General features: G+C 38.6%; 4 protein-coding genes across 4 annotated transcripts; 1 reads left to right on the plus strand and 3 right to left on the minus strand.

Annotated features, from left to right (window-relative positions):
* Positions 1 to 10,994: 10,994 nt before the first annotated feature.
* Positions 10,995 to 17,272, minus strand: has1 (hyaluronan synthase 1). Its single transcript, XM_062064239.1, is given in 6 exon segments — positions 10,995 to 13,269; positions 13,272 to 13,813; positions 14,637 to 14,769; positions 14,851 to 15,076; positions 15,153 to 15,846; positions 17,209 to 17,272. Coding segments are annotated over 5 exon segments (1,593 nt in total). The 5' UTR covers positions 15,834 to 15,846; positions 17,209 to 17,272; the 3' UTR covers positions 10,995 to 13,258.
* Positions 17,273 to 23,531: 6,259 nt separating this feature from the next.
* Positions 23,532 to 36,506, plus strand: clxn (calaxin). The gene is made up of 6 exons (XM_062064240.1): positions 23,532 to 23,613; positions 23,746 to 23,892; positions 33,406 to 33,510; positions 35,951 to 36,099; positions 36,166 to 36,270; positions 36,346 to 36,506. The coding sequence occupies exons 1-6, from the start codon at positions 23,532 to 23,534 to the stop codon at positions 36,394 to 36,396; spliced, it is 639 nt and encodes a 212-aa protein (XP_061920224.1). The 3' UTR covers positions 36,397 to 36,506.
* Positions 36,507 to 38,407: 1,901 nt separating this feature from the next.
* rbm48 (RNA binding motif protein 48) lies at positions 38,408 to 54,644 on the minus strand. The gene is made up of 5 exons (XM_062063207.1): positions 54,467 to 54,644; positions 54,190 to 54,380; positions 53,947 to 54,092; positions 40,146 to 40,678; positions 38,408 to 40,065 (listed from the first exon to the last, which is right to left on the minus strand). Exons 1-5 carry the CDS (start codon positions 54,584 to 54,586, stop codon positions 40,003 to 40,005), a joined length of 1,053 nt encoding a protein of 350 aa, XP_061919191.1. The 5' UTR covers positions 54,587 to 54,644; the 3' UTR covers positions 38,408 to 40,002.
* Positions 54,645 to 60,810: 6,166 nt separating this feature from the next.
* LOC133660090 (trypsin-3-like) lies at positions 60,811 to 64,727 on the minus strand. Its single transcript, XM_062063208.1, has 5 exons — positions 64,590 to 64,727; positions 64,324 to 64,483; positions 63,986 to 64,248; positions 61,127 to 61,263; positions 60,811 to 61,045 (listed from the first exon to the last, which is right to left on the minus strand). Exons 1-5 carry the CDS (start codon positions 64,660 to 64,662, stop codon positions 60,896 to 60,898), a joined length of 783 nt encoding a protein of 260 aa, XP_061919192.1. The 5' UTR covers positions 64,663 to 64,727; the 3' UTR covers positions 60,811 to 60,895.
* Positions 64,728 to 72,089: the final 7,362 nt, after the last annotated feature.

Genomic DNA, 72,089 nt, shown 5'->3' on the forward strand with positions numbered 1-72,089 from the left:
TAAATGCTAATAAAAAGATGTATTTTACAGACAGAAAGTTACAGGAACTAAATGTAATCTCTGAAATGGGGTAATTTATTTTAAAGGCAGGTCCCGCAGCCAGACATACAATACTAGCACATAGGTCATGAAAAACATGTTTTTTTGTTATTGTCATTGTAAGAGGGCAAAATCACTTCTATCAGAAAATAATTATATGTACTTTTACAAAAAAGTATGTATGGTGCATGTTTCAATAACACAGAAACTCCTTAATTACAACTGTGCAGGATACTCGTACTCGCTTGTATCTCCGCTAGTACTCCCTGCTATACTTCTGTTTCTGCTCTACTGCTAAAACCTCTGGGTAATGTAGCAAAGCACATAAAACCTCCAGAAGCAACCTGACCTCTCACTTCAATAAATGCTAGAACTTGAAGACACAGCTGATAGTCTTCAAAGTATAAACAAAAATATGGAAAAATAAACCGACACTGTCTATGCCCATGAATGTTCTCATTCATCCAGGTCGCTGTCATCTCAGGGCATTGCTCGTTTGCATTAAAACAGTTGTTTTTTTCTCACTATGACCTGGGCGAAACCATTCTTGCCCTAGTACACCCTCTTGGTTTTTGGAGTATAAATATTTGGGGGCTTGGCACCAAACGTTGGACTTGATCGGACCAATCTAAGTCTACGAATTGATTAACGTGGACCCCGACAAGTTGAAAAACTTATTCGGGTGTTACCATTTAGTGGTCAATTGTACGGAATATGTACTGTACTGTGCAATCTACTAATAAAAGTCTCAATCAATCAATCAATCAATGAGCACAAACTGATGAAGGCGACACGTCTTCCAAGACAAATCAAGCAGTCCAGTTGCAAACAATTGACCACCCTGAGATGACACCGTCTAGTTTTCCTGATAACTGATCAACCTTTTAATGAAATAACAAGTACACTACCGTTCAAAAGTTTGGGGTCACATTGAAATGTCCTTATTTTTTAAGGAAAAGCACTGTACTTTTTAATGAAGATAACTTTAAACTAGTCTTAACTTTAAAGAAATACACTCTATACATTGCTAATGTGGTAAATGACTATTCTAGTTGCAAATGTCTGGTTTTTGGTGCAATATCTACATAGGTGTATAGAGGCCCATTTCCAGCAACTATCACTCCAGTGTTCTAATGGTACAATGTGTTTGCTCATTGGCTTAGAAGGCTAATTGATGATTAGAAAACCCTTGTGCAATCATGTTCACACATCTGAAAACAGTTTAGCTCGCTACAGAAGCTACAAAACTGACCTTCCTTTGAGCAGATTGAGTTTCTGGAGCATCACATTTGTGGGGTCAATTAAACGCTCAAAATGGCCAGAAAAAGAGAACTTTCATCTGAAACTCGACAATCTATTCTTGTTCTTAGAAATGAAGGCTATTCCACAAAATTGTTTGGGTGACCCCAAACTTTTGAACGGTAGTGTATGTACGTTAACAATTAGGTTTTTAAAATAAAGTTACAAGTATGTGCACTAATACATTGTTTTGTAATAATGTATTACAAATGTGTTACCTCGTCCCCCCCCCCAAATTCAAGACTGTCATGGGAAAAAATGTATTCTACTATTTTGCCACCACACAGTGGAATGCACTACCAACAGACCTTAAAATTCGAACTTCCCTACTAAATTTTAAAACTGCCATAAAATCATGGCTCAGCTCAACCTCTACCTGATCTGAACCAAAATTGATCCCCAGCAACTTTCCGAAGCATCAAACAGTTTTATATGCGGTTATAGTGTAAATATATTTTCTCATTCTGTTTTGCACATTCTTGGAGTCAACATGTGCATAGTCATGTACATAGTGTCATGTACATAGTGTCCAAAGGAATCAGGCAGGGAAAAAGAAATCAGGAAACAGGATACAGGAAAACTCAAGACAGGAAACAGCTAACATCTAACAATACTCAAGCAGTGACTTGAGGACGAGGCAGGCATAAATAGTTGCCGGCCGATTGACACCAGGTGTGACCTGGCTGCCAGTCAGCCACAGGTGAGGGGACACAGTGCTCAGACAAAGATGTGTGAAGCAGTCACGAAAAAACACCAACACAACAGGAAAAGTCACCAAAATAAAAGTACAGGACAGGAACTAACTCAAAACACCGCAGAACATCAACAAAAGGGCACGGCTTGATATAACCAGCCGTGGCGTCATGTGTTAAACTGTTATCACAATATCTAATTATATCTCAAAGTACTACAATACAAACTTAAATTCTGCTAAAAACCATCAATCAATTAAAGATTATTTACATAACCCTTAATCACAAATGTCTCAAAGGGCTGCACAAGCCACAAAGACATCCTCGGATCTGGTACCACATCAGGGAAAAACACAATTTTAGACATAGTGAAAAATAAATGAAAAAATACAACTAACGACTGTAAAAAAAAGAAAATATGTAAAAACATTAATTATGACAATCTGAAGACCATGAGACCCTGCATTAATACATATAGTTTTGCTTTTGTTTCAATTATTGTTTGTAATGCTGTTAACTCTGCGGTAATGTTTACTGGTATGGAGTTTTGTATGCAGTATTTCACAACATCGACAAACAGTGCATACATGGTAAATAAATTACCAACGTTAAAATTGTCATCATCCCAATTCATCAATACATTTTTAAATATGTAAGACAGTGTTGTTTTAGACATGTGAACAACATTTAAGACCATCACATCCCACGGAACATCAGTCAGTAGAGACAACGTTCTGGCCTTTTGCATACATTTCTCCATGTTTTAAATTTCTGCATCCCTGGGTGTGTTGGGCGTGTAATGTATCGTCCTTGATAAAATGTCCATCCATTTGTATGTGACGAATCTGCGTTCAAGTCGATAGTGTAGCTTTGCCAGGTAGGCACCCATGCTTTTTATTTCGGTGATTCTTTTATAGCACCCCTGTATGAAAATAATAATAAAAACTATAAAACTCTGCATGGCATAGAAATTCTCTAATAATGGTAAGAGTATTTTTTACAACGTACCAGTTGCACGCACCATGTATATTTGTGTCATGTTAAAATACCTGTATAATGTACATTCAAACGTCTGCTAGTATTTGTAGCATGTACTGAACTCAAAGTGTTGTTTTCCGAGGTGGTAGGGCTTGTACTTGGGTAAAGCTCATGTGTCGTACTTGATCAATGTAGATGTGTCCTCACGCTGATGGAAAGGCCCGGAGGGCTGGTGAGTTGACGGGGCATGTCGATGTGAAGCGTTAAAATTTTGGTCAACTACAAGCTTACAAATGTAAATAGTTTGCAATATTATTGTTATGAAGACAATTTTAACATAGCCCAAAAATTGTATTTCCAACATACGTTAGTTTTCCAAAAAGAGCGTTCTAAAATATTAACAAATAATACACAGAGCTAGTTGACAAAAGGTATAATCACTTTCAAATGTAGAGTTTAACTTAAATATTTTTTTTGAATGAAGATGCACATTACATCTATTCTCCATCACAGGATAAACCATGCATATATCAATAATATATACATAATTGTATGGAATGCTGTCTAAGACAAAGTCTAATTGTTTAAATGTTAGCGTTTGTAGGGGGGTAAAGTGTTTTACGTTCATATAAATATAGTTTTGTTATAATAGCGATTAAAATTTTGTGGCGAATGTATATATTAACTTAGCTCTAAAATCTGAATAAATTAATTGGCTGAATAAAATAAATACTACTCTGATAGTAGCAAGGAAATCTACAATATAAGTAATTTGTATTTTCAATGACATGACTATCTTATTTTTATGCTAGTAGAATTATACGTATACAGCTCTGAAAAAGATTAGGTTTGGAGTTATTTAAAACTTCATAGTGTAAAAATTAAGATATCCCTAACTCGTCAGTTATGCCATTAAAGGGAGTTCTGATTAAGTTTACATAGGTAATGGCAGGACAACGTATACAAAAAGTTTATAGCTAAATACGCTGCTAGTTTAATAAACCATTCAAATTACAATTTACCGTAGTCTAAAAAAGAACCTACCATAGTTACAATGTTACAATAATTGTGTAAATGAATATCCAAATAACATCTAGTTGTTCAAATATTTATAGTATGACAATTTATTACAGTATAAAATGTAGCAAAAAAACTAATTGGGAAATAAATCATATTTGTTATATGTAGTATTATTTGCAGTATTGTTAAAACTAGTGTTGGAAGAACATTACATGTTCAATTGGATTCTTAATAGGACTAGTTGTTAAAGTCCTATTGGTAAAATGTATGTGTGTAGTGTTTAAAAACAGGACAATGTTTAAAAGCAAAAAAAAGCTTATTTCTACAGTAACTTATTTCCTTGTTTATTACACTTTTAAAGTCCTTTCTGTTGTATATGCATACACGTCGGTAGATACTGTAGATAGTTTGTAGTAGTTAAAATAGGAACAAAGAGGAACTTTTCCTGTCATGAATAGGTGTACAATCACCCTAAAATTATTCATTTATTCAATAATGAAATGTAGCAAACACTCAGCTCTTAGGCATATAGCAGATTAATACCAAAGAAAAATAATTATAACATTAAATTGTAAAAATAATTTTGCATGCAGTCTGAAAAAGGAAACATCTTAAACTGTCCAAGTGTATATACAGTATGTGCAAATAAAGTTTGTAATATTGTTGTTTTAGGAAAACATTAAAACCATGAAGATACTGAAAATAGTGAGTGAATGAATGACAAAGTACATATAATACGTACTGTATGTACATGCACATCGATTGTTTGCAGTAGTAAAAAGTATAAATAAAATTATATAACTTATCCGTGATGTGTACAAATGCACAAGGGGTATAGGTCAGTGTAATCAGAATAATTAAACTAGGAAAATGTGACATCAAAATATACCATACAAACGTATAAAAAGTATTTCAACATAGCTAAATACACTGTTTATTTGACTATTGGTATTGTTTAGCATTACATACGAAACCCAAAACCAGTGAAGTTGGCATCCCAAATACACAAGGCAGGGACCAATAGGTAAGAAAAGTTGGTTTTGCATAATAGGTCCCTTTTAATGTACAAAACCCAAAACCAGTGAAGTTGGCACGTTGTGTAAATCATAAATAAAAACAGAATACAATGATTTGCAAATCCTTTTCAACCTATATTCAGTTGAGTAGACTGCAAAGACAAGATACTTAACGTTTGAACTGGAAAACGTTGTTATTTTTTGCAAATATTAGCTCATTTGGAATTTGATGCCAGCAACATGTTTGAAAAAAGCTGACACAAGTGGCAAAAAAGACTGAGAAAGTTGAGGAATGCTCATCAAACACTTATTTGGAACATCCCACGGGTGAACAGGCTAATTGGGAACAGGTGGGTGCCATGATTGGGTATAAAAGCAGCTTCCATGAAATGCTCAGTCATTCACAAACAAGGATGGGGTGAGGGCAACGTTCCCTCTAAGGTGCGCGCCTGCGCAATTGCGCACTGCTCAAGCGTCTTCTGCGCACAGCAAATATATGCCCCGCACCAAATCAAATCCCATCTGAATTCTAAAAAAAATAAACACATAATTTATTCTGTATAATTTTGCAATGCAACTCTGAGTGACAGTGACAACAAGCGGCCCTAACGGTGTTCGTCAACACCGTTCAATTATTGTAACGTCTATCGAGATGCTTCGGGGACAGGAATTATATCGATCACTTTATTGAGCAAAACTGTTTATATTCGGCCATAACCACACCAAAATATGAGTAAAAAACTTCTATCTCGAAAAACTAGTCATTTTCTGCCGTACAAACCAGGCCAAAACCAACTTGTCATCTGTCACCAACACACATAGCACTAAGCCGCTGGTGCATTTATGGCCACACAAAAAGTCGGACAACTCAAACACCACACAAAGTTACACTATGACTCCTCAGTCATACGTGTGCTTATTCTACTGTCATTTATTATTAATGTTAATTAATCATGGAATGCTGTTACTAGAGAAAGTTACGGGAATGCACACTTCATCCTATGCTTACATTTCATTGTGCAACATGAGGATGTTTAAGGGCAACTAAATGTGATCTCTGAAGGGGTACAAATGATTTCCAAAGCAGGACCCCCACCTAGACATACTGTACAATACTAATCCATAGCTTATGAAAAACAAGATTTCTTTTATTTTCATTACAAATTGGCCAAATCACTAATATTACTAAATAATCTCATGAAAATGACTCCTGTCACTGAGTGTTATAATAAAAGATTGGTTTGAGACAGGTGTGCTGCTGGTATTGCCACGTGAGATGTTGCTCACATGTACTCCACTGAATGCTCAGGGAGTTTTTGTGTTTGCTCACACACATGAACAATTAGCGGGAACATTGGGTGAGGGTCACCATTTTGTGAACAAATGCGGGAGCAAATTGTCAAACAGTTTAAGAACAACGTTTCTCAACAAGCTATTGCAAGGAATTCAGAGACTTCACCATCTATGGTCTGCAATATCATCAAATGGTTCAGAGAATCTGGAGAAATCACTGCACGTGAGCGATAATATTATAGACCTTCGATCCCTCAGGCGGTATTGCATCAAAAAGCGATATCAGTGTGTAAAGGATATCACCACATGGGCTCAGGAACACTTCAGAAAACAACTGTCAGTAACCACAGTTGGTCGCTACATCTGTAAGTGCAAGTTAAAACTCTCCTGTGATCTGTGATGGTATGGGGGTGTATTAGTGCCCAAGACATGGGTAACTTACACATCTGTGAAGGCGCCATTAATGCTGAAGGGTACATACAGGTTTTGGAGCAACATATGTTGCCATCCAAGCAACGTTACCATGGATGCCCCTGCTTATTTCAGCAAGACAATGCCAAGCCACATGTTACATCAACGTGACTTCATAGTAAAAGAGTGCGGGTACTAGACTGGCCTGCCTGTAGTCCAGACCTGTCTCCCATTGAAAATGTGTGGCGCATTATGAAGCCTAAAATACCACAACGAAGACCCCCGGACTGTTGAACAACTTAAGCTGTACATCAAGCAAGAATGGGAAAGAATTCGACCTGAGAAGCTTAAAAAATGTGTCTCCTCAGTTCCCAAACGTTTACTGAGTGTTGTTAAAAGGAAAGGCCATGTAACACAGTGGTGAACATGCCCTTGCCCAACTACTTTGGCACGTGTTGCAGCCATGAAATTCTAAGTTAATTATTATTTGCAAAAAAAAAAAAAAGTTTATGAGTTTGAACATCAAATATGTTGTCTTTGTAGTGCATTCAATTGGATATGGGTTGAAAAGGATTTGCAAATCATTGTATTCCGTTTATATTTACATCTAACACCATTTCCCAACTCATATGGAAACGGGGTTTGTAGATTATTAGTTTTACATCTTTCGAAGACCTGTTAAATGAAATATATTAAACATATAGAGATAACAAAGACACATCTTTAATGGATTTTCAAAACAACTGACATCTGAAAAATTATACTGTTACTATATCAAACTGTCTGTGACCACATGATCATTTTCAATAGATTGATCGGTCAAATCATAGCCAGATGCCAGAAGGCGGGACAAACACCGGAAGTCAGGGGGCGGGACTTTAGTGTTTTTGTATTATTTTTTCGTATTAAATTTATATGACGTCATTACTTTGACAGTTTGACAGAAAGTGGGTACTGTATTCTCTTGTGGAACAGAACCGTATATGAGTCAATGATAAACCCTGATATATTTCTGTCATTTTTTTTATTACCTACAAAGAACTATGAGGAATTAAAGTATTGTGATAACATTGATACGCAAGTACGGTGTTAGCTTTCACTGTTATGCTGATGACACTCAACTCTACATGCCCCTAAAGCTGACCAACACGCCGGACTGTAGTCAGCTGGAGGCGTGTCTTAATGAAATTAAACAATGGATGTCCGCTAACTTTTTGCAACTCAACGCTAAGAAAACGGAAATGCTGATTATCGGTCCTGCTAGACACCAACATCTATTTAATAATACCACCTTAACATTTGACAACCAAACAATTAAACAAGGAGACTCGGTAAAGAATCTGGGTATTATCTTCGACCCAACTCTCTCGTTTGAGTCACACATTAAGAGTGTTACTAAAACGGCCTTCTTTCATCTCCGTAATATCGCTAAAATTCGTTCCATCTTGTCCACTAGCGACGCTGAGATCATTATTCATGCGTTCGTTACGTCTCGTCTCGATTACTGTAACGTATTATTTTCGGGCCTCCCTATGTCTAGCATTAAAAGATTACAGTTGGTACAAAATGCGGCTGCAAGGCTTTTGACAAAAACAAGAAAGTTTGATCATATTACGCCTATACTGGCTCACTTGCACTGGCTTCCTGTGCACTTAAGATGCGACTTTAAGGTTTTACTACTTACGTATAAAATATTACACGGTTTAGCTCCAGCCTATCTCGCCGATTGTATTGTACCATATGTCCCGACAAGAAATCTGCGTTCAAAGAACTCCGGCTTATTAGTGATTCCCAGAGCCAAAAAAAAAGTCTGCGGGCTATAGAGCGTTTTCTATTCGGGCTCCAGTACTCTGGAATGCCCTCCCGGTAACAGTTAGAGATGCTACCTCAGTAGAAGCATTTAAGTCCCATCTTAAAACTCATTTGTATAATCTAGCCTTTAAATAGACCCCCCCTTTTTTAGACCAGTTGATCTGCCGTTTCTTTTCTTCTCTCCTCTTCTCCCCTGTCCCTTGCGAGGGGGAGTTGCATAGGTCCGGTGGCCATGGATGAAGTGCTGGCTGTCCAGAGCCGGGACCCCGGGTGGACCACTAGCCTGTGCATCGGTTGGGGACATCTCTGCGCTGCTGACCCGTCTCCGCTCGGGATGGTTCCCTGTTGGCCCCGCTGTGGACTGGACTCCCGCTGATGTGTTGGATCCACTGTGGACTGGACTTTCACAATGTTATGTCAGACCCACTCGACATCCGTTGCTTTCGGTCTCCCCTAGAGGGGGGGGGTTACCCACATATGCGGTCCTCTCCAAGGTTTCTCATAGTCATTCACCGACGTCCCACTGGGGTGAGTTTTTCCTTGCCCGTATGTGGGCTCTGTACCGAGGATGTCGTTGTGGCTTGTACAGCCCTTTGAGACACTTGTGATTTAGGGCTATATAAATAAACATTGATTGATTAATTGATTGATAATTGCCGAGTTGCAATCACGTGACCTAGAGGCACTTCTGGATTTCAGGTCATGGTCTAAAGTCCCATTAGACTACTGTTTATTTGCCTGCATCAGTGAAGATTTGGACGTATTTTGAAAGGTTTAGAAGTAAACATATCATATCATGAAAAACATATTTTAAATGGGATAGAGTGGATTTATACACTCTTAAGAAAAATATGTTTTGAAAGATTTAAACCATTTATCATCATCAAGATTTTACTGCTCACCTCAACCTCACTTCCTTCGACACACACAGATTTAGAGAAGAAAAGATTGGAGGCACATCATGTCTTTACATCTGAGGGGTGCACAAATTAAACAATCCATGAAAGACGAAGTTGGACCCATATTTGTGCATCGTTACATAACTCTTTTGATTGAGATAACAAGTGCTGTGCTGTTGTGATCGTGACGATAGTGTGAAAAATGATTAATTTGTTTGTAGTTGATGTCCTCCTTCAAATATTAGTCTCATCGACAATTCATGTCTGCATTTTTTTTTATGGTGTGAAGTTCATATTTTGCCTCATTATTTAGCTATAGATGTCCCTGTTGTTCAGCAATTTTTGCTAGCGATATCAAGATTCAGTATATGCTATTCAGCCTACGAGAGATGTATTCTTCAATTTTATTAATACTATTAAGGATATTTTTTTGATGCTAGTAAATATCACCAAAGACGCTATAATGCGGTAATCCGTGTCGAATAAAGCACTTGGCTTTCCTGCACAACAACTTAAGCTTTTAGTTTCTGTTATGAAAATGGACAATGAAAAGACAGTAGATTGGACCAACAATCACAATATTTATTACTAGAACTTAACATGATGTTGGTTTATTTGCAGAACCAGATCTTTGTAGCAACCACAAACTGATGCGATCTATTGTCCTTTTCTCACGTTTAGTTCTGCTCTCAAACACTACTAATGTGGTAGAGAATAAACTTGATTGCATCACAGAAAGTTTCTCGAACAAACCAAATGTTCAAACAAATATTTTACAAAATAATCGCTGCAGACACAAGCAGTCCGATTGTATTCCACACGATGATTGAAAATATTTTAAAGAGCTATTTCCTTCGATGCACATACGACTTTATTACCTTTATGAACCACTTCTTTTGGGACTGTATACAATCTCTTTCCTATCTCTCTATATGAACAACTGGAACACCCAAGAACAGATCAGCAATACGACATTTTCTGCTCAAACTCTGCATTTACTCTCACTTCTTTTAATGCTACGCTCAAGCTGCTTGACCATCGTATGAACTAAGCCACAAAGAAGAAAAACGGATGTGTCATCATATGCAACCCAGCAATTGGAAATATTATGGTCACAATCATCATTATATGAAATTTTAATACAGTATATTGTTTTGTCTCAAATATAGGCCAATATGTGATAAGCAATTAATTTCAATAAAAAGTAAAACGTTTTAGCTCAGTGTTAAAAATGAAACAAAACCAATATTAATTTGATATATTTTATCTTTGTAACGTTTATTACTTTTTCAGTCTGATGCTAAATAAAGCAAATCTGTAAAATGAGAACACTGTATGTTGCGGGTCACTAACAAACGAGTTGCGGGTCGCAAATGCCTCAATTTGGACAACAATGTTCCAGAACTGACTGCATCCATGAATTCACAGACACTACAAGTTGAAAGTTAGAAAAATATTTATTTCACATTGTTCACATGGCTATATATATATATATATATATATATATATATATATATATATATATATGACATAAAACTGGCCCCACACAGTACACCCACACTTGACACCATCACACAGTCTACAGTACATTGTTTACATTTCATCATTGCATGTACTTTATGTGTATTGGAATGGATCAGTGAAGTCTAAAAGTACCTTAAATCTTAATTTCATGAAGTCATAGTTGCACACCTGATACTTGCCTTCCTGAACAAAGGAGCAACAAATACCAAAACGAAGGTTTCTCCCTGTGAGTGTGGGAGTTGTTTCTTATCGGGAACTCGATGTTATGGCTCTGAGAAATGTCAATGAAGGTCTCTGGGAACGACGTGGACTGAATTTTCACATATCCCTCATACCACAATTTTCTTTTACAAAAGTGATTCCAAAGCAAGGGTCATCTGAAACATTCATTAAGTGCACGCTTTATTCGGGAATTCCCATCCCTTCACGTTGTGTTTTTTTTAAATTGTGCGACCCTGCAGAAAAGTGCAGTCAAAAGTCCAGTGCAACAACACGTGTAAAAGTAATTCTGTCACGAAACTGACACCAAGACAACTTTTTATGTAGTGGTTCTTACAGAAATATTTAAGAGAAGTCATGTTGAGCGCAATCAAATCTCTGAGATGCAAGTCCTAGTCAAGGCTCAAGTCTTTGGTTAAAGTCTTGTTGAAATCTCAAGTCTTTTCCACCTGCAATGAGCACACTTTTACCATAGAGTGGTACCTCAACTTAAGAGTGTTTTGAGATAAGAGCTGTCTATTGGCTGATTGTTATGCTTTAAGTTGCAAGCAAACATTTTAGTCACAAGCATCCCCACCATTAGTTGGCCTATCAAATGTCACAGTGAACCCTGTAAGATCCAACCAAAACATCTGGTCTTACTCGCTAGCATTAACTTATAGCTAGAGATGGACATAAATTAGTTTTTCCAAAAATGGGAAGGAAGAAAGTGAGTGTGAAGGACAATGCTGAGAAGAAGAAGTGGATGATATTCATTGAATAATTTAATAAATCATTGAAAACATGACTGAGCGTGTGACAAACTTTGCTAGTCGACACCATACTGAAAATGGTAACGATGATAAAATATAATCGAAACGGTGGACATTTATCAATGAAAAATAATGGAGAAGCAGCTGGAAGGAGATAAGTCCACTCTCCAATAATAATGATGTACATTCTTGAATTTCCCTTTGTATCAATAAAGTATCTATCTTATAATTACATTACATTTTACTGTAGTTGTTTGTAGTGCATTCTGTAGTATTGTTTTTATACAATCATTTTAAAAGTTTGTTTTTCTTGTTGAAAGGCATGTTACATGTTACAATGGTGCTGTTTAGGGGCAGGGCATTTCAATGGGAGATTTGAGATAAGTTACTGAGATTGTAAATTGAGGAACTACTATATAATATCATCCTGAGAACCAATGACTCGTTCTTCATTTACCAATGTACACTGCGGGTGTCTGGTTGATTCTTCTTTGCAAAAATGTGGCACAGTGAGTCCCGCCTGAGAGAATATTAGTCCCCCTACACTCTGCTGAAGGCTTCAGACTTTATAAAGCTGTGTAGAAACCAATCCGCTCAGCATGTTGGCACAAAGAAAGCTCTTGCGTTCGTTTACGTTTGACTGGCGTGAACAGTAAGAAACTGCCAAGACGCTTCTTTCCAAACGCAAGAACAGCTAATGGCTTATCTTAGTTTGACACGTATCTTGCTGTCAAACATTTACCACCTTTTGGTTGGACATCTCTGTGGCCCACCGTGATTGTAAGCCATCAGCTTGTCAGTCAGGGGAAGGGGGAACAAGAGAATGTCAGAGTCTTCATGAGTCAAGTCTCGGATGTGTGTGGCGACTTAATTCACCTATTGAACATAAATATTCACACAACATAATAGCCAGGATCGCTCACTTACATACAAAAGAAGAGAAACGTAAGAAGTGCGTAGGCTAAAGCCCTCAGTTTCACTTAAATGTGCAACATCTCCATGTCAAAGTTTGCTCTTTCTGCGTTTGTTGAGTTAAACCCATCAATACGCCATTTTGTGTTTGTTGGTTTAGCAGCAACATGGAATAACCTGCATTGCCCTGAGTTTGGAGACCAACTAAATAAATACATTAAAAATAACAGACATTATAATAAATTAAGTTGCTGGAATGCTGTGGACCTACCTAAACATTCAACGAGTAACTTTTTGATCGTGTCCGACACGACCGGCGGAACCACACCCAGTATAAAAACATCATCAGCAGCCAGTAACACAAATAGGCCACACAGCCAAAGACAAGAAATTCAGTTTCCAGTCTCTTTACTGGACTGTACCAGCTCTCGAGGCTCTCTCTCCAGATAGTGTAAAACATCCCAGATAACAGAAGTGCTGTCCACACCGACAAGGGCAGTAGGGGCATGTAGTTGCCCACTATCTTCTTTCTTCCCGACGTCCCCCAGCTGCTTTTGTTCATGGTGAGGATGGCAAAGTACTTGGCAGGCAGCAAGCTGGTCATGTACAAGGCGGAGTAGAGCGACATGAACACCATCACCGCGTCCCTGCGCAGGATGCAGGCGTAGGCGGCTTTCACTAGCCCGATCAGCTGGATGCAGCATAGCACCCACAGGATGTCCCACAGCGTGCCCGTCCAGAACACCTGGATGATGGTGGCTGTGACGAAGAAGGGGAACACCCCGGAAACGATGGACTCGTACGTCATCCACAGGTGGTGCTTGTGCCACCACATGGCGTTGAAGAGCCACTCGCGGAAGTATGACTTGGTCCAGCGGGTTTGCTGGTTGAGCCAACGCAAGAACTGAGCGGGCGTCTCGGTGTAGCATTTGGAGTTAGCCGTGTATCTGCGGGAAGGACAGGAAAACGTTCATTTAATACTCGTTTATATTTCATTTAAAAATCTATATGACTATGTAAACAGATTCTGTCTTGCTTTTATGTCTTATACACAGCAGCCATTATGATTTTTTTATGGAGAATGTCAGAATCGTATGAAATTGTGTTGTAATTTTACAACAATCAAATTTTAATATTCCCTTATATGGCCGGAGAGAAAAATGTTCTAACTTTATTTTTCTTGGTAAAATTCCACTTTTTAGAGCCCATTTTTTTATATTTTAGTCAGAATTCCAATGCCATTCGTTTCCCTTTTTGTGTTTAGTCTTTTGTATATTATGTAATTCATAACAAAACTCACTTAAAAAATAAAAAATGACCCTAAATGACATTTTTATAAAAATAAAAAAAATGTATACAATTACTGAGCTGTTTTAAATATAAAAAACATTTTTTTAAATATATTTAGTGTGTCAATTCATTTTATAATTTAACTCTGTTATGAATTAATGAATGCCATTATTAATACCTTTTTTATATTTAACACTGCAGCAATTACAACTTGTGTATATACAAACTGGTTATTTTTAGAGTAGTTTCCTTTGCCATATTTTAATTGTCCAATGGGGCACAAATAATTGTGCCCCACAAAGTCTGCCTAGCAACAAGTGGCCTCCATTAGAGCACTTCAGTTAATCTCAATTGCCTTTTCATTTTAGTAATAAAGTGTTCCAATAAAGCGCTAATTATTAATTATTATGTATTATTTATGATTTTTCCACTGAAGACAATTAAAAGAATACGTCAGATGGTGTAGTTTTAGTGGCTTACTTTGTGGCGTAGCCCATGCTCAGCATACGGTTGGTGAGATGTCTGTCGTCTCCAAAAGTGCAATGAGTCCCTAAAAACTTCTGATTGTACCAAGATTCCAGAAACGCCTGCAGGAGATCGTTCCTGTACAAGCCTAATCAGGAAGGAGGAGAACAAGTGACATTTATTGGCGTGTGTCTATCGGCGGTTGGAAGGTGTGTGTAGAGAAACCTACCCAAAGGTCCACTGATGCAGGAGACGCAGTTGAAGAAGGACTGACAGGACCTTTCTATGTTGAAGGCCATCCAGTAGCGAAGGCTGCTCATGAAGCTGATGTAGGAGTCCTTCATGTTGAGGATCATCACGTCCCCGCCGACTGCGCCGTACTTGGGGTTGCTCTCCAGCACCTTACACAGCTCCACCGTGGCCAAGGCGTCCAGTTTGGTGTCTGAGTCGCACACCTAGCCGATCACAAAGCGCGTCATGTGGGGTTTTTCCTTCTCAAAAAAGAAGATTAAGAGAAGAAACGAGGCCTACCTGGATGTAGTCCACTGTATCTCCGAGGGCTTTGAAGGCGGTGTACATCACCTCCCGCTTGCCCCCCCACTTCTGCATGATGCACACGCAGTTCTTGGTCTGGATCAGGTGCTCCACTTCGCTCCTTTGTGGGTCCTCGCTTTCTAAAATATAGTCTGCCTCCACTCCTGAGCCCACAGAAGCTGTCTCCATGGTGGGATCCCAGGTGTGGTAGTTGTTGTACCACACGTAACAACCCGGGTCCCGGTCAGCAAACACCTCTCTGAACATGTCCATCATGTACATGTCGTCATCCGAGTTCCCGTCCACCACCATGATGATGCGCAGCAGCTCGGACGGGTACTGGAGGGCCCGGATGGAGTTGAGGCACTCTTTGAGGTAGACCGGGTCCTCCTGGTAGGCTGATATGGTGAAGCCAATGGTCTTGGTGCAGGTGCACGGAGTCTTCCGAGCTTTCATCCGCCGCTGCTCGATGTAGGCGAAGAAGCTCTGGACCAGCACGTGGAGCGACAGCAGGAGGCCGTAAATACCGAAGGAGATGATTCCATACATGGATGTGACCAGCTGCTGACCCTCGACGTACGCCCACACCATCACGCCCAAAACGGCCAACGCGAAGACGAACGTGAATACCGTTCGGAGTATCGACAGCAGCTTTTTGAGAAGAGGTTTCAGCTCCATTGTGTGTCTTCACCTGAGGAACAGGTCCAAGAACATACAGAATTTATACAAGGGAGGTGGAAGCACACCTGTTCTATGGAAATATGTCTCATAAAGGCACTGAGTGCTTTTATGGCTCGTTAAAACGGGTTGCAATTACGAAACCGCTGTGGCTGTCACACATAAAAGTGGATTGCAAGTTATAAATCATAGTACTTATATGATGCATTATCATATCATATAGAATATATTGCATATATATGAGAATATAATAGAAATATATGATTTATTTTAACATCCAGTTTCTATACTGATTGTCACGGGGGAGCTGGGGCCTGCATGATACAATGTGATAAATACAATACATTAAGTAATCAGTGATTCAAAAAGAATACGCCAAAATTATCACTCGATATTTGAAAAATGAAAAACAATAGATTGAACACATCTGTTGTACATAACTTCGAGTATATATTTCATGCTTAACAAGTGCTCAATATGGACGGACAACATCAAGACATCCTTCCAAATGCGCCCCAGGATTTGTTGAGGACTCACCATTTTGAGGGTAAATAAACATTTGGTCTTCCTACAATTGAACGGCGCCCAAAGGATAACATGACCACAATGGTGAAATTGTAACACAATAAAACTTGGCTAACTCCTGCATCAAATAACAATTGATTAAATCTATTGCAATGCTTTAGAACTGCATAAATGTGTGATGATGTTGGCGTATTCTTTTTTAATCAAACAGTACATTACATATTAGTAAAAAAAACACATAAGTAGTAATAAAACAAAAAACTTCATTATATTAGAATATTTTGTATACTGTATAACGTTTAGTTTTCCATTCACGCATATGGGACTTTCCTGGGTGTAGGATAAAAATATATAAGAATAAATAAATCATATGAATACACATGATATAATATGTATATTTACATTATATGTTTGTATATTATATAATACATACACGGATAATATATATTAAACAAAATAATCTAATATGATATACGACACAAATATATAGTGAAATATTTATAATACATATGAAATGCTGCATGCAAATGCATGCAAATGGACTGAAATAATGTAAATGCTAAATGTACAAATTTCCAATAGAAATGTTTTTACAAAGTACTGAAATAATATCATATAATATAAATATCATACATAATATGACCACGTAAGTATCAAAATACTACTGAAAATGTGATGAATGTAACTGTAAAAGATAATGTCAAATATAATATAAATATTGATTCGTTTTTATTTACGCAAAATCGTTTTGAATTTCAAGTAAAAAATATCAATTAAAATAGAACATGTAATTAAATGGTATATTTTTATTTGTATTTAAACCGCTAATAGAATCCATAGAGAGTTTTACCTGATGCGGTGCTTGCGACGCATCCAGAGTAAAGAGTGTGGGTCCTGTGTGCTGACCTGCCGAGCAGAGCTGGTCTTTTTATAAGCTGCAGGTTGGCTGTGAAGGCATGTGTGGAGGGGATGATGAACGAGCGGCACCCCCACTGAGTCAGCCGTGCGTCAGTCCGACAAGTGTGCAAGGCGGTGATTCCCTTTGGCTTGAGCGGTACTTACAAATTCCCTTGTTATGTTTCTTAGGTTTTTTTTAACTCTAAAAACATCATTCTCATATCTGGAAATAATACCAATATAGTTTACTGTTTTTGTCTATTGAACTTTCACATTTTACTTCAGCCTAGCTGGTAATGACTTTCAACCCCAGCAAACATGTATTCTAACTATTATAAACTTAATCTCTATGCTTTTTAACGGTTGAATGAAATTGCGCAATATAATCCATAATGTCTAATCCAAATAAATGTCTCCCTCTAGTGGCCGCATTGTCATATTGCAAAAACCAACAGTGAAACAAAAGGATTTGTTTCCTTTCTCCTGCCAAGCAAGTCATCTTATTTTCTCCAACCACCACCGCGTCACAGTCTGACCTGACGTCAACATGATCACATCCCCTAAAACTATTTTCTTTTCTTTTCTTTTTTTTTTACAAGCAAATCTGTGGCCCACACCCTTCCTAAACCACATTGAGCTGCTTGAGCCATCATACACCATTACAGGCACAAATAGAAGCCACCAGGCAGCTGATGTCATGGGAGGCATGGAGATGATGGTACACTATTATATTATTGGGAACTTCCTGTGTACTGCCTGAATGGACTTCACATATTGTATAAAAAGGCCTACTGAAATGATTTTTTTTTTTTATTTGAACGGGGATAGCAGATCCATTCTATGTGTCATACTTGATCATTTCGCGATATTGCCATATTTTTGCTGAGAGGATTTAGTAGAGAACATCGACGATAAAGTTCGCAACTTTTGGTCGCTGATAAAAAAAAGCCTTGCCTGTACCGGAAGTAGCGTGACGTCGCGGGTTGAAGAGCTCCTCACATTTCCCCATTGTTTACACCAGCAGCGAGAGCGAATTTGAGGGCAAATAAACACGACGATTACCCCATTAATTTGAGCGAGGATGAAAGATTCGTGGATGAGGAACGTAAGAGTGAAGGACTAGAGTGCAGTGCAAGACGTATCTTTTTTCACTCTGACCGTAACTTAGGTAAAAGGGCTAATTGGATTCCACACTTTCTCCTTTTTCTATTGTGGATCACGGATTTGTATTTTAAACCACCTTGGATACTATATCCTCTTGAAAATGAGAGTCGAGAACGCGAAATGGACATTCACAGTGACTTTTATCTCCACGACAATACATCGGTGAAGCACTTTAGCTACGGAGCTAACGTGATAGCATCGTGCTTAAATGCAGATAGAAACAAAAGAAATAAGCCCCTGACTGGAAGGATAGACAGAATATCAACAATACTACTATCAGGAGACACCGAACCGAACACTGGACCTGTAACCACACGGTTACAGGTCCTGTCGAAGCCTAGCAATGCTGTTGCTAACGACGCCATTGAAGCTAACTTTGCTACGGGACCTCGTCAGAGCTATGATAAAAACATTAGCGCTCCACCCACGCCAGCCCTCATCTGCTCATCAACACCCGTGCTCACCTGCGTCTCATGGTGTCCAAAGTGCAGCCTGAGGGCCATAAGTGGCTTGCAGCACATTCTAAAAATACTATTATAAAAAAAAATAGAAAAGCAAACGGGGCTAAAGTAACAGGAAAAAGTTCAAATATTGACACTAAGAACTAGGGATGTACAATGTTTTGGGGTTTTTGCCAATAAAGATAACTTTCTGCTCCTCAAGAAGGATACTGATCACCAATTAACTACGAAGGTCCTTGGTTCGATCCTGCGCTCGGGATCTTTCTGTGTGGAGTTTGCATGTCCTCCCCGTGACTGCGTGGGTTCCCTCCGGGTACTCCGGCTTCCTCCCACCTCCAAAGACATGCACCTGGGGATAGGCTGATTGGCAACACTAAATTGGCCCTAGTGTGTGAATGTGAGTGAGAATGTTGTCTGTCTATCTGTGTTGACCCTGTGATGAGGTGGTGACTTGTCCAGGGTGTACCCCGCCTTCCGCCCAATTGTAGCTGAGATAGGCTCCGAAGGGAATAAGCGGTAGAAAATGGATGGATGGGTGGATATCTATCATTTTTTAAATGTAAATTGAAATGTAATTTGCGCACATGCACTGTCTTGCTGGGCAGTTTCTTTAACATAGGCTATATAGGCTTTTAAAACACTGTCATAGCAATGCTGGTGGTTCAGTTTAATGTGTTGAAGTGTGATGTTTGTTTTCCCTCCACGCAGAATGTTTGCGGAACATTCGGTGTACATAGCCCACAAAATGTCTTCCACTGAAACAATGAAGAAGTCTTAAAAAACTGATGCCATTTTTGTTTCCAATGAGCTCAGGGAATTCTCAGGGCACTCTATTGATTGCAACTGGACTGTTTGGTTTGTCTTAGAAGACGTTTTAACTTTGATCCTAGTAGGCTTCATCAGTTCATGGTCATAGACTTAGATTGGTCCGATCTAGTGTTGCGGCTGCTGCTAAAACCCCATATATTTATACTCTAAAACCAGGAAGATGTACCTGGGCAATAATGGTTTCACCCTATTGTAGTGAGAAAAACAACTGTTGAGATGCAATCGAACAATCCTACTGTCAATGCCAATGTCAGTCGTTGAAGTGTAATTTCCCCTCGTTGAGGTATTGTTTGGCAGAACGATCACTGTGGATCGACCACTAAAGGCCCAAAATAGTCGGAATCCCCCATGTTAGCGTTCCATTCAGTTGTAAACAAATGGCACAAAGGAGCATCTGTGACCAGATTGTCTCTAACTCCTGTTAATTGTTGGAGGCTGAATTGCAGAGTCTTTTGGGAATGGTTGAAAGGACAGGGAGACAGGTGGTGTCACAAACCACCTCCTCTGTTCAGGGATGGTTTTTCAACCTTGACATAGATGGCTTCCCTTATTCCTCTTTCATACCATCCATTCTCCCTGTCCAGAATCTGTACATTTTTGTTCTCAAAGGAGTGCTGTTTTCCCCTGAGGTGCTGATAGACTGTGAGGAACTCGCGGGGCTGCGGTAGTTCAACATGCAGGAAACAGGAGAACGACGTGCAGGTAAGAGTCTTTCAATATACTCAACCAAGAGTGAAGCAGTCATGCATGCAAAAGGTCCTTAACATAGTCAATCCTCGAACCCTGACGAACAGGCGAGGCAGGCATAAATAGCAGCCTGATTGGCAACTGCAACCAGGTATGTCAGACTGCCAATCAGGGACAGGTGAGGGAAACGAGCACTCAGGGAGACATGCAGGAAGTGGAACAAAAATAAGAGCGCTGACAGGAAATAAACACCAATTAACGAAACATAACCAGACATGAAGTGACAGATCGACACATAGACAACTGAGTCTTGGCCTGAAGAGTTTGCTATGTGTGCTACGCTGTGCCATGCGTTGGCTTAGTGGTTGTTTTGTTTCCCCAATATATGAATCAGTGCATTCATTATAGCATACACCAGATTGCTTTTGTGAATGTGGGGTGTCCGGTCTTTAGATACACTAGTCCCTGTCTCAGGGTGTTGCCTGGTTTGAAGTGTACTGGGATGTTGTGTTGGTTAAAAATTATTCTGAGTTACTCAGATAGACCTGATACATATGGAATGACAATATGTTTGCGTCTGTTACCTAGTTCCTCCTCATACACTCTGTTCTTGTTATTTCTGGAACTAAATGCACTTTTCACAAACGACCAGCTGGGGTGACCACAGGTTTTGAAGGTTTCCCTCAAATGCCTATGCTCTTTCTCTTCGGCTTGAAGGCTGGTAGGAACATTAACACATGTGTCGTAGGGTTCTGATAACGCCCAGTTTGTGTTCCAGTGAGTGGTGTGAGTCAAAAAGTAGGTATTGATTGGTATGTGTGGGTTTTCAGTAAACCCCTACATGGAGGCCTCTGTTCTCTCCAATGTGGACTTCATAGTCTAAAAACGACAACTTACTGTATTTGACATACTCACGTGTGAACTTGATGTTTTTGTCCATGGAGTTAATGTGCTCGGTGAGGGCTTGCACTTCTTGGTTTCTGATTTTAACGCATGTGTCATCCACATATCCGTACCAGTGACTTGGTGCTGATGTTCCCTTAAAAGACCTCAAAGCTCTCTTTTCCATGTCCTCCATGTAAAGGTTTGCTACTATTGGGGATACAGGTAATCCCATGGCAAAACCATGTGTTTGTCGTTAAAACGTTCCAGTTGCGATCGATTAAATGCCCTGAGAATACACTGACCTGGATGAGTGACAACATCCACAGATTTTCATGATCCGTGGTCCGGATCATGTTTTGTTTAGTTATGTTCTGTTAGTTTTGGACTCCTTTTAGTGCCTGTTTGTGCACCTCCTGAGTTTAGTCACCATGGTTACTTATGATTTTCACCTGCCTCTGTTGTTTGGGACACACCTGGGTCTAATCAAGAGACTACTATTTTAAGCCTGCCTTTTCCGGTCACTCGTCGTGGCTTCATTATTTGCTTCCCGCTGCTGTCACGTAAGATTTGTGAGTTCATGTTTCCAGTGCTAAGTTTTGCTTGTCTCCTAGCCTATGCTAAGTCCTAGTTTCACGTGCGTTAGGCACGCTTGCCTTTTTTGCTTGTCTTGTGTTTGCACGATTTATGGACAATAAATCATTCCTACCGTCACGCCTTGGTCCGGAGCCGTCCATTCTGCATCTTGGAAGAACAACTGCGCAGCAAGCGGAGACCCGATCGTGACACAGATGAGCTCAGGGAAGTTTGACACAAGTCAGGGAAAAGGAGAGCACGATTAGATCACCCGAAGCCACCCAGAGCAGTGGTCCCCAACCACCGGCCCGGTACCGGTCCGTGGATCGAGTGGTACCGGGCCGCACAAGAAATTGGAAAAAACAATTTTTTATAAAAAAATTGTTTTTATTATTTTTTTTTTTTTTCATGAAATCAACATAAAAAACACAATATACACTTACAATTAGTGCACCAACCCAAAAAACCTCCCTCCCTCATTTACACTCATTCACACTCATTCGCACAAAAGGGTTGTTTCTTTCTGTTATTAATATTTCTGGTTCCTACATTATATAACAATATAGATCGATACAGTCTGCATGGATACAGTCCGTAAGCACACATGATTGTATTTCTTTATGAAAAAAAAATATATATATATATATATATATATATATATATATATATATATATATATATATATATATATATATATATATATATATATATATATACCATAACCCCCCCCCCCCCCCCCCCAATATCAAAATTACCCATCCATCCATCCATTTCTACCGCTTGTCCCTTTCATATTTTAATTTTTCAGTGTGCAGCCCTTAGTGGAAAATGTTTTGACACCCCTGCAATACCAACCTATGCAGTAAAAAGTATAACTGCTAAGGGAAAGAGAATATAATCTTTACCACATGTTGTAAAAAGGATACCTCTGCTAGATCTGAAAATTATGAAAATACCAGAGGCATTTGACATTTTATTGTGAAAAACAAAAGTACTTTTTTATTTAACATTATTATAAGTAGCTATTATTATTGTGACACATTATACCTTCTATGTGGCAGAACAACTAAATATGAGTATATTTATTGAGAAGTATATATCATGATACTAAATAAAGTGCAAACCACAACCAAGGATCCGTATCAAAATTAGTATTCAAAACCTGCATTCTGCTTGAATTTGGTCATGAAGATTAATACATTATTTACTGAGGAATTAAGAACAATGTGAAAAAAAATCAATTGTCAAGGTGTGTATGTTGACAAAGCTGCAAGATGTATTTAAACAATTTATGAAAAAAGGCACACATGTGTCATGAGAATTATCACAGTTAGTTTCCATTTGTAATGCCATGCAGTAAAAATAATAAATGTTAAAGGAAAACTGAAAAAGATACAATATAGGCTACAGTAATATCTACCAATTGTTGTAAAAAGGATACCTCTGCTAAATCGAAATATATGTTTTTAAAATCACATTGCCAGTGTAAAATGAATTGGACATATTATTATAAAAATGTTCTAATCAACACGATTATATATAACCGATTATTATTGTGACAACTAAAGTTTCGCTAGATTTACGCGCTCGCTGGCTCTCCATTATATTGTGAGCTGGGTGGTTGCCATGGCGACACAACGCCAACATCAGCTCGCGCGCCGCACCTCCCTTGCACGCAATGTTGCCTCTAAAAAGGTCCAAAATGTCCAAAAGGATGGTGCAGAAGCTCGCGGAAACAATGTCCAAACAAGTGTCCCACTGTAAGTATTTCTTTCTTTGTGTTGAACACTTGTGTCAAATTAACAATATCGTGTTGTGTTACTTGACGCTGTATGGGACGCGCGGACGCGCTTTTGTCAAGTTTTTTTTATTTTTTATTATTATTGCTGCAGTCAATAAAGCCGAGGTGGGGTGTCTTATCAGAGACTTTCATGTCTTGTTGGAGGACACACGGACAGTGAGCGGCTTGGACAGATGGAAAGTAAGAAGCATTCTGCACAACACCTTTGGACTCACAAACGACACCATCATGGATGCAGGTATCAGTCACTTGTACGCACACCTTCACAATACTCATGCAAATAAAACACAACAATGCAGATAGGTGAAGTGCAGTTTGTATGCTTTGCACTTTATATTTAATACAGAGTGCAATGGTTCAATTGCATTAGGGTTGGACATTACAACACTTGTTGGCAAGTGCCACTCGCTTATGTAACCCAGAATAATGTTTTAAATGTTGTAACATTGAACTGTACATCATTTATAAGCAAGGCTTCATTAGTGTATTTTGTCGTTTCATATTTTACACTACAACTGATTCAACAATTAAATTGGCGCTTTTTAGGTTAGGCCAGGGGTCGGCAACCCAACATGTTGAAAGAGCCATATTCGACCAAAAATACAAAAAAAAAATCTGTCTAGAGCCGCAAAAAGTTAAAAGCCCTATGTAAGTGTTATAATGAAGGCAACACATTAAGTAAGTGTCTCAGAAGGTGAAATAACTCATGGAAATTAATTACTGGCTTCAAACTGCCAAAGGTAAAGATGAGTGTGTCCAAGTTAAAGGAAACGTCAGGCTGTCGTCTTCTAATGGATGTATTACAATCTTTGCAAGCGGGGTAATGTTTGCTGTGGTCTGGAACAACATGGCACACAATCAGAAATGCAGCCAATATTACATACATATAATGTGTCATGAAACATGCAAATATAAATCAAATACACAGAGAACATAATTAAAGGAAATTAAATGAACTCAAATATACCTACAAACGAGGCATAATGATGCAATATGTACATACAGCTAGCCTAAATAGCATGTTAGCATAGTTTTTAGCACTCCACGCAAGTCAATAATATCAACAAAGCTCACCTTTGTGTATTCACGCACAGCATAAAACCTTTGGTGGACAAAATGAGACAAAGGAGTGGCATAATACACGTCTTTCTGTGGCAGCGTCGGAGAAAGTTATACATGTGAACAAACTACGGTGAGTTCAAGGATCGCCAAAATTAATAGGACAAAACGGTGCTGGCCAAATACTCTCATCAGTGAAGCATAAACACAAACCTATTAAACAGTGGGCTTTCCAACAATTAGGAAGGTTTGTGTAGGTTAGTCCTTCTACAGAAACATTATTAAAACAACAATTATATTTTTTCCCCCATCTTTTTCCATTTTTGAAAAAGCTCCAAGGAGCCACTAGGGTGGTGCTAGAGAGCCGCGGGTTAGGCAATTCAGGTGAAGATGTGGAAAAAGTATTTAAATTACTACAGTATTTAAATGGTATAAATCTGCATACTGAGGTAAAATTTAACTTGAAACATTTGAATCTCAAATCAACGTCTCCTATTTAAAAAAAAAAATGGAAATCAATTTAATTGGTAGTTTCCCCCCAAAACATCACAATTTCAACATTTAGCATGCCTTTTAAAAAGAAAAACAAACCTTTAGATAAATATCGTATAAAAATAAAACAATAGAATATACTACTAACAACTGCAGTAGTTTTATGAAGTAATGTAGTAATAATGTACAGCATTTACCTTGGAGAGTGGATTCTCCATCAAACACACCATCAGCAGCTTCTCCATATTTTCAAAGATAAATGTCTGACGTTTAAATATTATTCTAACATTCTTGGCTGATGTTAGACTCAGTCTGCTTCAGTACGGTGCATACTAGCAGGGATACGCTCCAACTGCCAGTTAGCTATACGCTCGGTCATGTTTTTTTATGATTTCTTTCTTTAATTCAATGAACATCATCCACTTCCTCTTCGTCATAGTGACTTTCCTCCTTTCCAAGGTGGAAAAACTAGACATGCTAGCGAGTAAGACCAGATATTTTGGTCAGATTTTAAGGGGTTCACTGTGACATTTGCTACACCAACTAATGGCGGGGATGCTTGTAACTCAAATGTTTGCTTCCATCTTAAAGCACAACAATTAGCTGAGAGACAACTCTCATGCACAACTTGACAGGAGTACGTAACTCGTCAGGACACTGGTATTTCGATACCAATACTCATGCTGAGTATTGGTATTCAACAATATCTAGAGATTATTGTTGAATGATTTTCAGATTTTGCTTTTCATTTGCTAATCATGATTTTTTATCCAGAATTAGACACAAAGAAAAAATTAAGGGGGGAGAAACTTATGTGTGAACTGTTCAACAACTAGATGAGGCATTTCCTGAAGGAATTGCGTGTGAATGCTCCAATGCTGACGTTGAACTGAAATCCTGGAATATTTTTAGAATCGTTGAAGTAGAGCACACAATTCCCAAACAGGCTGAATATTTTGAAGTTGGAACAGTTCGAATCAGATAAAAAATGTGGGAATTGTGGAACTCTGAGGAATGGCCCATTGATTTCAGTGGGAATTTCCCCCAAAATTGGGAATTTCTGGAAAAGCGGGAATTTTTTTGAAAATGGTAAACAATGGTCTGAATGAAATGAAAGGGTTGGTGTTTACATTTTTCAAATCGGTCGAGAAATGTTGAAGTAGTAACATGTTGTATTGAGAAATGGTATAGAATTCCTGGAATTTCGGGAAAACCGGGAATTTTTCCAGTTCAAAAAACATCTTAGTTTTTTTGTCATAATTAAGAGGAATGTTTTGACGGTGGAACGGTTGAAGTGGTTTGAAAAATGTGCGAGGAGTAGTCACCAGAAAAAAGGGTGGAAATAGGGCTTTGGAAAATCAGGAATTCTGGAAAATCCTGGAATTTTTTTTAACTTAGAAAAAACATTGTTTGAATTTCCGGAATGGTGAAATATGTTGAAGGTAGAATGATTTGAATTGGTTGAAAAATGTGGAAATGGTGGAAGTTTGAAAAATGGCCAATTCATTTTGAATGGGAAAAATGTCCCGGAAAACCTGGAATTCTGGGAAATCCGGGAATTTTTGGAATTTGTCAAGGGAAAGCCCGCGATTCCCGAATAGGCTGAACAGTTTGAAGTTGGAGCGGTTGGAATCGGGTGAAGAATGTGGAATGTAGAGCGCGCCAAAATCTGGAAAAGAAGAAGTAGAGGAATAATAATAAATAGATGAATTTTGGTAGAAAACCATACGTGTGAATGCTTTGGAGCATTCACACAATAACAATATCAAAGAGTGTAACAATATAAAACATTTTTCTTTTTATTACATACAGTTGTTTGACAGTCAATAGTACAAAATAGGTAAGCCTAATCTTTTTCTCTCTAAAACCTTCCTGTGTCCAAAAGCGTATTCCATAAAAAAAATCATGATCTGTCGAATCTGAGGCCACAGGCAGGAAAACGTGTCTTCAATTCAACCATGCTCACACAGGGCGAATCCACACGCAAAACACAAAGTACAAAATAAAAGCCTGGAAGCAGGAAAAAGACAACGGGAGAAGCAATAAAATGTACAACAGTAACACTACTAATTGTAAACTAATGAACTTCCTGTTGTGACAACTACCGGTAGTCTTAATGCTTCACAACCTTCCTGACTACTGATTACAGGCAGCTGTGCGTCCCACACTGGAGTAAATGGAATGTATTTAACACACAACAGGAAACAGAAAGAAAAAATAATAGCACAGGAACTAATGAAACCAACACAAAAAGTATTTGTAAACAATACAAGAAAATATAACAATATAAACAATGTAACAATATGTACATCAAAAACATTGATAGTGTATGTGTGAAAATAAACACAGGAGAACTGGAAAATCTCATCATCATATTTGTATCGATCTGCCCCCCAACCCCAACCACCGACAAAATGTATGTGTAACGAACGCCAGTTAGTGTGGCCGTGCGATAGTATGTTGTGTAAACATCACTTCCTGATGACTTAAGAGCTCCCCTGAACAATGAGTTAACAGGCCAGATTTTTAGCTTATTGCTTTTTTGACTGGCAATGTACCAATACTTATTTTCTAAACTAGGGTTACTCAACTGAGGGACCAAATCAGAGTTCAGTTCAAAGAACATTTTTGCAGCAAATTCCAAAAAAGACTAGAGTGCTCCTGTTGTATAGAGGAACTTGGACCACTGTAAACACATTGGCTGATCCTTGCATTGACATTTTAACCTTGTGTGGAAGACTTGCGCTTCCGGGTTATTCGGACCACCAATCACCGACATGCCAGGCTCTTCCAGGGTTACAACACTGTTTTATTTTCAGCAATGTGCAAAGTCTTTTAGTGCTTTTCTGCAATTGTCTTTCTGTCGGTCTCGCTCGTGCTCCACCATCCACCCCCCTTCTCCTTCCCGGCTGCTGCCTTTAACAGAGCGACAGGTGATTAGATAAGCACGCCCAGGTGGGCCATCTACGCACCTGTCGCTATTCTCGAAGCCAGTCCTGGCACACCCCGCTTCGCTGCAGGTCCGCAGGCCCCCCCCCCCCCCCCTGACAACAAGTAAACAAAAAAAACCAAATGAGCTCCTTTGTTGAGCTTCATATCTGCGAGACCAGAAGTCTTCAACAGGGGGTCTACAGAGGTACTGCAAGGGGAGGTAATGACATTTTTGGTTGATTAGACTTTTTAAAATGATATACATACACACCCATACATACATATACATAGATGTATATACATATACATAGATGTATATACACATACACACACAAACACACACATATATCCATCCATCCATTTTTACCGCTTATTCCCTTCGGGGTTGCGGGGGGCGCTGTAGCCTATCTCAGCTGCATTCGGGTGGAAGGCGGGGTACACCCTGGACAAGTCACCACCTCATCGCAGGGCCAACACAGAGACAACATTCACACTCACGTTCACACACTAGGGCCAATTTAGTGTTGCCAATCAACCTATCCCCAGGTGCATGTCTTTGGAGGTGGGAGGAAGCCAGAGTACCCGGAGGGAACCCATGCAGTCACGGGGAGAACATGCAAACTCCTGTGTTGGTCATCATTAAGTGCTGTTGTTCACTTGAACCACTTCTACACTGTAACTCTCGCTCAACTCCATAAATATCACACACAATAAATAGTGACAATAAAGTGACTGTTTGCAACTTGATCAAAGTTACTTTTTTAAAATCAGAAAATATATCAAGAGCACCACCAACTCTGTTGTTACCATTAGTGGTTTAAAAATGTTTATGTAAAACAACTCAATGTCTATAATTACGAATTATATTCAATTGAAATTGTTTGTCCGCCCAAGAAAAGAGGGTCACATTACATTAGGGTAAAACGAACCTGTCTCTCTATCTACACGGTCTAATTCCAGCTCACGTTCCCTATCAGTGGGTGAATAAACACAGTGAACCCAGTAAGATGCAACCAAAACATCTGGTCTTACTCGCTAGCATTAGCTTATAGCTAGAGATTGACCTAACTTTGTTTTCCAAGCATTATAAAGAAAAGAGAGTGAATGTGAAGGACAATGCTTTTTTTTTCATTTTATTAGTTTATTTGAACAGAGACAATGCACATAAATCAACATTACTGTAAATGCGCAAGTTTTAGCTCCAAAGCTAGTTTGCTGAGAAGAAGAACTAGATGAATTTAATTGAAATAAAGAAGGAAATCTCAAAAACATGACCGAGTGTTGCCAACTTGGTGTTCATAATGTGAGAGTCCAGTCCATAGGGAGGCCAACATGGGAACCTCTTGTATGTAGACAAGTTGGCAGCGCAGAGACGTCACCAACTGATGCATAAAGGAGTGGTCCACCTTCGTTCCCAAATTGGAACAGCTAGTGTCTCCTCCGTGGAAATTGATCCATGGCCACCTGATAACCTATCCTTGTAGGAGAGGAGGGCAGAGCAGACAAGAGAAGCTGCAGATCAACTGTTCTAAAATGGGTCTATTTAAAGTCTAGAGTATATAAAGGAGTTTTAAGATGTGACTTAAATGCTTCTACTGAGGTAGCATCTCTAACTGTTACCGGTAGGGCATTCCAGAGTATAGGAAACGCTCTATAGCCCGCAGACTTTTTTGGGCTCTTCAAATCACTAATAAGCCGGAGTTTTTAGAACGCAGATTTCTGGCTGGGACATATGGTACAATACAATCAGCAAGATAGTATTTTATACATAAGTAGTACAACCTTAAAGTCGAATCTTAATTGCACAGGAAGCCAGTGCAAGTGAGCCAATATAGGCTTAATATGATCAAACTTTCTTGTCCTTGTCAAAAGTCTAGCAGCGGCATTTTGTACCAACTGTAATCTTTTAAAGGCCTACTGAAATGATTTTTTTTTATTTAAACGGGGATAGCAGATCCATTCTATGTGTCATACTTGATCATTTTGCGATATTGCCATATTTTTGCTGAAAGCATTTAGTAGAGAACATTGACGATAAAGTTCGCAACTTGGTCGCTGATAAAAAAAAGCCTTGCCTGTACCGGAAGTAGCGTGACGTCGCAGGTTGAAAGGCTCCTCACATTTCCTCATTGTTTACACCAGCAGCGAGAGCGATTCGGACTGAGAAAGCGACGATTACCCCATTAATTTGAGCGAGGATGAAACATTCGTGGATGAGGAAAGTGAGAGTGAAGGATTAGAGTGCAGTGCAGGACGTATCTTTTTTCGCTCTGACCGTAACTTAGGTACAAGCTGGCTCATTGGATTCCACACTTTCTCCTTTTTCTATTGTGGGATCACGGATTTGTATTTTAAACCACCTCGGATACTATATCCTCTTGAAAATGAGAGTCGAGAACGCGGAATGGACATTCACAGTGACTTTTATCTCCACGACAATACATTGGCGAAGCACTTTAGCTACGGAGCTAACGTGATAGCATCGGGCTTAAATGCAGATAGAAACTAAATAAATAAACCCCTGACTGGAAGGTTAGACAGAAAATCAACAATACTATTAAACCATGGACCTGTAACTACACGGTTAATGCTTTCCAGCCTGGCGAAGCTTAACAATGCTGTTGCTAACGACGCTATTGAAGCTAACTTAGCTACAGGACCTCACAGAGCTATGCTAAAAACATTAGCTATCCACCTACGCCAGCCAGCCCTCATCTGCTCATCAACACCCGTGCTCACCTGCGTTCCAGCGATCGACGGAGCGACGAAGGACTTCACCCGATCATCGATGCGGTCGGCGGCTAGCGTCGGCTAGCGTCGGCTAGCGTCGGATAGCGCGTCTGCTATCCAAGTCAAAGTCCTCCTGGTTGTGTTGCTGCAGCCAGCCGCTAATACACCGATCCCACCTACAGCTTTCTTCTTTGCAGTCTCCATTGTTCATTAAACAAATTGCAAAAGATTCACCAACACAGATGTCCAGAATACTGTGGAATTTTGCGATGAAAACAGAGCTTTTTGTATCGGACACAATGGTGTCCGAATACTTCCGTTTCAACCATTGACGTCACACGCATACGTCATCATACCTACACGTTTTCAACCGGAAGTTTCGCGGGAAATTTAAAATTGCACTTTATAAGTTAACCCGGCCGTATTGGCATGTGTTGCAATGTTAAGATTTCATCATTGATATATAAACTATCAGACTGCGTGGTTGGTAGTAGTGGGTTTCAGTAGGCCTTTAATGCCAAACATAGGGAGACCCGAAAATAAAACATTACAGTAATCGAGACGAGATGTAACGAATGCATGGATCATAATCACACCGTCGGTGGAGGACAAAATGGGACAAATTTGAGTGATATTACGGAGATGAAAGAAGGCTGTTTTAGTAACACTCTTCTGTGACTCCAACAAGACAGTAACACTTTACCGAGTCACGTTGTACAATTGTTTTGTTGTTAAATATTAAGGTGGTATTATTGAATAAGGGCCAGCGTCTAGCGGTACTGATAATCTACAGTTTCGTTTTCTTAGCGTTAAGATGCAAAACGTTGCTGGACATCCATTGTTTGATTTCATTTAGACACGCCTCCAGGTGACTACAATCTGGCGTGTGTTGGTCAGCTTTAGGGGCATGTAAAGTTGGGTGTCATCAGCATCACAGTGAAAGCTAACACCGTATTTGCGTATGATGTCACCTAGCGGCAGCATGTAGATCACAGGTGTCAAACTCAAGGCCCTGGGGCCAGATGTGACCCGCCACTTCATTTTATTTAGCCCTCGGAAGCCTGTAAATAATATGTATCAATAAAGTACTGTAACTTTTCTTACTAAATGTATTCTTTCTTTCTATTTTAGGACAAAAAAAATATATGTACTCCATGTTTTCACAAATGATGTTAACTTAAATATTGTCTAGTTATGCAAAAATATATTATCAAACATTCAAACCATTTTTTAAATAGAAATAAATACTAATTATAATGATTTCAAAGCAAGTTCTCCATCAAATTGTGCAATGTAAAAGTAGCAATAGATTTCATGGTAAAATTGTGAAATTTACTGTGTTTTTTACAGCATTTTTCTCTAAATTAAAAAAACAGTACTTTTTTTTTACTGTATAAAACTGTGGTGCCGTTTTGGCATTTACAGTAATACACCGAAAAATCTACAGTTGTTGATTTGCGGTAAAAAAAAAAATATTTAAAAAACTGGCAGATCAGGTGCCAAAATGTTACTGTAAAATTGCAGTTTTGTTATTTAGAGTAAAAAAACAAATGTACATTTTACAGTAAAACTGAGCTGCTTTTTTTCTGTTTTACCATAAAAACAGCACTACTGTTTTCCATTTACAGTAATATACACTACATTTTGAGGTGAAATATTTGCAACTTACCATATTTTTTTTCATTTTAGTTTAAAAAAAATCTACTAATAAAATGCATGAAAAATTGTGTAATAATAGTATTCACTGTTAGAAGCGGCCCTCTGGGGCCAAACATAACTGCGATGTGGCCCTCAGTAAAAACGACTTAGACACCTCTGATGTAAATGTTGAAGAGTGCAGGGCCAAGAACTGAACCCTGTTGAACTCCGCATGTTACCTGAACATAATCCAAGGATAAATTGTTATGGGAGACGCACTGCATCCTGTCAGTTAAATAAGGAGTTAAACGAAGAAAAAGCAAAGTCTTTTGATACGTGCTAGTAGAATGTTATAATCAACGGTATTGAAAGCAGAGCTAAAATCAAGTAGCAGCAACACGGATGACGCATCAGCATCCATAGTTAGCAAAAGATCATTAGTCACTAGGGCTGTCTGAGTAGAGTGATTTGCCCTGAAACTGGACTGAAAGGGTTCACAGAGATTGTTAGACGCTAAGTGTTCATGAGATTGGAGTAGTACCGGTAATTACGTATAGCTATGGTAAGAGCGTGTTTATAAGTTATTAAACTATCACTCCACACTCAACACTCAAGTTTAGTTGCACGCCATTTGCGTTCCAGATTTCGACATTATAGTTTAAGAGCTCTGGTTCCTTTTGTGAACCAGAATAAATGCAGTTGTCTTGTTTCTTATCAGTTTGTGTTCATTCATGTGAAATTTATTTGGTGCAATTTCTGACTTAAAGAGATATTCCAATCTCAAAACATTTTTTAGGTTGTGAATGTCCAACTTTTCCTAGTTTTCTGTTACGCAGCAACAGTAATTGATGACATTTTTCCACACCAATAACCAACAATCATATTCTCGCTTGTCCTGCAGTGTTCCGGACATTTGACAAAGACAACGACGGTTTTATTGGTATGGGAGAGTGGATTGAAGGACTATCGATTTTTCTTCGCGGCACCTTGGACGAAAGAATAAAATGTAAGGTAAGACATAATATCTCAAGGACATACTACATCCCTCACATTTCAGCAGCCATTTAATTACAATGTTGTGTTGAGTAATTTTTAGTAGATAGTACATTTGTACAACTTTCAAAGCTAAGCACAGATAATTAACTCATCTTAAAGTTTCATTTCTATGGTCAGTCCCTCTTGGAATTCTCCATTTGCATATCACACACTTTTAACAAATCCCCACAAATAATACACAGCCTTGCAGCTTTGTCTAACATCTGCAACATTCCTGCACATTTTGGCCAATTGAAATTGTGTGTCACTAAAACATCAACAATCTAAACTTATGTTTGTTTCTTGTGTAGAAAAAGCAGGAACAACAACGTGTAAGAATATATTAACTCTTGATTACTCAAGCAACACAGTTATCGTCCTTCTGTATAGCTCAGACCTACTTCCTTTTCCTGTCCACAATGCTAAACCTTCTAGGTGATGTAGTATACAAACAAGCAACACACTTCCGAGTTGACATGTATTATATATATATATATATATATATATATATATATATATATATATATATATATATATATATATATATATATATATATATATATTTAATCTGTATTTATCCAATGTAAGACAATTAAAAATCAGATTCTCATTTGCAATGCTGACCTCACAAAGAGGCAGCATTTACATGTTAGAGACCTGAAGTGTGATAATAATCTCTCATCGTTTCTCATTCACCAACAAAAATGACCGCAACAGATTGCTCTTAACAGTTCACAAAAGCTCTTATTGTGAGGGGATAAATGTTTTGAAACATAAATGATTGTTTAAGATGGACAAGCATTTTTTAAGCGTAAAATAATCCTGGAGAATGTCTGCAACTTGTGGAGGACAGAGCAGACAGCAGACAAGACGGAAGACTTTGGTGGTGTTTCTTTCTGTGATTATCATTATTGATTACTATTATTAGTTATCAACTATAACAGTACAGCAATTTGACAATGAGCTCTAAGTCTGTGCTTTCACTGCCATCTAATGTCTACTTTTAAGTCTTTGTGGTATAAAACGAGTAAAACATCAATACAGTATTTGTTTGGCAATTTTTGTTACCATCATGTGCTTTTTGAGGTTAAAGGGAACTGCACTATTTTTGGAATTCTGCTTATCGTTCACAATCATTATGAAAGACATCACAATGGATGGATTTAAAAAAAAAAGCATTCTAAATATGAAATAAATTAAATCAAAAGTCTGCTTACAATGGAGCCAATGGGAGCCGTTCAATTCTGCCTATAGAGCCCGTACAAAAACATCCAAACACCTCCATTAAGGTTTTATATACATGATGTAAGTATTTATGTAATGTAGTAACGGGCACATAAAATAATAACATTTAATATTTACGTATTTTGATCATTTTAAGCATACGCTGCATACTAATTTTAAAAACGCATCAAAACGTTTTTTCTTCATCACTGATTATTACTCACTGCAGACTTTACGAGAGCCAACAAACATAATAAAACATCACTTACTGTACAATGTCTGCTGTCATTAGGATGTCAAATGCTAGGATGTTCATAGATTCTCATTTAAGTGAAAAATGTCTCATAAACCTTGTGAAGAAACGGGGGGAACAAATGCTTTTCGTATCGCTCTCGCCAGTTCCGGGTCCTAAATGTCTGTCAAAGTTTCCCAACTTGTTGGATTATATGGTAAGCCATCTACATTTCAGGTGAGAGGCATAATATATGATCTAGAGTAACCTTACAGGGAACAAGGGAAGCGATGAAACAGCAGACCACTCGATGATGTAAACATAGGGAGACACGGGTGTGATTACGTTGCCCCTATAAATTGTTTGTCTGTATTAGGACTTATAATAACAATATCACTAATACTTGGTTAATATTCAAGTCGCAAAATGTGAATGGAGTATTGTTGGCACTTTGTGATTGGTTATTTATCTGATTTTATGGGCGGAATAGTGGAGCTCCAATTGGCGCCGCTGTGGGCGGACCTTTATTCAATATTTAGGATGCATTAAAAATAATCCATTCGTCATCATGACTTTCATAATGATTGTGAGCGATAGACAAAATAAAAAATAAAAAAGTACAGTTCCCCTTTAGGGCTGCCAGTTGAAGTCTTTGAATACTTAAAACTTTGGTAACAAACTCATAAAATTACAAGTTGATTCAATATTATTTAATAAGAAATACGCCTCAAAACATTAGAACGTTTGCCGCATCATTCTCGAAAAAACTGCAGAAAATTCAGGCATTTTAGGCAGCAACAATCACAAAAAAATCCCTCATAATCCTGGAGGGACAGTCCAGTATTGTCTCCTGAGAAGATATACTGTGATGGGTTGCTTTGTGAAATGTGCATGGTGTACTCACCGGTAACAAGACGACAAGTAGTAAAGCCTTTTTCTTCCGCACCTGGTGCAGACTGCTTTCAGGTGTACGACTTGAACGGTGACCACTACATCACCAGGGAGGAGATATTACAAATGCTGAGGTACAGCCTCAGACTGCCTGGGGAAGAGGACCCTTACGACGGAATCAAAGATCTGGTGGAGATCACACTCAAGAGGATGGTGAGATGTTTGCACACAGTACTTACTTAAGGACTAGCATCACATGGACATTATCTCCACCCACAGGACCACGACCACGATGACAGGCTGTCCTTTGAGGATTTTGAGAGGTCAGTGAAGGAAGTCAATCATGTCCTGGAGGCTTTTGGGACGTGCCTGCCTACCACCAGCGTAAGTTGATAAAAGTTTAATTTAACCGCTGCAATGTTCTTTTACTACTAATCTATTTTGTTTTTCCATTTCCAGAGGGTCGAGACATTTGAGCAGAGTGTATTTCAAGTTCAAGCAAAACACTGATCATACAGTGTTTCATATTCAAGCTTTTATTCTGTGCAACATAGTTGTTGTTGGAACATCATCTTTCTATTTGTTACGGTTCCCAACAGGGACAAACGCAAACCCTCAAAACACGCGCAATAAAGGGGAAAACACAATTAATTAAATCGGTAGCTCTAAATTATTGTGTTAAAAAAAAGTTTACCGGTAATAAACACACAAAACTATAGTTTTGGTATACCCTTTTCCTCCGCCAACTTTTTTTCTTGGCATCCTTCTCATGTACAGTGCATCCAGAAAGTAGTTACAGCGCTTCACGTTTTTCACATTTTGTTATGTTACAGCAGAGCTGGGCAAATGTTTTGATTCGGGGGCCACATTGAGAGAAAAATTGTGTCTGGGGGGCCAACATGTATGTGTGTATAAATGATATATACACATTCAGCTGTAAAAATCTGCTGTACAGTATTTGTATTTGGGTCCCTTTTTTTCAGACATTAATACATACCAAAGTCACAATGTCCGATATAATTCTAAAAAAAAATAAGACAGACCACCTCAAACAGAATGGAATTTTACAGTTTTTTTACTGAACGGGACACCCAAAATGTACATCAAAATAAAGAAAGTGGGATTTACAATATTAACTACGAACAATAGAACACTGAATATTAACAACATATGAACATCGCTCCTCTTTTACTTCTCAGACTAGCTCCTCGATAGATATATTTTACAATCAAGCAAAACACTACAAAAATGTAACAAAGAGCAAAATATGAATGCAAAGGGTAATAAACACCTACAATATGATATATTATCATTTTTATGCAGACATTTGTTGTAAAAATATCTCTGTTCCTGACACATGCGTTTCGGGCTGGCTGCTCTTAAAACAAACCCGGCCCAATCTGCTTTGTTACTCGTCTGAGCTGCTGTGACGTAGATTACCGTAATAACTCGTACAACACTCAGAAGCGCAGATTTCAACCATTGAAATAATTTCTATAGTTCAAGACTTACGGTAATTTAAAAACAGCACTGCACAATATAATGGCAACGACAGTTTTGATGTTAAAGGTCTAAAAAAATTATGTACAACGTCCGGCGGGCCGGATTGAAAATCTTCATGGGCCGCATGTGGCCTGCGGGCTGTATTTTGCCCAGGACTGTGTTACAACCTTATTTCAAAATGGAATACATTAATTTGTGTCCTCTTCATTGTACACACAATACCCCATAATGACAATGTGAAAAGGTGTTTAAAAAAGTGTTTGCAAATGTATTAAAAAATCACATGTGCAGAAGTAGATAAGTCTTTACTCAATACTTTGATGATGCACCTTTGGCAGCAATTACAGCCTCAAGTCTTTTTGAATACGATGCCACAAGCTTAGCACACCTATCTTCGGGCAGTTTCGCCCATTCCTCTTAGCAGCACCTCTTAAGCTCCATTAGGTTAGATTAACATCCCCACAGCATGATACTGCCACCACCATGCTTCACTGTAGGGATGGTATGGTATGGTGATTAGCAGTGCCTGGCACCTACGCCAAATAGTTCAATATTTGTCTCATCAGACTAAATATTTTTTTTCTCATGGTCTGAGAGTCTTTCAGGTGCACTTTGGCAAACATTTTACTAAGAAAAGACCTGATTGTTGGATTGTTGCAGAGATCGTTGTCCTTCTGGAAGTTTCTTCTCTCTCCAGAGGAATGCTGTAGCTCTGACAGAGTGACCATCGGTTTCTAGGTCTCCTCCCTGACTAGATTACAATGAATGCCGCAATGTTTAAAGACATGCTGGATGAAAACTAACGCTTCCCACCCAACCTGATGGAGCTTGAGAGGTGCTGCAAAGAGGAATGGGCGTAACTGCCCAAAGATGGGTGTGCCAAGCTTGTGGCATCGCATTCAAAAAGACTTGAGGCTGTAATTGCTGCCAAAGATGCATCAAAGTATTGAGCAAAAGATGTGAATACTTATGTACATGTGATTTTTATGTTTAACAGTTTGCAAAATTTAAGAACAACTTTTAACATTGCCATCATAGGGTAGTGTTCCATTCTGGAATAAGGCTGTAACATAACACAATATGAAAAAAGTGAAACTCTGTGGATACTTTCTGGATACACTGTCCCTTTCAGACTTGGCACCATTGGTAGGGTCCTAATAGCATAAAGGTCCAAGTTAAATAAATACATATTACAATAATGACTTAAATGTGTTAACTAAACCATTAGATTACGAAAAAATAAATCAATAATGAAATCAATCATGAAATAATAAAATCAATAATTGATTTGTAAATGATTAAGTGTAATTTTACATTAAATATATTTGCCTCTAATTCCACTAATAATTGATCTATTTAAGTAAATATTTGAATATCTATTTATTAAATGTTGACCCATTTGGCCCTTTATAGTTAACTTCTGGTCGTATCATCTTTCCGTTGATTTTCTGTATTGCATGCGTTTTGGGGGTTTGTGTGAGTTTAGGACGTTGCTGTGCCACTGTAAGTTATAGACCTGCCATCCTTGAAGATGTTATAGGACACTCCACCCCTACACACAAGGGCCGCTTTGTAATATATGTATTCTTTGATATTGGCAAAATGCTTTAAAACAAACTGTGTTTGTTTAGCTTGTTAGCTTCCCTAATTTATTGTAATTAAAGAGAGGAATTTAGTGTTAAAACTGCGGGAAATAACCAAACAATTCATTTTCATTTTTTTAACAAACAAAGTTAAACCAATTTTATTGCAAATGCTCATCCAAAATTGGAGAAGGCATTCTTGAAGGTGGGTTGTACATTATACACAGGAAATAATGTTCTACAAGCTTTATCAAAGCCTTTTTGGCAGCGCTAAAAATCCAACACATGTCCCAAATCCGCAAACCCCCACCCTGTTTCAGTTCAAAACTTGTGAGACAACAATTTTTGCGACAAATTCCTAAAAACACTTATGCTCCTGTTGTATAGAGGAACTTGAACCTTGCATTAACGGTTTAACCTACACTACAACACTGGGGTCCAAATTTTAATTTACACAACCGAGCCTTTCCTCAAAGCCCCCTTTAAGTCCTTTTTGGCAGTTTTCTAATGTGACTTATAAACTAAGGTGTTGCAGTAACTTGTTTACTTCAGATAGTCAGTAGTCATTTGTTCAACTTCTTTAGTTATACTAGTGGTGTTTCTCAAGATTCTATTTTAGGCCCTCTTTTTAAGCCTCGTTTGAGCATTTCAACTCTCATAGTCATTCACATTGACATCCCACTGGGTTGTGAGTTTTTCCTTGCCCTTATGTTGGCACTGAACCGAGGATGTCGTTGTGGCTTGTGCAGCCCTTTGAGACACTTGTGATTTAGGGCTATATAAATAAACAATGATTAATTGATTGAATCCAGCTTTCAGAAATTGAACTTGAAACCGGCGAAATGTAACAAAACTGCTTACAAAACATTAGCAGGTCTGCCTTTACAAAAAATAGTATGTCTGAATAAGAGTATGAAAAAGCAGATCTACTCCTTCTCCATATTGATCATAAAAAAGTGTACAAATATCATCTAATTAGTAGATGTGTCATCAAATAAAATAGGAAATGGTTGTCAGCAAGGTAACCCGATCAAATCCTCCGACGTGGTTTCTTCTTTTTTCCCACTGGTCCAAGATAAGGAACAGACCCCGCCTAAAAAAAATAAAACATTTTAAGATTTGTATCAAAAACTAATAAAAAGAACAACCATTAAAATATTAGAGATGTGCAACCTGCTTCATTGTGTTCCTGATCAAGTTGACAGTCGTGTTCAGCGAGTTGTCCTCCATGTCCTCTATAGGAGTGTCTTCTAATTTTGGGCCAATGAGTGCCTCATTTTTTCCTGACATGACATCAGACAGCACATGTGACACAACACCTTCCATCCTACGTTTTCTGCTCTCCAAGTTTGTTGTCCTCGGTACAAACTTGGCTGGACACATTTTACTCGAGGTCAGTCTGTCCTCCGCAACAAGAGATTTATGTGAGCTCGACGCTGTCTTTTCTTTAGCGTCCATGATGGCGTTGGGCAGTGTCCCCATTTTGTCCTCTGTTGGTACGTGATGGTTACAATTCGACAAGGGATGTTCCTGAGGCGGGAGCGGCAGTAAAGGAAAGCCAAAATGATGTTCAAAGTTGGAACTTTCTCCTTCATTGTCCCGGTCATTCAAATCATTATGTGAAGGAGGGATCTCCAGAGTGGTTTCTGTTGATGTCTTTGATGTTGACTCCTTGTTTGATGCCTCTTCCAGCTCCCTCTCTTGGACTGTAGAGTAAAACAAATAAAAGTTAAAGACAGCAATTAAAACTTCATCACAACAAGTGTAACGAATTGTCCATTTTAGAAAATAGTGTGTAATATTGCCAGTGCACAAGGAAAGAAAAAAGACAAAAATATTTGAACTTATGAGCAAAACATTGATAATATTACAAAGAAAATAAGTATCAACCTAATAATATTTTTTTATAGAATTAAGTTGTAATCTTGCAGGGGTAAAGTACAAAACATAATAAAGTTGTACAAATAAATATTGACATGTTCATGCATTCATATCATTGTTACAGAACATTTGTTAGTGAGGAACAAACCCATCAAAAATGCAATTACTCACATGTATGTAAAACAAGTGACAGTTTCACTTGACAACCATGATATTATTCTATTTATGAAACAGTTTTTTTCTTCTAACATTACAATAAAATTACTACTTTTTTCCTCACAAAATGACATTTTTCCTTGACAAAACTTTAATTCCTTTACAAGTAATTTTACAGTTTCATCCTAGTAAATACACCCCATTACACATTTATTATTGCGGCTTCACCACATCACAGATTTTTTAGGGACATTTACAACGTTTTTTAAAGCATAATACAATGTTAGGTCCTAAATTTAGCATAAAAATAGCTAAGTAAACTCAAAATATTAATACTACAAGAGTATTGGCCACTGGAGGAAACCAAACCAAACAGAGCACATTGTTCAGTATCATAGCCACTGATTGGCTCAGCCTCAAGCAACATTACTATATTCAATTAAAAGAGGGTAAAGGTTACTTAAAGGGTTTTATTTTATGTCTTGAGGGCTTTAATATTGTTGAAACATTTATTTAAAAGATTATATTTGATTTATAATTTATATGATTCCTACTTCACGGAAATTCATTCATCGAGGTAATGTCCGGAACCAATTAACAGCGATAAATGAGGGACGACTGTATTCTTATATTACGACATAAGGTAATATTACAGGAATAAAGATGTAATAAAAATTTTAAAAAGTGACATTGTCATGGATTCGAATCCTTAATGACAGAATAAATATAAACAAAAAGGTGATTTTTCTAAGTAAAAACATTTAACAATTTAACTTGACAACCGCACTTATCTTAACAAAAAATATACAATATTTTTTTCCACATAAAAAAATGTCTTGTAATAATTTCTATATTTTCAAAGAAATTACTATTTTCTCAGAAAATCGCTTTTTCTTTTTTAATACATTTACTTCTATGTATTTTCATACTTATAATACAAAGGTGTTTTTTTATTACAAATGTATTCTTATACTATTATGAAAGAATGTGACAAGAATAAAGTTGTAATTCGAATTTGGTTCACCAGAATGAGACGAGACAAAATTTTAACATTAATCTTAAGAAGGGGCGCCTCCAGGGTGATAAAGTTGAGACAATTTTATGGGCACTTGACTGAAATTATAAACGTTAAAATAAAGTTATTTCAAATAAATACATTTTTGCTGTCAAGTGTATCAATGTTTTTGGCCGTGTTATTTTATTATTTTCCGTCGCATCTTGGCATCCATAATTAAAAATGTAGCTTGCTTGGACATACACAGGATGAGGCCAGCTCTGTAGCTCTCAGTTTGTCGTGCACATAAAGCACTACCAGTAATTGTTTCTTGTTGATGACACAAACCCAACAAAAAAATAGATTTTAGTTGTATTTAATTTGACACCTGTCATCGTCTTAACCCAACTCTATGGTTGCAATATTACAATTTTGTTCAAATTTTAACATTTTGTAATACTACAACTCCGTTTTCATAAAATGACTGAACTTTTTTCCCGTGAAATAACACATTTTCTCAAAAAAATATTTTTTTACTATGTTATTACGGTTTTTAATCCTTCTATTAAATTTTTTTATTTTTGTAAAATTACAAGTTATTCTTGTACTTTTAAGATGACATGTAATATTACAAAAAATAAAGTGGTTATTTGAACGAATTAAAGTTGAAATTCCTATACATTAACATAAATAAATAATAATCCAAAAACATGTTAATGATGGAACAACTCCTACAAAAGTGACAATTTTAGTTGTGTATTTTGAAAACTACACAACAATTTAACTGTCCTCATCCTACCAAAAATCTATACTCATAATAGTTGTACGTGCCACACTTGCTAGTTGTGTGTGTGTATATGATTTGCCATTTTAGCACTGCACTGATTGGTTGTGGATGGCCCTGTGGCTGTGGTATTGTCTTTATATTAAGCGCATACACCTGCAGTGCTGGTGGCATGGATCATGGTGGCAGAGTGAGCTTGGGAAGAAACTTTTTGTTGATGGTCGGCATCATCTTTGATATCTTTTAACTTCTTTTCCCTCATTTAAGCTTATTATTTCATCTTCATCATTATCATAATGCAAAGTAAGTGCCTCTTTGCTATCCCGTATTATGGAGCATTAAACACTCCATGTACATACAATGAATTTGATTGTATGTACTGATAGCCTGTCACAGCGTTTGGGGGAACTTTTTAATTCATATACCGCATTAATATTTATTACTTCATACTCACCATCATGTTTCTCTGGAAGTTGATTACAAATAAATATATTTCATTGGTAGTAGCTGTTAAGAATTCTACATGTTTATCTACGTTTTCAGATACTTTATTTTGAAGCATTTCATGACAGTGGCACTTCCGCTTCCTTCCTGTAGGGGTCACTTCCGCTTCCCTTTTGACATGTGTTAATGTGTGCTGACTTGTTTTCTCTGCTACGTTTAATCGGTGCTCTAGTCTTTGACGATGTGAGTATGTTGATTATTATATAAGACTAATTTAGTTTATTAATAGACATCACTGTGTTTGTGTAACATTTAGGGGTGTTTTAATAATATAATTGATGCTGTGTTGTCAGAATGCTACGAGCTAACATCTCCCTGTTAAGGATAGCATTGCTGCTGCTAATGTGGCTAGCTCATATGCCATTGTGGAAATGCAATATATTATGTCTCTAGTATTTTACTTTGAGCATATATATATAGGCATATATATATATTGTTGTATAGTTAAATGACATAAATGTTGATGGATGTTTGCTTGTGGTTTACAGATACTAACTAAATGAACCTACACCAATATGCACCATTAAAGTTGGAGGAGTCCAAATGATGACTGTGTGTTCTCTGACCGGAACCCCAACGTGGTCAATATCCGAAAAAAACAGTCGCAGAGTTTAATACTCAACAAAGGTCCTTCGAGCCAGATATAATTGGCTACAATGAAAATGTCATCAGAGGATGAATCTGCGTCTCCATTCCATTCTGATGTACGAGACCGATCGGTGAGGGAACGCCGCACCCTAAAACATCTTGAAGACTACATCCTTGCCTATAATGTGCACCGACCTGCCCTTTCCTCCCCCCCCTGCCAAGATGGAGGAGCAGAGAGGAGCAGCAGCCGCAGTGAACAGTAGCCAAGCAAATGCATTGCTTCAAATAGATGACCGAGTAACCTCACATCGTGCCACGTCAGTCGACATGCTGAATGTTTCTTCACTCAGGAAACTAATGGAATCAGTATCAGTAAAGGAAAAGGAGGAGACCGACGAAATTACTCGACTTACTGCTAAACTCCGCCAATATGAGAGCAGACAACGGCGACGGCAACAGCTGATGGAACACATATCGTCCTTCCTCATGGAAGAAGAAATGGATGGAAATGACCTTCATACGGACACGGAGCCTTCACCAGCACAACCTCCTTCAGTGAGCGACAGTTGTGCTGCAATTTCCATTTCACATACTCCCTCACCTGAACCAGGCATGGAACTGAACTGCTGCTCACATGTCGATCGCCTACTTAGCAAGCTGCCAAAGTACCACAGAGATGGGTTCATCGAGCATCTACAGTTACAAGGCAAACTAAATGGCACAAGTCTGAACCCCTACAACCTGCAGGACCTAAATGGATGGCTTCAAAGTAAAGCACAACAGCAGCGCCTTTCCAGCAGATTAGTGCAACGCTATCAACAGGAGAAGCCCTCGGGGAGCGCAACAGAAAAAAGTCCCTTCAGGGTCAGAGGTCAAGCTACAGCTGTATATCTTGGAGCAGCGCCAACACGACATGGTGCCTCCCCTAAGCACGCTCTTGCTGACACCAACAAAGCTAACAAAATGCATTGTCTCTTCTGCAATAGCAAGGAACACTATATTGGTCGCTGTCAACAGATCACAAAACATTCTGCAGCGCACCTGGATAAATGGATAGTAGAAGAAGGACAATGCTGGAGATGTGCACGTGCTCATGCACCCGACGCATGTACTTTCAAGAAGCCCTGCAGCGACTGCAATGGTATCCACCTCCAAGTTCTCCACAACGTAGCTCAACGGTATACTGAAGACACCCAGATGACTCCCACAGAGAGTCGTGTCTATTTGACTCCCAGCATCACCTCAAGTAGAGTGCTCCTGAAAGTTGTTCCTGTACTACTGCACCATAATTCAAAATCAATGGAGACATTTGCTGTCTTAGATGATGGGGCTCAACGAACTATGATTTTACCTGACGCAGCACAACATCTACACTTGCATGGCCAACATGAAATCCTTGCCCTGCGCACAGTGCGCACAGACCTTACCCACCTCAAGGGTTTAACAGTTGACTTTGAGATTTCCCCTATAAAGAACCCAGGAAAACGTTACCAAGTGCAAGGTGCGTTTACTGCACAAGGTCTGGATCTGATGGAGCAGACCTACCCAGTTCAGAGACTTCAGAGGAAGTACACACATCTACGTGGGATTTCGTTGCAACCATTCTCCAATGCACGCCCCCTAGTGTTAATTGGATCAGACAATGTGCACCTGATCACTGCCACGAAGCCAGTCCGCCAGGGAAATAATGGAGGACCCATAGCCATCCACACAGCACTTGGATGGACTTTACAAGGGGCGGAGGAAAGAACACAAGGACAGAGCTCAACACAATTGTGTCTCTTTATCTCACTTGCCACTCCCAATGACATCTTGTTTCGTAATGTGGAAAAGTTATGGCAACTTGATGTTTTGCCTTTCAGGAACGAAAAGATGGTTGTTCGCTTTCGTGAAGATCAGGAAGCAATCACCTTATTGGAGACAAGAACTTAGCGAGTCGACATAGAGGGTGTCCAGCGCTATGCAACACCCCTCCTAAGAAAGAAAGATATGCCTAAACTCAACAGTTCCATATCCACCGTTATGGCTCACTTGAGAAGCACAGAGAAAAGGCTCAAGAAGAATCCAGAGAAAGTTACTTCCTTTTCTGCTGAGATCGCTAAGCTCATTCAAGCAGGGTATGTCAAGAAGCTCTCGCATGAAGAGACGGAACAGTCCAATGAAGCGTGGTATCTTCCCTATCATCTCGTGTTCCACAATGAGAAGGCAAGACTTGTCTTCAACTGCTCGTTTCGACATCAGGGAGTGTCTGTGAACGACCAACTCCTCCCTGGGCCTACCCTGGGACCATCCTTGCTAGGTGTTCTTCTTCAGTTCAGACAGCACCAGGTGGCTGTGAGTGGAGATATCCGAGCAATGTTTCATCAGATCCGTCTTCTCCCTGAAGATAGACCACTCCTTCGTTTTATCTGGAGAGATTTGTGCAGCAAAGACCCACCAGACGTTTATGAATGGCAAGTGCTTCCATTCAGAACGACATGCAGCCCGTGCTGTGCAATATTTGCTCTGCAGCAACATGCTCGGAATCACCAACACAACCATCCAAGACTTCTTAAATCAGTGGAGCAAAGTTTCTATGTGGATAATTGCTTAAAGAGTTTCACCGACATATCTGAGGCTGCACAGCAGGTGACTCAGTTGCGCAAACTGATGGCAGAAGGAGGATTTGACCTCCAACAATGGGCAAGTAACCAACCAGAGGTGTTAGCCCAAGTCCCGCCTAAAGGAAGATCAACTACCACAGAGCAGTGGCTAAGCCAGAACCGAATTGAGCCACAAGAGCCTGCTTTAGGCCTGAGATGGAACTGTGCTACTGACACCCTTGGCTATCAATGTAGAAACATCGAACATACCATATTGACCATGAGGACTGCATATCAGGTGCTAGCCAGCCAGTATGACCCCCTGGGGTTTATAGTACTGTATACGACCCACGCCAAGGTTCTCATTCAGCAGCTATGGTCCAAGCAGAGAAGCTGGGATGACTCCGACTTACCGCGAGCCCTACAGGAAGCCTGGAAGCAGTGGGAGAGTGAGCTCCAACATCTAGATAAATTATCTATACCACGCTGCTACACACCAATCCCAACCACTGGTTCCGAGTATGATCTGCACATCTTTTGTGATGCCTCCGAACGAGCATATGGAGCAGTTGCTTATGTCAGACTACAGACTAAAGATGTCATTCTCACCTCGTTCGTTATGGCAAGATCAAGGGTAGCTCCAAAAAGACAACAATCCATGCCTCGCCTGGACCTCTGTGCAGCATTAGCTGGAGCTCAGCTTGCCAAGGTTTTAAAGACAGAGATGACCCTCCCTCTTCAAAAGACAACACTGTGGTCGGATTCCACCACGGTTCTGGAGTGGCTCCAGTCGGACTCCTGCCGCTTCAAGGTCTTTGTTGGAACGCGTGTCTCAGAGATACAGGAGCTGACAGATCGACAATCCTGGCGGTATGTGGACACCCACAACAATCCTGCTGATGACATCACCAGGGGGAAACCACTTCTGGAACTTGCGGAGGACGGGCGCTGGAGGCAAGGACCCCCATTTCTCAGGCAAAGTGCGGAATACTGGCCAAAAAGACCGGAGAAAGATTCATCCCTGACTTCATCCGAACTAAAGAGCATCACCTTCTGTGGTCTTGCAGTAGTGCAAAGCGACAATAATATTCCGGATGCTTCTCTATTCAATACCTGGAAAGAATTAGTAAAAGTCACTCAGCAGGCGGGACAGGAAGGACCAGGAGGTTCGACACACAGTCAGACAATCAGCTCCCAAGAAGCTGAGTTTCTGTTGCTGAGAAAATGTCAAGTTCAAACCTTTCCCGCAGACATCATGTCTCTTAAAACACAGAACGCAGTGTCAGCTAAGAGTCATCTGGCGTGCCTCTCTCCTGAGTGGGACTCAGCTACAGGGTTAATTCGAGTTGGGGGTAGGCTGCGACGACTCCAGAACTCGGACTTAGAAGAGATCCATCCTATTGTGCTGGACCCAAAACATCAGATAACTAAACTCCTCATCAAGGACATGGACGAACGACTTCTGCACCCAGGTACAGAGCGAGTGTATGCAGAACTTCGAAGACATTACTGGATTCTGCGAGGACGACAAGCAGTCAGGCACCATCAGCACAATTGCCCATCTTGTCAACGCTGGCGAGCTCAACCGACAGTCCCAAGGATGGCAGATCTGCCACCACAACGCCTCAGACTTCTCTGTCCACCCTTCCATTCAACAGGTGTGGATTGTTTTGGACCTTATCTGGTCAAAGTGGGCAGAAGATCAGAGAAACGACGGGGTGTCGTTTTTAAGTGTCTTACAACTCGAGCAGTTCACATCGAGCTTCTCAACTCCATGGATGCCGATGCATTCCTTCTCGCTCTACGTCGGTTCATTGCCAGAAGGGGAAGACCAAGAGAGGTACTGTCAGATTGTGGGACCAACTTCCGAGGAGCCGAAAGAGAACTCAGGACAGTGTTTGCAGAGATGGAACCTCAGCTACGAGAGCAACTGACAGAATATCAGATTGACTTCAAATTTAACCCTCCAAATGCCCCTCATTTTGGTGGGGCATGGGAACGGGAAATTAGATCCATCAAGGCCAGTCTCCAAGTCGCAGTAGGAGGGCAGTCAGTCACAGAAGATGTATTGCACACAACTCTAGTAGAAGTGGAGGGGATACTGAACTCAAAACCACTAGGGTACGTATCATCTGATGTTTCTGATCTGGACCCAATCACCCCAAACATCCTTCTCATGGGGCGGCGAGATTCTGCATTGCCGCAAGTAGTTTACGTCTCAGCTGTCATGGGGCGGCGGAGATGGCGCCATTGTCAAACACTTGTGGATCAGTTTTGGATCCACTTCATACGCAGCTATCTACCCACTTTGCAGACCAGGTCAAAATGGCAGAGGTCTTCCAAAAATTTAACCATCAACACTGTAGTTCTGATGGTGGACCCTTCACTTCCAAGAGCACAGTGGCCCATCGGCAGAGTGGTTAAAACCATTCAGAGTCAAGATGGACAGGTCAGGGCTGCTGAGGTAATGGTCAAGAGTAAAGTCTACACCAGACCGGTAGCTTGCTTGATCCCACTTCCAAGTTTAGAGGATGACAGTAAGGACACTTGAAGAATTCCTGTAGTTACACATTTGTTGTACAAATGTGGGGGCGGCTGTTAAGAATTCTACATGTTTATCTACGTTTTCAGATACTTTATTTTGAAGCATTTCATGACAGTGGCACTTCCGCTTCCTTCCTGTAGGGGTCACTTCCACTTCCCTTTTGACATGTGTGCTGACTTGTTTTCTCTGCTACGTTTAATCGGTGCTCTAGTCTTTGACGATGTGAGTATGTTGATTATTATATAAGACTAATTTAGTTTATTAATAGACATCACTGTGTTTGTGTAACATTTAGGGGTGTTTTAATAATATTATTGATGCTGTGTTGTCAGAATGCTACGAGCTAACATCTCCCTGTTAAGGATAGCATTGCTGCTGCTAATGTGGCTAGCTCATATGCCATTGTGGAAATGCAATATATTATGTCTCTAGTATTTTACTTTGAGCATATATATAGGCATATATATACATTGTTGTATAGTTAAATGACATAAATGATGATGGGTGTTTGCTTGTGGTTTACAGATACTAACTAACTAACTAAATGAACCTACACCAATATGCACCATTAAAGTTGGAGGAGTCCAAATGATGACTGTGTGTTCTCTGACCGGAACCCCAACGTGGTCAATATCCGAAAAAAACAGTCGCAGAGTTTAATACTCAACAGTAGCAGTAGCCAAAAAGACAAACATTAACCATAATATTACAACTTATTTTTTATAAAATGACAAATATTTTGGCATGAAATAAAAAATATTCTTGTAATATTCAAATGCAGCTGAGATAGGCTCCAGCACCCCCCGCAACCCCAGAAGGGACAAGCGGTAGGAAATGGATGGATGGATTAAAATTTCAATTTTCACAACATTACTAATTGTTTTATAATTAGCGGCAGACTCCAAATATCTCTTGTGCCTAAGAGAAATAAATTATTCCCTGGGGTAAGTTTTTTTTTTGGAAACAATTTATAAATAAAACATTGTAACAATATGAACAGCAAAACAAACACACAGACATTTCTAGAAATAAACAACTAAATAATATTGCTATAATCTTCATTACCCTAACCCCATCACGCTAGCATTGATTTAATACTGATACTACCCTTGGTTGATACTATCAATATTTCAATTGATCTGGCATCATGGGTCGGGCCACAGAGTCAAGCCTGGTGTACACTCCTGCGTCACGGAGCTTGCGTTGTCCCCCTCCCCCTGCGTAGCCTACGTGCACCGGCGATGCAGAACGCAGACCTGTGATTGGTCAGTTTTTGCCAGGGAGGGTCCCTGAACACAAGCGAGCAGAATTTGTGCTTGAAATGCACAAATTATTGTATGAAATAAAACAGTGATTAAACATTTGCATGAAAAACTGATTTTGTGTACTTAATATCTTGGTGCGCTCTGAAAAAAATTACTGTGTGTTGTTTTTCAGTTTATCGTGTTGTTGCGTCCAGAAGCAGTCACAAAGTGAAAGTACGTCACTTAACTTTTATTCCAAATTTTGCGCCAATTCCGACACATATTCTTTCTCATGCACAGACTTCTTTTTCTCTCACACACATTTCTCATTCTACATCAATAATCTTTCAGGCACAGTATAATTACAAACATTTGTGAACTCTGAACCTGACCACAGAGATGAACACTAGCATGTCGCTAACTTAAATAGTTATTTAACAGTTTTATTTAAAATTACATGTTGGATCTCTCTTGTCCCATGTACCGAACGGCCAAATATTGTTGCAAATAACGTCCTCTTCTCCGACACGTTCAGAAGGTGCACAGTCCATTTTCAAAGGTTTATAATTAAAACGTTCATTAAAAGTAACCTGATTATTGTGAATAATTAGTTCCAGTGTAAACAAAGTTGTCAATGTTGTAGTTCAGTGGTTGTACAGAGTCACTCTTCACAGGAAGGAAATACACAGTATCTAGAGCAGTGTTTTTCAACCTTTTTTGAGCCAAGGCACATTTTTTGCGTTGAAAAAATCCGGAGGCACACCACCAGCAGAAATCATTAAAAACGAAACTCAGTTGACAGTAAAAAGTCCATCCATCCATCCATTTTCTACCGCTTGTCCCTTTTGGGGTTGCGGGCGGTGCTGGTGTTTTAGTTCTGGTCTTGCGCTCCTATATTGGTAGCTTTTCCTCTTTTTTTTGGTATTTTCCTGTAGCAGTTTCATGTCTTCCTTTGAGCGATATTTCCCGCATCTACTTTGTTTTTATCCTTCTTCGTGGGGACATTGTCGATTGTCATGTCATGTTCGGATGTACATTGTGAACGCCGTCTTTGCTCCACAGTAAGTCTTTGCTGTCATCCAGCATTCTGTTTTTGTTGATTTTGTAGCCGGTTCAGTTTTAGTTCCGTTCTGCGTAGCCTTCCCTAAGCTTCAATGCCTTTTCTTAGGGGCATTTACCTTTTGTTTATTTTTTGTTTAAGCATTAAATGCCTTTTTACCTGCACCCTGCCTCCCGCTGTTTCCGACATCTACAAAGCAATTAGCTACCTGCCACCACCTACTGATATGGAAGAGTATTACACGGTTACTCTGCCGAGCTTTAGACATCACCGACACTCAACAACAACACATCATTTGCAGACTATAATTACTGGTTTGCAAAAAATGTTTTACCCCAAATAGGTGAAATTATATAATCTCCCACGGCACACCAGATTGTATCTCACGGCACACTAGTGTGCCGCGGCACAGTGGTTGAAAAACACTGATCTAGAGTCTGCAATTGCTCCATCTGGAGACAGTGCCCCTTAGTGTTTTGAAAGAGAATTACAAGTTTGGCGCCACCCCCCATGGAAGAATTATAAATCAAGCGCCGTCGGGGGGTACGCAAGCTACGCAACGCAAGAGTATATACCAGCCTTCAGCCATGACTGCCCTGGGCTGAAAGCTGTTTCTTTTTTTCCCCTTTTTTTTTTAACGTCATAGCAGGTAAAAATAAGACGATAAGTGAAGTGTGAAGTGAATTACATTTATATAGCGCTTTTTCTCAAGTGACTCAAAGCGCTTTACATTGTGAAACCCAATATCTAAGTTACATTTAAACCAGTGTGGGTGGCACTGGGAGCAGGTGGGTAAAGTGTCTTGCCCAAGGACACAACGGCAGTGACTAGGATGGCGGAAGCGGGAATTGAACCTGCAACCCTCAAGTTGCTGGCACGGCCACTCTACCAACCGAGCTATACCGCAAAAAACAAAAAGTAATCAAAACAAAGGCCCGTTGACTAAGACGATAATAAGTAACTGACAAGTTAGCTAACGTATAAAAAAAGAGACGAAAATGTTGACAAAACGAAATCCAATCATATTTAATTTCGTCTTGTAAATGCGTGGGACAAGTTTGGAATATATCAAATCACAGCCTTTAACGGCAAACATAGAAAGAGGGGTGGGGGTTGGTTATGAATGAGAGCCAATCAGATTTTTTTTCTTGCCAGATGACTAAGTCACCACCAAAAACAAAATATGTGAAATTAACTTGTTCCACACAGTAATATGTGTACACCTGGGAGAAAGTGACGAGGACACATTTAATTTTTACTGCTATGCCATCAGCAGGCGAGTCATCAACTGTGACATTGACTAAGTTAAATCTATTATCTGCTGCCATTTCTATGCTTAATACCGTAGAAAATGGCCATTTGTAATTTTTCCGACATGATAAAGGCTCATTTAAAACACATATCCTTACAAAAAACACAAATATAAAGTGTTTGTCGTATATGTACAGGGTTTCCCCCAAATTGCCATTAGTCATTGTGACATCATATATATGGCATCATGATCATTTTGATTTGCAATGATGCATATATATTCTTTAAAAAGGCTAAACAAATGTTTTATGTAGAGTGTCAACTCTGTTTAGGTGTGCAACCAGCCGTGGCACTACTGACAGGTGATTCAGATGCACCAATTTTTTTAAATTTTTAAATAAAGCAGAGGAAAATTCTTATAACCTGACTGACTATCGCCAGATCCTTGTAGTTCGCTGAGCTCCACACAAAAATCTGGGCTCGAGGGCAATGCAAACTCCTTCAAGATAGCAAAAAATAATGAACCAATCAGGATCGCCGGGCGGGATTTCATAGATGTGACGTAGCGCCAAAGCGACTGTTTGATTCAAACATCAATGGCGGCACGCAGCGAGGAGTCGTGTGCTGACATTGATTCTGCTATTGCAACTGTTTTGCGACATCGATCGTCTACTGACATTGCTGCGTGGTTTCAGTAAAAGTTCTCTAGCTTTTCGCTCTGTCGTTATCCAATATGTCGGCTGTTCTGTTTTGGATTTCCCAGCGTCGCTCTCATCAGCGCCACGGGTTGATTTTGATGTGAGTGGTTGAAGTAGCACGTCATTCAAAATAACGGACAAGTGGTTTATCCAATCACATACAATGATTTTTTTTACAAGGCCCCACCTTCTGAAATACATCTTCTATTGAGAAGTCCCAGATCCTTGTGTGGAGCTCAGCGAACTACAAGGATCTGGCGAGAGTCAGGTTAACATTCTTATGCTATTTGAGATGTTTTTCAAACATATTGTGGCTAATAATACTTAAATAATATACTATTTACAGTATATCAATTCATACAAAATATTAGGTAAACTTGTATTCATGTAAAAAAAAATAAAAAAATAAACATATTCTTAAGTTGTGGCAGGTTTTTTTTGCCGTGGAGCCACGATCTTTTACAGTTAGGGGAAAACCTGATGTAGTGATCAGTTGTGGACAGACAAAGCCCCAGCAGTGCACCTTTAACAAGCGTGCGTGCTCCTGCGGAGGTAATACATATTTGTCAGGGGCCCCTCTGTAAAAATGTAATGCCCCCTCTAAATGTTTTTCTGTTCCGCTAAATGGGGCATTTGTCTCAATACTATTTTGGTGAAATGTATACATCATTCTGTTACATACTGCACCTTTACTTCGAGCAGCCCACATGATGTATCTCCTCCGGTCCTGCAGCTTCATCCTGGTGTCCTCCACGGTCTCATACTCGGGTACATAGCAAACATGCAGCACACCTCCGTAAAAACTCTTCTCATCCATGTGTCGTTTGGCTGCCCTGAATGTCAGACAATTTACAGAAGCGGTCTTAGTCACAGGGGTCGATATAATTGTGACACTCTGAATGCTACAATTTGAGCAGCTACATGATGAACCTGGCACTAGTGATCCTCTGGAACTTGACAAGGTAGACCTCCGTGAACTCCTCAGCAGGGTACTCATCCAACGGTCTGTACTCTTGCACAGTTCCGTACAGCGCACACAGCTGGATCAGCTCCGTCATGACTCCAATGGGAGGGACCCCTTGCACCATGACGTAACACGACTCTAAATTAATGGTGTACACCTGCCACATTTGAAAGAAGGTTACGGTCCACAAAAATGGTCACATGTTATCCTTAACTTTATATTCATTAGCACTTTATATCTCACCTTAACAGCCCTGGCTTTCCTCCCTTCTCGATATTTTGCCCGAGATATGCATACTTTCTTCTGTTCGTGGTGTTTGTATACCTCCGGAGCAACCCAACAGCTTTTACCCCGCGCCGCCATGTTTGGTGGAAACTGGTTTCCGGTTTATTGCACTTCAAAATAAGAGTTAATACCGGGGTTTGAGTTTAGTTATCGTATTTTGAAAGGTAATGTGGCAGGAAGTTGACTTCTTCAGAGGAAAAAAAGAAAGATGTATTTTTTTCATTCTCAAACCTAAATTATTCAAAGTAAACACAGATTTTTCTCTAGACCAGGGGTGTCCAACTCATTGTCATCGAGGGCCACATCGCAGTAATGGTTGCCTTTAGAGGGCTGCATGTAACAATGAGTATATAAGATTTTCAATAATCACCTTATGATATTATTATACTATGCATGCACCATGCATCAAATGCCGATGCATTTGTTTTTTTTTTTTCATACAACGGGATGGATAACTTGCTTTGAAATCAAATAGATATTTAGGATTTGGGGCGGGGGAGGGGGATATAAGGTAATATAATATTTTTTGCATGACCAGCTAATATTAAAGTATAAAAGACATGACATTTTATGCAGTACATGCAATTTTTCTATCAAAGAAACGAATACGTGAGATGAAGTGCTTTATTTATGCACATTATTTTCAGGCATTCACCGGCCACATCTGACGCTTCTGCTAGACCAATGATTCAAAACTATTAAGCAAAACATTAAAATTTAAAAAAGTGAGAAATCCCTCAGGTTTTTCTTTAGCGCTAAACAAGCATAACCCATATACCAATTATTAAATAGCTTTGATTTAATTCAGAAAAACCCTGTTTAATGAATGTATTTTGTTGTATTTATTTGTAGTTGTTTAAATAAATTAACAATTTATTTTATCCTTCTTTGGTCATATATTTATGTACTGACAAACTGTTAAGAGGATGAAGGAAGTATGCATGCTTTTAAACATTAAAGTTTTAACAAGGTCGGCAGACATGTTTTTGGACTTGAAGACAAGTATCAAAATTGTACAATGAATGATCTCTTTTAATGCCAACTTTAGTCTCTATTTAGTCAATTCCAAGTAGTTTTGCCCATATGCGACCAGTATCGGATTTATTCATGTCTGTGTGAAAAGTAAAATTCCAAATGTTCATATCCGACCGAGGCCTTTTTTGTAAGTGTTTATAAATCGGATATATATGCGATGCGTCCTCAATGTGAACGCTCCCGCGCTCCGGTCGCATTCATCAGACCAAAATGTCATCAAAAAGCAATAACTGTAATTAATTTTTCGCCAAAAGATGGTTATAAAATTAATAGTTGACAACCGAGCAGAAAACAGGTGAAAATAAAATGTTTTAGGAACTCACGTGAAACTTCCATCAACTTTCCAACTGCTTGCCCACAGACATGCTCTTCAAGCAGCCATCGAAGCAAATTATCCGTAAAACGGGAGAGCCAAAATACTTGTCATCTTACTTCTCAATCTTCTACGCCCAAAAATTCGGTTCAGAAAATATTTACTTTGATTGCACAAAATCCTTGAAATTGCCACAAATGCGCCAGTTCTCAGACCGGCTGGAGCTGAAGCCATTTTTACTTTTGTAAACACTGCAGTGCGAGCAACGTCATGACCCCATGCGGGTCAGTTTGCATTCACATTATGAAGCACATTTTTTTGGTAATGTGAACAGCCACTAAAAAGTTTGAAATTGTGTTAGAATAATTATATATATATTATCACACAACTCTTATGCTTAAGGGCTGTTGCTATAGTTATTATCAATTGTGCTGAAGTTGTACTTTTTCTATCTGTGCAAAGGGACATCATCTCGTATCAGTGTTTTCAGACCCTGAATCGGCCTGCTGACTGCCAAGGGAACATCGAGTGCCGTGACGCAGACAGAGCAGAGACAGGGCGATATCACGAGTGTCAGCACATTTGCATTTCATTAATAGTCATATATTGTGTCTAACTGGAGCTGCTGAGATTAACCCCTTCCTTCAGCAGCAGCTTCAGTGATGTAACCAGGGACCTCCCAAATAAATAGAGGAAGCACATGGGCTGGACTTTAGAGCGTAGTTTGGATCTGTAACTGGAGTACAGCCCAAAAAACGTCTCTCCTCATTTAAGCCAAATTGAACTCTGTCTCTGCATGATTCCTTGCTTCTTGTCTGTTTAATAGATGTCATCAGTGTTTGAACCTGACAAATTGACCCAAAAAAATCCGAATTAGACATCCGACCCGGCAGTGTGGACGTATTTCATTTGCTGGCAAGCTGTCTTGACAAATCTGAATTTTGGGGTGCGTTCACACTTGTCACATTTAGTCCGGTTTAAACCAACTAGTTTGCTCTGCTAGTACAGGTCGTAAGATAAGTGTGAAAGCAGTCCAGGACCAACAGGACCAGTCTAAAAAGAGGACCGAGGCAGCATGAGAGTGGTCTCGGTCTGCCTTCCAGCAAAGTCCAGCCGACTGCATTAAAGTACCAGAACACTGCTTAGGCCAACGCAATTGTAAACGGGCGATGAAATGGCAACACCCAACAGAAAGCTGAGTGAAAATCATCAACAAAATGAAAGTTAAACATGAGCTCAGAAGTGTAAATACATTTATGCATACATGGTGGAGATGTGATGTTCACAGACGAATTAAGTCTTTTGAACGACTCTTTTGTCAACGATGAGATCCGATTCGCATTTGCAAGCCGTTCATTTGCAAGCTGTTTTTTTATGTACATGCATATGTGCGTGCCACCTGACAGGGGACTGGACTACAAAATTAGTCATTGAGTCATTCAATTCCCTGGTTTGTTTGATGAGGATATTTAATATTCAAGACTTTTATTGTCTTTGTCATGGTCAAGGTACATTTATTAATATAGCACATTTCTAAAACAGGCGACTGCCCCAAAGTGCTGTGCAGATTAAAACAGAAAGCTAAAATAATAATAATAATGATCAAAATCACAGTAAGGACAAAACTTATTTATAAAATGCTGTTAAAATGCATAAAAATTGTGCAAAAAAAACAAAAGGTAAAAGATTAGAAATATAAAAAATTATAAAAATCCCTATATTTGCAAAACAGTCTTGATATAAAACACTGTTAAAATGGATAAAAAGATGAAAATGTCAATACAAATGTCCAGCTCAGCTTGTGTTAATAAATAAGTGACTTTTAAAGAAGATTTAAAAGTATCGATCTTGGGCATTCTAAAAAGCACTGATCAGATGACCTTAGCGGTCTGACCGGGGTGTGCAGAATAAGTATCAAGAGTACACACACCGGTTAGGGTAGTTTAATTCAGTATTTTACATTTTTACTGTCCTAATTTGGATTCTAGATGTATCTGCACTTGTTATTTGCATACAGTATTAAGTCTTACTTATTTCTATATATTTTCTGTATTGTTAAAATACTAAAAATGCTATAAAAATATCAAAATATTAATGTCACTGTCAAAGCATGGGGAAATTATAGTCAATATTTCAAAACAATTCCCACCAAGAGTAATATTTGTGTACATTTTGAGTATTCTGATCCACTTCTGTTCATGTGGATTTTAACTCAATTGTATTTATATGAATGTATTTACATTGTATATTTATGTTACAGATTGACTACAGGAAGTGAATGCAAATATTACTAAAAGTTGTGAAATGAAGAGGGGGCAGGACTAAATAAGCATTCTTCCCACCCCTTTTAGGACATGTTGAAGTTTGTGTGACACTAAATATGTGATCTATTATTGTGTAATTATGTTTCTATGTTTGAAATAAACAAACATATTTTAACCGCTATTAGTGATTGTTTCTTTGATTAAAAAAAGGTAAAAAAAATAAATAAGAAAGGACTATACTGACGAGCCAGTCTTTTGGACGGCTCTTTGAAAGTAACGACTCCTCAAGATCCGTCTCTCTTCAAAGAGTCATAAATGATAAAGCACATATCTAATATCCGTTTTTAAAAACGGAGGTCTTGTTGGTCATTACAGTTCAGTGAAATTGCTGTGAAATGCCGTCTCTTTGAAGCACACCTCTGACAACCTTTTTGACGTCTTTAAATAATTACTAGTGCTGTCAGCTGTTTATTTCTTCAGTCAGATTAATAACACTTTTGAATTTGGATTAACCATGATTAATCTTAGGTTATTAGTAACTTGCATAATTTAAATTAACTTAAAAAGAGCCTAATATTTGTACACAAATGCAATTTTATTGTCAGCAAAAATGTTTTATGTTTTACTTGAAAGCACATTATTTATTTGCTTAAAACCTGATAACAGTGTTATTTAAAGTTCCAACTGGGGTTATTTTAGAGTCAAATTTCCAGCCTCACTAATTTTTGCACTGATTTAGCAATGACGTGATCACTGATCTTATAGCAGTAAAGGAGCATCTACAGTCAAAATCAATTATGTAATTAAGCTGCGTATATACATGATTAATGCGATAATATTTTGTGTATATTCACATGAGTTAATTCGTTATTTTTGACACCCCAAATAATTATAACAATATCTCCTCTTTGTTTCATTTCAGTGGGACAGTTGCTGGACGAAACTAGACAAAAGCTGGACAAATGTTGTTTCAAACCAGAGTACCAGACTCAAGTGTGAAAATTACTCTATAATTCCCATAATATTATAATTCTATAATCTTTTTCATACACTTCATTATGGTTGCAGTTAAGATGGAGCCTATCCCAGCTGACTTTGGGTGAGAGGCATGGTATGTTCCGAACTGGTCAACCGTCTATTATAGAGCACATATAGACAAACCTATTAACTATTTTGAGCAGAGATATTGATTCAATTAATCTGATTTGGGGGCCATATTCACAGAGAGCTATTAGAACCGGGGGGCTGGACTTCGCCCTTCTTATGTTGTATATTCCAGAGAACCAGTGTCCTCCAGAGTACACATTTGATTTTGGTCTATTTATTTTGTCAGATTTAAAGGTGCGCTCTGCTGTTTTAGACTTAGACTTAGACAAACTTTATTGATCCACAAGGGAAATTGTTCAAGGTTTAAGGACCTCCTGCAAAAAACCTAGCAAGCGCTCTTAAGAATATACTGCCGTCTTTTTTTTAAATAAACTTGCAGTCCATCAGTTGACAAGCTCAAATAATGAAAAAGAGAGGACATACAATAGAACCTTGAGGAACACCACTAGTATAACTAAATAAGTTGAAGAAATGACTACTGACTGCATCTGAAGTGAACAAGCTACAGCAACACCTTAGTTACATTAAGTGCCAAACAAGAGAGGGCTTTATAAGTGTGAACACCTCAGTTGTGTAAATCACAAGTTTGGACCCCAGTGTTCTGTTTGCTAGCAAGGTTAAAATGTCAATGCAAGGACTAGAGTGCTCCTGTTGTACAAAGTTTTTTGTCTCCCACGATTTGAACTGAACCTGCGGGCCTGTATGGTGTCATTCCCGTGCCATATTTTGTCCTCGAGCCACTAGTCCTGATTTAGAGAGTCTCTAATTAACCTGACAGAGGAAGTTTTGGAGACGTAGGAGGAAGCCAGAGTACCCAAGGAAAAGTCAAGCATAAGCATAGGGAGAAGGTGCAAATTTCATACAGAGATGTTTCAACTGAGATTTAGGCCATCAAGCGGTTTGTCGTCCTCTGCTTTACACAAGTATAAATCTTTGTGATTCCAATCTTGTGCGGAATGACGTTCACACAAAACATTTCAGCTTGTGCACATCCTTCTTCAAAGGCTCTGGGTTTTAATCTATATAAATGACCAACTACAACCATTTTATTTAATTTCCCTAGCATTTGGGTTTACACACAACCACTAAAACATGACCCTGTAATTGCACACAAGGGAAAGCATTGCCAGCTAAACACTAGATTTGAATCTCTTCTCCATATTCAGTGATTATGGCGAGCGGCCATGAGCGTGCAACATTCTCTGCAGTTCCAACCACAGACGGCAGCGTAGATGTTTAGTTTTTGCTGTCATGATTTATTGTCTGACTGTTAATGACATCTTTGGGGATTTTTTTTAACATGACCAATTTTCAGACATTTCATCAAAAGAAACACTTTGTGGTGCTGTTATAAAGTCTGCAAGGCTTTTTAGATATGCTATAGTCACGGTCATGCTTTCCACAGTTATGAATTATGGCACTGGCATTCTAATGAAACCTTGCAGAAAAAAACTGAAACTGCTGTCAGTCAATGGTAATGAGAAGTTTGGTTGACTTAATAAATAAAGAAGTTCACACGGTCCGTGCAAGTTCACACGGTCCGTGCAAGTGTGGGAAAAAGTGACAAGAAGAGCAGATGTTCTCACATGATTTATTTTTGGTGTCTTTTTGCACCCACGTTGCCACATGACAAGGGGCATATTGTTCATATTGCATATTGCATTTAACCTAGCCAGACAACATTGTTGTTTGGATCCATCTGACATAATTGCACACTTTTGTGTACACCCCGGGTTTGTTTCTCTGAGCGCAGCCTTTCCCCCAGGACACGACTCCTTGGAGCATGCCGTCACATGTCATAGGACCCCCGGAGTCACCCTGCGGGTGAAAGGGATGAATGATTATAATAGATGTGTCCTCAAGAGGCAGAAACTCTGTTGGGTAACCTCTCCAAACTACCTGACAGGAGTCTTTGCCCCCCTCCAGATAACCAGCACAGATCATGTTGTCAGTGATTTGGAAAGGATATGCATTAAAGCAGGCGTCATCACTCAGCAGGGGGACATCCAGGCACTGCAGTTTATGAGGGTACCTTGCTGAATAGGGAAGATGGAATATAAGTGGGCATCATTATGTTACAAATTTGGCTCCTAATACTTTAACTGTTTTTTTGTTATCTACAGTGAAACCCCCCAAATTGATTACAATGTTTGTCTATTCATATAACGCAATAGGAATTGAAAGGGTAAAGTTGTCACTATAATAAAACAGTTAAAGTAGTGTATGACACAGGCTCAAATTTGCGTTTAGTTTTTTTAAACCAAAAATATAAAGAGAACACCACCAGCATATGTTGCCATTAAATAAATGTGTATTTTTTCCCAATACCAAATTAAAGGGCCCCGTTTGTTATGATTTGTCACGTCACAGCAGGTTAGAGTCTGTGTATTATTCTCCTTATTTTAGTGGCCTGTTATGTTTTGCAATGCTCCGTTGCTCCCTTGGTTACATTTTCTTGTTTCTAGGTGGCTGATTAGCCGCACCTGTTTTCTGTTTGTTGATTAGCGTCCTCACCTGGTTCTGCCCCGAAGCACTCCCCATTATATTCTGGTGTTTTCCCTGTCTTAGTTACTGGTCCATTGTTAGCTGTTCGCTACAGACGACTGTTTGTTTGTTTGGTTTTGTTGTTTGTTTCATTACTCTATCTTCATCCCATTCTCAACTAGAACCCAGTTTGTTATGTTGCCTTGTGTATTGAAGTAAAGAATCATCTTACCTGTACCCTGCCTGAGGTCCTCCACATCTTTGGAATCGCAAACACTTCACAACAAGCCTACTTACGACACTTTTAATGCTGACAACACTGACACTTACTTCATAGTTCTGGACCTAAAAAGGATGTCTACATGTAAAATCCCATGCCCCCCGTAAACCACCCCACACCCCCAAAATAGACACGGTAGTATTTTTAAGGCTATGTCTACACTAAGCTGGATAACCCCTTAAACGAATAATTATTTAGCCTGAGTCCCGTTTCAGCCACACTAAACTATCGTTTTAGGTTCCCCTTCTCGGACAATTTTTTACACGGGTAAGTGCACCGTGTATTTCTTGAATCTCCGGCTCTTAGCTTTGTATGGACTCATTGATCGTTTACAAACTGAGTTCGGAGAGGAAGTGACGCCAGAATGACCGCGCCCCACACAGGAAGTGACGTCAGAAAGAACGCGTCACAGCCAGCTTCATAATAAAGCGGTTTCGTAACTCGGAGCCAACCATTGGAAATATGGAAGCGAGTCATCCAGGCATGCCCGTGTTTCTCCTTCCGTCTGTACAGACGCTTGTGGAAATCACACATGAATACCTTAAGAGAAAGCGATCGCAGCTATTTCGGATACAACACGGCAAAATAACTTTCAAATGTCGAGGTCAGCTGTGATTCTACTTACCAAAAAACTTCGTCCATTTGTCGAAGGAGAGTCAACGAAAATGCGGGCTCCCGTGGATGTGATAAAAAAGGTAGCGTGTGCTTTGTATTACCTGGCCGTCGAGGGAAGACTACGGAAAACGGCGAATGCTTTTGGACTGGCAAAGCAGACTGTATCAGTTATTGTCCGCCATGTATGTCGCAGACTCAACGTCTAGGTCCAGAGTATATAAAGTCACCAAAAACGAATGGACAATGAAGGTGAAGGCAACAAAATGTGAGGAGTGTCCTGACCAGATATCTAGATCCCTAGATTGATTGTTCTAAAATGTTCTTTGTCACATTGTGTATTTTCACGTATCCAATAAAGATTTGATTAATTTATGATGTCTCAGGTGTGATTCACTACAATAGGGCCCCATAGCACACTGGATTCCAGTTAATTCTACCTTCCTAGTCACGTCCGTTGTGTCCTTGGGCAAGACACTTCACCCTTTGCCTCTGATGGCTGCTGGTTAGCGCCTTGCATGGCAGCTCCCTCCATCAGTGTGTGTGAATGTGTGTGTGAATGGGTGAATGTGGAAATAGTGTCAAAGCGCTTTGAGTACCTTGAAGGTAGAAAAGCGCTATACAAGTATAACCCATTTGTTTATTTAATTGAAATACCACAACACTGGATATTGTTCAGAAAAGTTCAATCTAAGAACTTGCACACAAAGCAACACTGGAGGTGAAAATGACGCGCGCAACTTCCGCGCATGCGTCTTAGGTTGCGTTGCGCCGGCTGACGGAGGTGGGGAGGGGTCGTAAACGACCATTGTGTGTGTGTGGACAAGGATAAGGTTAGGTGGGATTTACCCTGGATAACCTTATCTGGCTTAGTGTAAACTGGGCCTAAGTCTTGTCTTTTAACGACGGGCCTGTATCAGCCTGCTGATGTCACCCACAGACAACTAGAGGCAATATCAAGGTCATGTTATTTTTCAGCAAAATTTGAAGGAAGGATCAAATGTTTGCTGGATGCATGGTTCCATGTTGTAGCAATACAACTCGAAGGAGTCAGCCTGCATACATTTCCAAATGATGGTAATATGAGGGAAGCATGGAACTCCCCAGTCAAATTGGCTCGTGCAAAATGGGACAGACCAAGCAAGATGAGTGTCATTTGCAGCAATCATTTTTATGATTCTGACTTTAAAGAGGTTTTGGTCAGAGTTTGGATAAAAAAAATTTAAAAGGCTGTCACTCACGGCTGTCTCCTACACACTCATGCGTACGAAGCCCAAACAATTTTTTTACATTATCGATTGCAAACAATACTGGCTAAAATATCAGTATTGTATTGGAAGTGAAAAAGTTGTATCGAGACACGGCTATTAGTTATAACTCACAGCCTTCATCACTGGGTCGAATATTCCCCCAACCAGAGACATGACACATGGTCCCATCAGTGGCACATCTTGAAGGAAGCGTAACAGTGCGCACATAGTTGTTCAGAGAGGCGGGACGACTCAGCCTGATCAGCATGATATCACTGTCCTGTGTGCGGGGGTTGTAGTCAGGGTGGGGAATGAACTGGGCCGACATGACGTGCTGCTCAGTGCCCTCAGGCTCCCAGATGTCATGCTCCCCCAGCCGCACTTCGACATCCGATCTACAGTAGATGAAAGCATTTTCTGGCATAATTGATCATGATTCTCATCATCTAAGAATGTTCTAAATGCCTTACTTTGTTCTGCAGTGTGCAGCAGAGAGCACCCACTCTGGTGACAGGAGAACCCCCCCACAGGAGTTGTATCCAGTGAAGAGAGACACTTGGTAGGGCACTGAGTTTTTAGCACATTCATGCCCTCCAACAATCCTGTCATCTTCCTTGAGGGAAGCTGCAGCTGAAATGGAAAAATATATAATGACCAGTCCATTTCAGTCATTCGTATTTATGAAGCCTATAGATAAGTTATTTTACAAGAGTATACATGGATTTTTGTACAATACCTGCACCTCCAAAGAGAGCAAGAAGAACCAAAAACTTCATTTCCTCCATCTGCCAGGCCAGCAGTGTTAACATGTTCTCAACGGACTACTGCCGCCTATTTTAGTCCTCTTATCTCCTTTTTCTCAAGGTCTTTCATAGTCACACCTCTTTGCCTCAAACACTAACCATCTGCTACATTCTCCCCAAGTTTTTCAATGTTTTCCCCACAGTACAAAACAACAAAATAAAACATGTACAGCTGTACCTCAACTTACGAGCTTGATCGGTTCTCTTTTAGCTCAAAACACTTGTGTCTCAAGATTCTCATTAAAATTAATTTAAATCAATGTAATTGGTGCTTGGCCTCCTCAAAACACCACCAATATAGCAGAACACATGCCTTTTAAAAAGAAAAACAAAACTTTAGATAAGAAATATTGTTTAAAACAATACAATAGAACAGTGGTCCCCAAACTTTTTGACTCGGGGGCCGCATTGGGTTAAAACAATTTGGCCGGGGGCCGGGCTCTGTATATATATATATATATATATATATATATATATATATATATATATATATATATATATATATATATATATATATATATATATATATATATATATATATATATATATATACTAGGGATGTCCGATAATGGCTTTTTGCCGATATCCGATATTCCGATATTGTCCAACTCTTAATTACAGATACCGATATCAACCGATACCGCTATATATATAGTAGTGGAATCAACACATTATTATGCCTAATTTGGACAACCAGGTATGGTGAAGATAAGGTCCTTTTTTTAAAAATGTATAAAATAAAATAAGATAAATAAATTAAAAACATTTTCTTGAATAAAAAAAGAAAGTAAAACAATATTAAAAAAGTTACATAGAAACTAGTAATTAATGAAAATTAGTAAAATTAACTGTTAAAGGTTAGTACTATTAGTGGACCAGCAGCACGCACAATCATGTGTGCTTACGGACTGTATCCCTTGCAGACTGTATTGATATATATTGATATATAATGTAAGAACCAGAATATTAATAACAGAAAGAAACAACCGTTTTGTGTAAATGAGTGTAAATGGGAGAGGGAGGTTTTTTGGGTTGGTGTACTAATTGTAAGTGTATCTTGTGTTTATGTTTATTTAATAAAAATTAAAAAAATAAAAATAAAAAAAAACAACGATACCGATAATAAAAAACCGATACCGATAATTTCCGATATTACATTTTAAAGCATTTATCGGCCGATAATATCGGCATCTCTAATATATACATAGGTATATGTATTTTTTTTGCGCAATAATTGACTGAAAGCGCGCACTTTGCCGATGATGTCACGTTATCGATGGGAAATTGCATTTTTAGACAATATGACACCGAGAGTAACAAGCAGTAAAAAAATGGATTAGAAAGGACAGATTTAAAAAAATAATTTAAAAAATAAAAAATGTTTTATTCATTTATTTTTTTAAACTTGGGACTTCCCGCGGGCCGGATTTTGTTTACTGGCGGGCCGGATTCGGACCGCGGGCCCTAGTTTGGGGACCCCAGCAATAGAATCTAGTACTAACATCTACAGTACTTAAAACATAAATGTAAAAATAATGTATAGTTTTACCTTTGAGAGTGGACTTCTACGGTATCGCATTCCAGTTGCTTCTATGTACAACACACCATCAGGAGCTGTTCTATATTTTCATGGATAGATGTCCACAATTTACATATTATTTTAGCATCCTTGGCTGGTGTTAGACTCATTCTGCTTCAGTATGGTGCAGACTAGCAGTGATACGGTCCAATTGCTTCGCCAAGTTGGCGACACAGTCATGTTTTTGATCATTTCTTTAATTCAGTGACTATCATTCACTTCTTCTTCTCAGCACTGTCCTTCACACTCGCTTTCTTCCTTCCTATGGTTGAAAAAGTTAAGTCGATCTCTAGCTATAAGCGAATGCTAACGAGTAAGACCGGATGTTTTGGGCGGATATTACGGGCGTCACCGTGACATTTGCTAAACTAATTATGACAGGGATGCTTGTAATTGAAATGTTGCTTGCACCTTAAAGCATACCAATTAACTGTGAGGCAGCTCCTATTTCAAACACTCTTAGGTTGAGGTACCACTGTATTTTCAAATCTGGAGTAGTCCAAAAAGGTCAGAAGAAGAAACAAACATACAAACACTGAAGCAAGTTGACCCAAAATAAATAATAAAAAACCTTTTTTGAATATTTGTATTTGTTTTTACAGTAATAGCCAGCTCATCTGTATGTCTGAAAACATCATGAGGCTATGTTGTAATTGCTGAAATCTGAGTCACCAGTCTGTTAGGAGTATTATTTCATATGTGTACTATAATTAATTTTAATTGATGGTTATCAAGTCAAAATATCAATTAATGCTCAATTCATATTGTTAGTAAGAGTTAACATGACTTACACACTACTCATGTGAACACAGGTGCTAATCAGCAGCAGACAGAAACCCATTTAAATTTGACAGACTTGAGTGCATTTAAGCAATGCCTATGATTATACTCTTAAGGCTAAAATACAACACATTCCCTTCCAGCACAGGCAGGTTCTGTCTGTCCTTGTGTTGCATAAACATTCATCTCCATCTCCATTCTTCCCACAGTTACACTTCAAAGACATATGAAATTGTGCACACCCTAAAATGGTTGAGTAATTCTGGAAACATTCAACCCCTATAGGGCATTAAATCAACTACTTAGAAGTTCGACATTTTAACCTCAGATGACTGTAGTCTTTACAAAATCGTTTTCAACGCTAACTTTTTAAAATATTTTGATCAAAAATACTAAAGATATAGCTTTCTTTTGTTATAGTAAGCATTACTTTTTGTGATTAGATTACCATTGTACGTTTGTACTTGCACATCATCTCCTGTCTCTGCACCCTGGGGTCACAGCAACAAAGCGAAGCCAGAAGTTGACAGTAAGTCAATATGTGCTAAGCTATGTTAATTAACAAGCATAGACATCTTACCTTTGTACTATACATGATAAAATGGAAGTATTCTCCTGGTACTTTTTCCCACATTCCAAAAACATACATGTTGGTAGATTTCAAATTGTCTATATGTGCTCTGTGATTGGCAGGGTCCCTCTCACCTGAAGTCAGCCAGTATACATTCCATCTTACCCATGACTCTAAAGCGAAATAGAAAATGAAAGGATGGATTGAATATTGGTTTTATTATTTAGAGGGTGCTGAGGGCCAATGAAGAAGGAACTGGTTGCCCCCTGAAAATGGGCACTTTGGACTTCCCTCGTCTACACCTTCACTCAATACTCTCAGTGGGCTAGAGCCTACTCTTTGCAGGGGTGTCAAACTCGTTTTCATGGAGGACCACATTGCAGTTATGGCTGCCCTCAGAGGGCCGATAGTTACAGTGAATAATATGTACATATAAATGTATAAGGATTTGCTGCATGATATTACTACACAATTGCCTCTGCATTTGTTTGTGTGTATATATATATATATATATATATATATATATATATATATATATATATATATATATATATATATATATATATATATATATATATATATATATTATATATATATATATATATATATATATATATATATATATATATATATATATATATATATATATATATTTATGTATATATATATATATATATATATATATATATATATATATATATTTATGTATATATATATATATATATATATATATATATATATAATATATATATATATATATATATATATATATATATATATATATATATATATATATATATATATATATATATATATATATATAATAAAAAATACAATAAAAATTAAATATATATATATATATATTTTTTTTTTTTTTTTTTTTTTAACGTATACTGTAAAGCAAAATCTATCAATTTTGCCAGAAAAAACTGGCAGCTCAGTAGCCAGAATTCTACCGTAAAAAGATAGTAGTATTGTTTTCTTCATTTGCATTAACATGCTGTAAAAAGGATTTGGTTTATGATACTATTACACAATTTCCTATGCAGCTTATTAAAATATATTTTTTTACGTACACCGTAAAACAACATTTGTCGATTTCGTGGGAAAAACTTGCAGGTCAGTCACCAGAATTTCACCGAAAAAACAGTTCCTTTTACCGTAATCTTTATCTTATTTATAATCTCTCTTTGTTCACAAAACATAATAAAAGGCCATACACTTAACAATTGGGTATGATTTGTAAGTGCTTTGTAAAAGGGAAACTCCCAAGAAGCTGTAGTAGCTTATAAGTGAGGGGCCCAATACAGTACATGTAAGATGGTAAGGCAGAACAATAATACAATTTTCACATGCTTACATCCTAAACCATTTCCTAAATCATGTCATACTTTCACACATCCTTACAGTCTCAATTTGTACTCTGGAATTCATTTTCTGGGAGTTGGTAGTCTTACACATTGTAATTTGCCAACAATATGCATATCTATTTCAGTATGCATACTACGATAGATGTTCATTGATTAATGTTACAATAATACTACTCTTGCTTTGTATGATTGATATTGTTTTTCATCATTTGGGGTTCATGGTGTGGTATAATGTAGCAATAATTTGTGTTTTAAAAGTTTTTTTAATTGTTTCAAGGAAGTACATTGTGTGATTGGACTGTCAAGTTTATTCCAGATACAGTATTTGGGCCTTTACATGTTATACTAAAGCTTGTGCCTTTGAGTTTACAGCCTTTGCCCTTCAGCCAATGTTTTCTTCTTGTGTTATGTGTATGTGTGGAAGAGGTGATAGGAATGAGCTCACATAGTCGGTCATTCATCTTATATACCACATTATAGATCAAGCATGAGTTATGTAAAAAGTTATTCTCGGTGAGTTTCAGAAGCTTCATCCTGTAAAACAGTGGATTTGAGGGAGCATTAAAGTCCGACCATGTTATGGCTCGTATTACTTTCTTTTAAAGGATTTGTAATTTACCTGGATGACTTGGATACGTGTTAAACCATATGATATTGCAGTAATTTTGATTTGGTTCAAATAAGGATCTATACGGGATTAAGCGTGCTTCAAGAGACAAAGGGTGTCTGACTTAAAACAAGATAAAATATTTTGTTAATTTGCTGTCAGATGATCAATGTGTTTTTTGAAAATCCAAGAAATAATCTCAATAAATTCCTAAAAATGTTGTATGTTGCACTTTTTCAATAATCCTGTTGTTGATCTTAATACAGATATCATCCTTATTTGTATGAGTTATATTAGAAGAAGAGATCATATGATGAGTTTTACTTATATTAAGGGATAGTTTGTTACATTTAGCCAGTTGCTGACTTTATTCAGTTCTTCATTCATTGTTGTCTGCAAATATTCCATGTTTTAATGAGAAAATAACAAATTTGTGTCATCAGCGAATATGATTTTATCCGCAGTGTACAATGTGATGGACAACTTGTTTTAAAATTGATTTGAAGTCAAGCAGATAATTATGTATTTATTTTGTTTAACAAAATACTTTTTTGAATTTACAGTATGATTATATAATATTTGTTGCATTATTAGATAATATCAGAGGGGAACTGCACTTTTTTTTGGAATTTTGCCTATCATTCACAATCCCTAAAAGAGACACTTGTATTTTTTTTGCATTCTAATCTGTAATAATTGGCTTGTTCTAGCTGGCGAGCAATGGTGCTAATAGTAGTAATTCATTTATCCTCTAAACCACTCTAAAGATGCATCCAAAAAGCCCCAACAATATTACATTTACATCTCGTGACCTGAATATTAACCAAGTATAAGCAATATTGGTATTACAAGCGTTTACGCAGGGAAACTATTTTTAGTCGCGCCGTGTTTCAGAGAGCTAACTACCTTGTGCAGCTGCAGTTTTGATGAATTGAGCTGCTGCTCATGATTGCCTATTAGCTGGTGAAAGTTAATTCAAGATCAGGGGTCTGCAACCTGCGGCTCTGGAGCCACATGCCGCTCTTTTATCCCTCTGTCGGGGCTCCAGCTAGCTTATGCTTCTCTGTGTACTGTAGTCACTACGCTGTCACTTGAGGTACTGTCATGAGTCTTTCAAAAGTTCTGCATCAGCCAATAATTTCTAGGGCCAGTGTTTTCTGGTGAGAAACTATGACACTTCCCAGCAGGCACAAGACATTGATACAACTTTGATTATACATGCATGTCCTTTAAATCTGACTATGAAACAACATTGGAAAAAAGTTGTATTTGTAAATTGAGACAATGTTGATGTCCAAATTTCAATGGTCAAATCAACATCACAACCTGACATTGAATAAACGTTGTCAAAAAGCATGTTGTTTCAACGTTGTATTTGTGTTGTAGAATATTGGTTGGGAAATTACCAAATTTAAATGGTCATATCAACTTCAGAACCCAGCATTGATTAAACGTCGTCAAAAAGCACGTTGTTTCAACATTAGAGTTGAGTTGCTTAACGTCAGGACCTAATTCAACAAATTATCAATGTTGTTTTAATGTCTTGTGCCTGCTGGCCTAACTTGATGATTTAGCCTGTTGGCTTCCCTTGTTGCTAACAAACAATGGTAACTAGAAAGGGATTGAATGTTATTGGAACTGGTGCTGTGTTACAATACTTACATTGCAAACAAAGAAGGTATTTTTGCAAAAGTGGGTAGTATGCTTCATGATTGAATCACATCAACACAGGACAAGTACTAAAAGCCAACCAATTACAATCAATTAATCAATCAATAGAAGACAGAGCACGCCTTAACGCAGCAGCATAAACAAGTTTTAGATAGAATAGAACAGAAGCATGGAAATACCTAGCAAAGGAGAAACATGGAAGAAAAGGAGATGTGTGACAACCAGTGTCAGGCATAATGCCGTTCCATATTAACAGCGTTACTAACACACACACAACTTTAACTACTACAGGGGAATAATTGACAAGTCAATGATGTGATAACCATGTAATCCCAAAATACCCTGTTTGTAGACAAGTAGAGATACAGTCACCAACGCACGTTTAATCCCTCTATGAACATTACAGTAATTAGTTCGTTTTTCAAATAAATTACTTAACACAACAGATCATAAAACAAAAATCCAGCAAAGTTGGATCTTGACTAATTGTCAGGCGGTGACAGGTGTGGGTCATTCGGAAAAATATAGGGAAAACCTAGAAAAGAAACCGGGTGGGGGAGAACAAGACAGGAACGTAACGTAACAATTCCTTAATGGAAAACCGTATATGTAGCATTAACTTTAATATCTTGATCAAATAGGTTTTGTGGCTCCAAGTGGGTTTTGACCTGGTTGAATCGGGCGCAAATGGCTCTTTTAATGTAAAAGGTTGCCGACCCCTGTTCTAGATCATAAATCATGCCTTCCCCCTTGGATAGAAAAAGGTTGTGGACATAAACAGAGAAGTTGGTCATGTGTGACATGGAACTTATACCCCAAGATGGTGAGAAAGATCCAAAAAGTTGCTAGTTTGCG

This window comes from Entelurus aequoreus, linkage group LG11 (assembly GCF_033978785.1).
Source record: "Entelurus aequoreus isolate RoL-2023_Sb linkage group LG11, RoL_Eaeq_v1.1, whole genome shotgun sequence".
Taxonomy (NCBI): Eukaryota; Metazoa; Chordata; class Actinopteri; order Syngnathiformes; family Syngnathidae; genus Entelurus; species Entelurus aequoreus.

Excerpts from the sequence above, each read along its gene's own strand:
- clxn (XM_062064240.1), top strand. The coding sequence starts at position 23,532 with ATGTTGCCTCTAAAAAGGTCCAAAATGTCCAAAAGGATGGTGCAGAAG. Across the intron at positions 33,511-35,950 it reads CTTGGACGAAAGAATAAAAT|ACTGCTTTCAGGTGTACGAC; the intron begins GTAAGGTAAGAC and ends CACCTGGTGCAG. Across the intron at positions 36,271-36,345 it reads CGTGCCTGCCTACCACCAGC|AGGGTCGAGACATTTGAGCA; the intron begins GTAAGTTGATAA and ends TTCCATTTCCAG.
- rbm48 (XM_062063207.1), bottom strand. The coding sequence starts at position 54,586 with ATGGCGGCGCGGGGTAAAAGCTGTTGGGTTGCTCCGGAGGTATACAAA. Across the intron at positions 54,093-54,189 it reads CAGAGGATCACTAGTGCCAG|GGCAGCCAAACGACACATGG; the intron begins GTTCATCATGTA and ends TCTGACATTCAG. Across the intron at positions 40,679-53,946 it reads GTGGGCTGCTCGAAGTAAAG|TCCAAGAGAGGGAGCTGGAA; the intron begins GTGCAGTATGTA and ends TTTACTCTACAG.
- LOC133660090 (XM_062063208.1), bottom strand. The coding sequence starts at position 64,662 with ATGTTAACACTGCTGGCCTGGCAGATGGAGGAAATGAAGTTTTTGGTT. Across the intron at positions 64,484-64,589 it reads TGCTCTCTTTGGAGGTGCAG|CTGCAGCTTCCCTCAAGGAA; the intron begins GTATTGTACAAA and ends TTTCCATTTCAG. Across the intron at positions 61,264-63,985 it reads TCGACCCAGTGATGAAGGCT|CAAGGTACCCTCATAAACTG; the intron begins GTGAGTTATAAC and ends TTCCCTATTCAG.